Source organism: Leiobunum rupestre, chromosome 9, assembly GCF_980474605.1.
Source record: "Leiobunum rupestre chromosome 9, qqLeiRupe1.1.hap1, whole genome shotgun sequence".
Taxonomy (NCBI): Eukaryota; Metazoa; Arthropoda; class Arachnida; order Opiliones; family Sclerosomatidae; genus Leiobunum; species Leiobunum rupestre.
Window position 1 is genome coordinate 52,540,884 of NC_143392.1, and position 72,089 is coordinate 52,612,972.

The 72,089-nt window shown below is 34.7% G+C and overlaps 2 protein-coding genes and 1 non-coding gene across 3 annotated transcripts; 1 reads left to right on the plus strand and 2 right to left on the minus strand.

The window, feature by feature from the left end:
• Positions 1-34,322: 34,322 nt before the first annotated feature.
• On the minus strand, positions 34,323-37,770 carry LOC149930887 (mite group 2 allergen Der f 2-like). Its single transcript, XM_090157966.1, has 4 exons — positions 37,536-37,770; positions 36,626-36,730; positions 35,005-35,186; positions 34,323-34,409 (listed from the first exon to the last, which is right to left on the minus strand). The coding sequence occupies exons 1-4, from the start codon at positions 37,612-37,614 to the stop codon at positions 34,323-34,325; spliced, it is 453 nt and encodes a 150-aa protein (XP_090014092.1). The 5' UTR covers positions 37,615-37,770.
• Positions 37,771-38,489: 719 nt separating this feature from the next.
• On the minus strand, positions 38,490-39,020 carry LOC149930888 (uncharacterized). Its single transcript, XM_090157967.1, has one exon. It carries the CDS (start codon positions 39,018-39,020, stop codon positions 38,490-38,492), a length of 531 nt encoding a protein of 176 aa, XP_090014093.1.
• Positions 39,021-61,819: 22,799 nt separating this feature from the next.
• LOC149930889 (U2 spliceosomal RNA) lies at positions 61,820-62,009 on the plus strand. The gene has a single exon (XR_016476572.1). It is a non-coding gene; the product is annotated as a U2 spliceosomal RNA (small nuclear RNA).
• The last annotated feature ends 10,080 nt before the right edge of the window (positions 62,010-72,089 follow it).

Below are 72,089 nucleotides of genomic sequence, written 5' to 3' on the forward strand. Positions count from 1 at the left end.
CACGCTTGAGTGATTTTGCAGGAGTTGGGCTTTTGCAGTGGAAAGAGTTTAATAGACGTTCCCTACAAGTTTCACAACAACAGAAACGTTTTTGTTGAATTATTGAAGTTTTTACGCAGGTGTTATGAAAGCTGTTTAAACAGATATCACAGATTATCATGTTATTATTTATTTGCCTTTGGAGTGTACAGTCTAGTAGGCAAAGAACACATCTTTCTCATTAGTCTATTAAGTCATGGTTTTGGGTAGTTCTTCATAGTTTAAAATACCTCATCTCAATTTGTCAATTCAGAAGGATAAAAGTAGATTTTCTTTATCAATAAAACCCATTAAGTCTGGGTTAAAGTCAGGAGCAAAAAACCACACAAATTAAGAGATTATATTTATAAACAGGTTCTTAAAACCGACTTCATGGATATTTTCAGGCATAAATCGTATTATATGCATTTTAATGCCAAAATTAATGACTAGAGTCTTACTGACGGTCGATGAAATTGTCTGATTTCGTAAAATTAAGATTTCATATTGTTAGAATCTTCTCACGTAAAATAATTTTCATAAATATAGAGAATACTTTAATGAATAGATTTGCTTCAGATACGATTTTCAAAAACAAAATATTTGAAACTTTCTTTTTGTTTTGGTAAATTTAACGTATTGTGGGCTATTAGGTTCCTTGCCACTGCAGTCTTGGAATTTTTTTTGTCAATTTTTCAATTTCAAAATAAGTTAACAATTTGTCTCTTTAAAGTTATCCATCCAGAGACGAACGAAACAGAGTTAGCGAGGACACTGGCGCTTGAGTATCATTTCCTGACGGACAAGATTACAAATCCTAATAGCAATTCATATGTTAGTGCAAATGATTAGTGCATTGATTAAAATTTGTGTTTTCCAAACACAAAAAACAAAACTAACTGCAAAAAATCTTCATCTGGATACTTGGGCTTGTTATATTTACATTGTGTATTTTTTTAAGGATACATGGGCTTAAGCATAACATCTTAAGGTTCGTCATGAACGAAAGCACTTACCTGATTTGGAGAGTGTAATACGAAGGCAACTTACGGCAATATAAGAGCCTCCATTGACGAGAAAGATCCTATTTCTCCGATTTCCTAGAAATCCAGTTGATCCTATTGCTAAAAAGAAGAAATCGTCACGCGAAAAATTATGACCAGGGATGTGTATGCTATGGATTGGATCATTTCACCTGGTCTACCCATATCTTGAGAATTTTTATTTAAAGATCATGTGACGGTTCTTTAACCAGGGAAACCGAATTATCGGGTCTTAGAAAGATCCGATTTGCCTTTGTCGAGAGAAAGTATAGTTGATTATCGAAATATAACCTCGTCCTAAAAGTTAATCTTCAGTGTATCTATTCGAGGAACTGACGAAGAGATGTGGCTCATGTTATGTTCACTGGGGTCAACTTATTGGACGAGGAAGAATTTTGATAAATCGCCTCTCGAATACAGCGCAACGGTTCTTCCTAAAATCTGAGATTTCAGTCGATGGATTTATAGCATAAAATGTTTTATCAATATCTGCGCGGTTAAGGTAGGCCATGGACGAATTACTAAAGGACATTTCTCGGGCTGCCTTCTACCACGCTATCTCCAAAGTTTGACTTCTATTTATCTCACTGGGGGGAAGAAACGTGTTCGGGGGTAAAAATGGACTTTTCATTGGCAAGAGATGTGATCACTCACGAAACACTGTTGCCCTCTATTGGCGAATTTCGTAACTATTAAAAATAAAATATGCAAACATTTTATTTTACGTTTTTAACAAAGGTATAAAGTGTTTTTTTAATTACTTGCCGCTTGTTAAATCGCCAGAAGAACTTTAAAAAATCGAACGCTACCTTGTTTTAAATACACGTGGAGATTCGGTGTTCACGTGACGTTTTATTTGCCCCTGAAGTCGAAGCCAGCGTGCCCTTATGAGATAATCGCGAATTAACCCCATCTCTAGCTGCTACGGGACGTAAGCGGGAAATGAAAATCGGCCCGAGCAGTGTCCTTCAGTAATTCGTCGATGGGTAGACAATGGTGATCAATCTTATGTGAAATTACTCTTGATATGTAAATTGTTAATTTTACGCTGATTTGGCGGAAGACGATGACACAATTAAAGCGCATACAGATCATATGAATGCAGAAATAGAAAAAACCCACCCTAATGAAATGAAATGAAATGAAATGAAATGAAATGAAAGCGGTTAGCACCTACAAGGCAGTACACTAAAAAAAGATCGGTTACATTTGTTATAAAAATAAAGTTCATGGAAGTTTTACAAAATGAAGTTATGATAGATTCATAATAGCAGAGTAAGTACATTAGAATATATCTAGATGATTAACATTTGAATTCTATGTTTGTTACACTCGCAACAACGGCGTTAACACTTTCGGTATATTGAAAGTAGTGTTGTTAATTTTCCAGAAAATTTTCCGCAAATCGGAAAAAGTAAAAATTTGAAACATATAAGACATTTTATATCGATAAAAAGTTATTAATCAGTAAACATACTACAAAACATTAATAGAGTTACATTGTTAATCAGTTTAAACTAGTCTAGAGGTTTAGTTTTACTTTCAGATTCGAAAAAATTAGGCGAAAATTCCGCTTTATTTCAATTTGCAAACAATATATTAGACTAATCATGGAATTAAAACTTTTTTTATTTTTTCCGGAATAAAGGCCTCGGTCATTTTCCGGAAAATTTTCCGAGCGGGAAATTTTCCGCGGATAATTTTCCGACTTACAACACTAATTAAAAATCATTTGTTGCCGAGTGTTATGGCTAGTAACGTGAAAGTTTAGTAGCGGCACAAGTGCCGGGAGGTTAGAGGATTTTAATAAACGCCATAAAAATAATATTTCACGTTTACGGACAAAGTTTCGATGGGGTTCCATACCAAGGCAGCCCAAAAGATGGTCATAGTCGTATGGCTCCATTTTTAGGAAAACAGTGTGGGGAAGCTCTATGAACTTCCTCTGCACTCCCTCGATGAAAGCGAAGAGGTAGTCAGCGCAACCGCCCCAAGACAATACGTCATAAGTTAGTTTGGAACGCACCAAGCTGTAATATAGAGTCTTAAAACAATTTATTGACTTTAAAACTCTCGCTAACTTCAGGACACCAAAGAGCGTGCGACGTGAGCGACAAAGAACGTTGTTGACCTGTTCTTTGAAATATAGACCAGAATCAAGCGTGATACCCAGGTCTTTACGGGCGTCTGTACGGGGAACTACATCGCCGTTCACGGTGTAACAGTTTCTTGTTGGATTCGTTTTCCTGGTAAACGAAATCGTCTCGCTTTTTGAGCCATTAATGAGAAGATTATTTCTTCCACACCACTGGGTAACATTTTCTAAATCAGCCTGCATGACTTTGCAGTCCACAGGACTCTTAATTGTTCTATAAAGCTTGTTGTCGTCGGCAAACTGTTTTAGGTTCGATCCCTTTAAGACGGTGTAGAGGTCATTTGCGTATATGTTGTGAAGCAAAGGTCCCAAGGAGCTGCCCTGGGGTACCCCGCATGATGTAGGGTAGGTGACGTTAGTCATGCAACCATTGCACTTTAGCAGATTGGGGCGATTCCGAAGGCGTTCTTCAACCCAGAGTTCTGCTGGGCCTTGGAGTCCATAGGCTCTGACTTTTGTTGGTATCAACTGACCGACATCTTAGGAAGCCGTGCTGATGATCGGCGAAGTTCGGTTTGAACCACTCGCAGATTACCGAGTCAAAAACTTAAGCAAAACAACATAGCAGGGAAATGGGGCGATAGTTTTTCACATCGCCGGAAAAACCAGTTTTGAAGATAGGCGAGACGACAACGGTTTTCCACAGCGAGGGGAAACGGCCAGTGGTTAGGGAAATATTAAAAATGTGGTAGAGCAGTGGTTCGAAAATAGGTAGGCAGCCCATTATTATAAATATGGGAATAATATCAATCCCAGTGGAGTTAGTTGGTTTTAACTTTTTGACGGTGCAACGAATATCAACCTCGGTGACTTTGATCCGCGACAATGTGCTGCCACACATGATGGAATGAGGTATTGCGTAGTGGTCTGTGTTCGTGAGTGCATCGGAAGCTATGTTTTTAAAGTTTTTGGAGATTTCGTTAGCATGAGAAACGGGGTAGGACGTGAGGGAGGAATTAATGTTTAGAGAGATAGGCGCAGTTTTACTTTTAAGTCGGTCGTTGACAAAGTTCCATAGCTGTTTGGGATCTTTAAGCGACTTTGCATAGATGTCATTAGCATTGTGACGCTCGTTACGTGATAGTAGGCCCATAACGTCCTTACGCATTGATTCATACGCCCTTTTGTCTCCAAGGTCACCCTTCCATTTGAATTTGTGATGGTAATATGCCTTACGCTGAAGTGCCACAGTTAATTCCTTGGAATACTATAACGGGTATTTTGAGTTGTTTGTTGGTTTAATCTTTGGTATGTGAGTAATCATAGCCAGTTGTACGCGGTCTGTTAGAATGCGAACGCACTCATCGACATCCTTTGACTGGTACAGTGTCGGCTCTAATTCTTTATATAGATGGTAGAAATCTCCCCCCTTGTAACTGTAGACTTCTTCAGACGGCGATGGCGTGATAGCGATCACACCATGGTAAGTAACCAATAGCGATGGATGACAAGGGTCAGTCGGGACAAGTAGTGGTGACTCTAACCTTACCGTAGTGATGGTATTGTCCACAAGAATCAAATCCACTGTGTTACCGTAGATGTTTCGGGCGGTATTTATCTGATGGAGGGCGTTGCCGGTACATAGGTCTAGAACAGCTCGTGCCTTCCTTTGGACGTTATAGTTCCAATTTATGGCCAAATACGTAGACCAATCAACTCCAGGTACGTTGAAATCGCCAAGGAGAATCAGATCTTCTTTTAAATTAGTTAATTTGGATGATAATCGAGTGAGAGACTGGACCACTGCGTCAGGACTATGTTTCTGTGTGAGGTAAAGATTACCGACAATTAATGAAGTGTCATCTGTACTGATTTGAGCGAAGACACACTCATCCATGACCTCAAGATCAGTGCGCCGTAAAGAAGTGTATTTTTTAAGTATTGCAATTAGAACCCCACCTCCGATAGGTATGGCACTGTTAAGGGAACATTTGTCCGATCGAAAAATTGTATAATAGTTGGGGAAAAAGTCCACGTTATACTGATTGTCAGTTAACCAAGTTTCAGTAAGGCATATAACTGGGTAGTTGCTTTCTAGAATATTTGTATATACTGCAGTAGATTTGGTCCTTAGACCTCTTACGTTTTGATAAAAAATTTTAATATTTCGGTTAGTTGAAGGATTATTGGTCATTCGCTGGTGTCGTGGATGGGGGATTTTCTAAAGTTGCAATAGTGTTAGCGATGGTACCCGTAGTTCCAGCCGTTACGTTTGATTGAGTAGAATCAGTAGAACTGTTAGTATAGAGGAATTAATAGTTATCTCTCTAGAAGTCACCGTGACCAGAGAGTGTAAAGATTCTGAGAGGCGTCTCTTCCTATTCCCGTTACGTTAAAATTTCGTACAAGATTTTGATGTTGCTACTGGAAAAATTTTTAATTTTGTAAACATCCGGAAAGTAATTTTCATCAGTTATAGCTGTTAATTTTGTTAAACATAGTTGAACTATGCTTATTTAAAATTAATAAAATTCAATTCCATTAAAAATAAAGAAACGTAAGTACAAGAAAGCGGACTATTTATAATATTTTGATACTAAAAGAATTAATTTGTTTGATTAACCAAAAAAATTCATTGGAAATTTTATGAAATGACCGAGGCTTAACGAGAACAGAGCGGTATAAATAAAAAAATACGAGGAAACATTGAAGTTGGTAAAATGATATTAATGTTGTATTTTTAACAATTTCCTATCTAATCTTTTCTGGGTTTTCATGTATTCATGGTTGAGATCTTGTTTTTAAGGGAACTATGTATGCAGAATTCTATGAAAAAAGATATCATGTTTTGGTATGCAGTTGCACATGGAGAATCTTCATTAGCTTTAAAATATTTCTTGTCAATTCTTTGAATGATGAATCTCTCCAAACGTCCTTTAATATTTGTCATGTGCGATAAAAGCTTAAAACTGGTGTCAAATACTTCATTTGTCTCTGTTACAAATTTGAAAAACTATCAGTTGGTACGATGAGGCTGCTGAGCAGCTGATAGAAGAATTCTTTGCTGTTTTGAAAGCTTTAAAGTAAAAGAGCAGATTTGTTGGGTCAACAATTGGATTGTCTTTTTTGAGTTGACTTATGCAAGAAGAGCATTGAATGTTTGAGTAGCAGCGGTGAATTAAATATCCTGAAATGTAACTAAGAACATTTTGTTTTAGCAGGTTTGGACTTTCAATAGAATTACAAAATTCTAAGTCTTCATCGGAACATTGCCCCTAGCTTTGCGAGACTACAAGCTTTTCAAAATTGGAGACATCTTCATCCGGTCCTGGAGCTGCAGTTTTAAAAGTGTCAATGTTTAAAATGAACTCATCCAAATCATCAATGCAATTAGAATCCGGTGGTTTCAAGAGATTATTCACAGAGGCAGCCCTGTATGCAGCTCGAAATTGTTGTGGATTGGGTTGATCACGGTTGCCTCCTTTCTGTCTTATATATCGAAGAAAATTATCTACAAAATCTAGGCTAATCCTGTCCGTTAATAAAAACTTAAAACCAAAATTATCTTTTAGATCTTCCCAGCGGAGTAGCATGGCTTAAATTGAAATTACTATTTTCTGAAATTTCCAATGATGTAGAGTCATTAAGACTGAACATTGTTGGCACAGCGGAAGGTGTGAGCCTATTTTTAGTTATAATATTCATGAAACTGGCATCAATGAAATGATTCGCGTAAATCATCTGGTTAACGTGTAAATATTCCGTAGTTTTATTTGTAAGCCCATCATTATTTACATTTTTCATCCACAAAATAGAACTAAAATTTATATTAAGTTAATATGCCAATAAGCCTATCTAATGAAAATGCGAATTTACCAGTCTTTTTCCTTTGGAAACTTAAAAAAAAAGGTAAGCAAGGATTTCTTGTTTTCGATATTTTACAATTTAAAACGGAACAATATACCCCAGATATACTAAATTATTTAGAAACCTTGTAAAACTAGCATTTAAAATCTGGAAAGTGTTTGCGTCTCTTTTAAACCTAACATCGAAATGCACGCGCTGTGAGAACGGCGCCACTGGTGGCGCCATCGCTCTTACGGTAGTAGTGGACATTTTTGGGGGAAAAAATGTTAGTACGCTTTTATGAAAGAGAGACGCCTCTCATAATCTTTACACTATCTGCCGTGACCTTCCTCTACACTACAAATACATCCGGGTACTCGCATTACTTATTTAGGTTAGCGAGGGTCCATCAACTAATAAATTTGTCTAGGGGATAAAATAACTAGTTTAGAGATTGCCAAAGACTGATAAAAAAAACCTCCTAACTACCTAACCAAAAACTAAATAGTTAAGCAACAACAAAACTAGAACACTTTTCGCGACACATGGAATAATTAATAATTGTTCAAATCTAAAGTGAGTGCATTCGTTATCCTACCATAGTCTGACAGTTCATCTAATAGTGGTGACGATAACAGAGGAGACAAAGACTACGGGAACGGCGTTTATCGCAGGAAGAATCATGAAATATACTTAGGCGCTCGGTGTGACATTATGGTCGTAGTGGCTGTGGTCGAATCCGAGTGATGCCTCCGAGGGTTTCACAACATCAAGACCGTCTTCGCAGATTCGAAAGTCGTAGACAATCGTGAATCGCCAATAACGTTGTTGATGGAACCGTTAGATAACGAGGCTTCGATTCGTCAAGTTGATTAAATCTTGAGCCTTGATCAATTCGCTGGTATTTGTTAATGCTAAGTATTTCGTCAAGTTAGCACGTTAAATGAAAATGAGACCTTAACGGCCAGAGTCCGTTGAACCGATAAAATTTGTGTCCGACTTTTAGTAGTGTCCTTTACGAACCGACACTCCCGATCTTAAATGATTTTTTCCTTCTCTCCTTTTCAAGAAACGGTTAGGATTTTATTTTTATTTTTTTCCTCGCGTCCAAGCACGCACCTTTTAAAGACTCGAGCTTCTATCTCCGAAATTAACATCAACCGTTTTTATTACCACTCTACTATGAATGCACTCTGTCTCGTTATATATTTAAACGCCAAAACATTAACAATAAAATAATTACAATTTTACTGTTATACATTTTCCAAAAACAATATCTCGGCCACCTCTTAACGGTTTGAAAACTATTGATAATTAAAGAAATTTGGAAAGAGCCTCCCTAAACCATATTGGATGATCGACGGTTAAGGGATTGGCCACTCCCCCACCGAAAAAGTTCCAACTAACGGATATAAACGTTCAAAGACACCCAATCCCAAAATATCTGACCAGCAGATACCTTTCGAAAAGGACTATTAGAATTTTTATATTGCATTTAATGATTTAGCTTTAAAGATAGTACTGGCTCATATTTTACGTTATAATTATCCATTTTCTTAAGTTGGACGTCCTCGTACGACACTATACCAACATAAAATAAAACTATTTACAATGCGCGAAACAATAGTATTGAAACTCCCAGTATAAAAAAACTGTGGATGCCTACCCGAAACAAAAAGAGACATACAAGTCCATTTTTAAAGAGATAAAAAAATTGGAGACGATAGGTCACCGGGTGTAATTTTAAAATACAATTAGCTCAAATAAAGCTATAATATGCTATTAATTATATATCCCACAAAACTAGATTTGGGCCCTTCCAGTTTTTGGGTCACGATGTCGCAATACTCGACCACCAAATCTTTGATTTTGGATATCGCTATAATCATTTGAAATCATTTGTCTGAATTTGACCTGCATCCTGATCTATGTCAGAAGCATTTAAATTATTAGCTGTGCGTTCTACGAACGGTTTTAATTGGCGAATATTTTAAGTGCCATATTTTCTAACTTATAAGTCCACTTCGATAGCTTGCGCGCAATTCTAAAGGGACCATCATACTTCTCAGCCAGCTTTGCTGCAAAACTTTCAGCTGCATTGGAAGAATCATGGGTTTTTTTAACAACGAGTTCCCCTTAACGAAACTCAGACTCCTTATGGCGTTTATCATACTGGATCTTTTGAACGACCTGGCCTTGCTTAATATTAACGCGGGCTTTATCCAATGTTTCCTTTACCTTTGGGATAAGCCTTAACCCGTACGCCTTCTCAACATCATCATTTTAATAATAATCTGGGTCGTGTTCCCTTTGAACGCTTAAAGCGGTGCGAATATCGCGACCAAACATTAGGGAGGCCGGACTAAATCCAGTACTTTCATTGACACTGGAACGCAAACCCATCGCGTATTGCTGCAGGGCGCTATCCCACTATCGGTGATAATCTTCTACAAAAGAGGCGCTCATGGTGCCTATGGTGCGATTGTACCGTTCAGTCATATTGGACTGCGGAGTATAAAATGAGGTAAATCTGCTCGTGATATGTTATTTCCAAAAGACTTGCGCCATAATTTTTGAGGCGAAGGTTTTACCGTTATCCGAAATTATGGTAGTTGGCAAACCAAATCGTGTAAACACATCGTCGATTAAATGTTTAACAATATGGGGCGTCGCCGCATTTCTAAGCGGGAACACTTCTACCCATTTAGTCAGGGTGTCAGTAATGACTAAAATATAGCGGTGACCTTTCTTAGACCGAGGGTAGGGACCTTTTAAGTCCATTGAAATCACTTCCCAGGGCTGCGGGATGGTACTACATTTCATTAAGCCTACGGGAAGTTGATTTGACGCTTTGTGTGTTTGACACACAGTACAGGATCTACAATGTTTGATTATGTCAAGGGTCATACCCTCCCAAGTGTACTGGCTTTGAACTCTTTTCATAGTTTTCTTGACGCCGAAATAGCCAGATGAAGGGATATCGTGGCTCAGGTATAACACTCTTGGTCTCAAAGCGGAGGGGAACTAAAACCTTAAAATTATCCCAACCCGAGAAGTAAAATTTCCCTTTATCTTGATATAAAATACCATCCCTAATATCGCACGCCGGAGCTACGCGTTCAACCCAAGATTTAATAGTCACGTCTGTAGAAATTTTGTTCTGATCTAAATAATTAAATAGTGCGCTTAGATTATCATCGGCGCGCTGGGATACTTTAATCTCCTGATTGTCAAAGCGAATGACAGGAAAGGGTTTGGTGACCGTGGCTAACGCAGCGACTTCACCGTCAGGAGGAAATCTAGATAACGCATCAGCTACGGGATTATCCTTACCGGGTGAATTGTAAAATTAAACGCCTGCAAGCGCGCATTCCATCTGGCATATTTTCCAGTGGGATCAGGGGCGCTATTTAACCATTTAATGGCACTGTGGTCTGTGTAGTTTTCAAAATGAGTACCATCGACGTAAGGACGAAATTTCGTCTAAAATTTGTCGCTTAGGGGGAGATAATCTATAGGGAGTAGAGCTCGGCGAAACAGATAAATTAACCGCTAAAATTTCGATTAACCATAAAAATTTCGATTAACTGTTTATTCGTGGATATTATCCAGACTAAAAAGCAATTTAACATGTAAAAATAATAGATTTTTTCGGATAATTTGTGGATAAATGTATGTTTTGGATAAAAATAAATAAAGTGATTAATTCTTATCCAAACGCCGAGCTCTAATAGGGAGCGTAATATATGGGGTGATCGGATTTAACCTCAAGATAATGTTCTACGCGGTTCGTACGACCGGGAACTGTAGTAATATAATTTATAACGACTAACTAACGACTCTAAGACCTCCCTTTGTTCAACGTTTACAGGGGTACCTTTCAGCGCCTCGAAAATTCCGTCTTCGTCGATTAAATTCTGAAGAGGGGTTAAACTGTAGATATAATTAATAGGACCAGGATTAAAGTCCATGAAACCATGGGCTTGAGACTGTCCCTTCCAACTAAAACTACCCAGACTATAATCCACTACCATTCCCGCCTGACTTAAAATGTCTTTTCCCAAGATACAGGAATACGAAATATTGGGCATAAAAACCGCGTTGAACTCAATTTGTTTACGTGGTAAACCAAAGGGAATATTAACGGAACCATCAGTAGCCAAGAGAGTGCCATCTGGTTGTCGAAGGGCTAATGTACAATCGTCGGATATATAACCGTGGCTTTCAAGTAAAGGTTTTAAACTGCTATTAATTATCGTGTGAGTGGAACCAGGGTAGACAAGTGCCGAGCACGGAATCGTTCCTAAATATATCTAAAAAAACTTGACCCTTGCTAAGATTACATGGGTTCCCAGGCCTCATCGATTCCGCACTCTTGGTTCGACTACCGAAACTCGCGATACGGGCGGGAGCTCTATCAGGGCATTGAGGTCGAATGTGGCCGACCTTCTGACAATGATGGCAGGTCGGTGTTACGATCCACATTGTGGTTTTTGTTCGTGGTGTGGGGGTTCGTTCCGGCGCTACTCACAGAAGACGACCCACCAGATTGAAACCCGCGGTTCCTATCCTGAAAATTACCACGATAGACGTTATTGGTATTAGCACAATTTTATTTTTTTGGGAACCGATATCTTCTTTACCCTCTTGGTGATACTTGCGAGTTTTGAGAAATACACCTCTGAACATGGCCGGAAACAAGTGTTTTCACTTTTATTTCGTTCGTGCAGATATTTGGAATACACTAAGGATTTTCGGCATACCTTCACGGAATCTATTTTCGCCAAAAGAGGTCGCAGTGCTTCCGCACTTATACAATAATAACTGAACTATAACTAATATTTTCACATTATCTTTCGTGGGACACGGTTCTTTGGTTCCTGCTCGATTGTGCGACAGCTCATCAACATCGAAATGTTATGAAGTATCTAAACGCCAAATTTCCATAATCGACGGATTGGAAGAAATGGTCTCGACGTTGTAGATGGGGCTTCATAAAGACCCACTTATACCAGACACCGGTGGCAAGTGAGTAAAAATAACGATTACTTATTAAATATGTGTGCCGTCTAGAAACCCCTGACATGATCCAAAGAACAATTCGTAACGTAATTTATCGTGCTGCGATCTATATTGTAGCCCACAGTGGGATAATTGAACAGTTTTTGTGATACTTTTTAATTTTAAACATAATTTTTTGTGACAGATATTTAAAAAATTCAAAGTTAAAAAAAAAATATTTTTTTCAAACTTTAATTTTTAAGAACAGACCAAAATAGCTATTGCCTCCAACTACCAACTTCCTTTTTTTCTAGAACTCATATCTTAGTAAAAAATTGGTCTTTTGTGACCAAACGTGACTAGTAGATATTCGAGTACGTTCTATACGTTTCGCGTTGAAACTTTTCATTCAAGTATCACCAATTGGTAAAAAATATTGATTTTTCATTTTTTTTTAAATAACGCCCTTCCTTAGCTAAATTTAATTACTGAACGAAATAAATACAAAAAGCTTTCCTATGTTATTTCTTTAAAACATATAGGCCTATACATTTAGGATTCCAATTAAAATAGATCAAATATATGATAGATAAATTTAATTTTTATAATTTCAAATAATTTTGGGGAGAGTGTTAAAATATAAATGATTTATTACTTTGCGAATCTCAATTAATTTCGCTTCCCATCGATCGTCATAAAGTCCGATTTGTTTTCTTTTGGTTTTAAACGAACACTGTCCATTTTTGAGGAAACGTCTTTTTGTTCTTTAAAAATTCCGCCTGAAAGGCTCAATAAAAAGTTGTCTTTTATAGGAGGCGGCTATTAACAATCGACACAATTTTGTATAGTCAGAACCACCAACCCAATAAAATACAAATTCCAATCAACAAATGAGATTTTGTTCAGTAAAAATTAAAACCAATATTTATTAAGAATACAGAAATATTAAAGTTTGTAAAGCCCGCATTTAAAATGACAAATCCCGAGTGTTAAATGAAATGTAGAAGCGCTGATCTACATGGTATAAAAAGGATTACCCACAGGGGCTCACGGGACATGGTTATTTTTGAAAGAGTGTCGGCTGCTAAAATTCTTCTGCAGCTAACGAGGCCCTCGGTCTTCCGCGTTTAGTAAAAAGCTCCAACCTCGGATTTGTCTTTTGAAATGTTAGTATTTTTTGAAAAATTATTTCGAATAAAATAAAGTTAACAAATTTACTACAATATTGTTATTTCTTTCAGGAAAAAGCCCAATTTTTATAGAAGACACAAAGTTGTATTTACAAACATGTTTCCCTTATTACTGTTTCTAATTATTAAAAACTTGTGTTATAGGATGATTAGCCATAGGCAATATTCACACAATGTTGAAGTGGAGAATATTATTCTTCCAAAAGGATGACGGACTTAACATTTGTGTAGCTTTCCAAAGAAATTCTGTGAAGAATCAATAAGAGTTCATTTAATCCGTAATAAAGCTACGAAACATTTCCTTAATGGATGTAGGATGTTTAAAGGTTTCTAATATACTGCTAAGCACAGGTTACAGTAACGCTACAACATCTGTTTACTTCAACTGTCAGCCACGTTGCCATACGTACCATAATTATGGTACAAATACCATAACTTGCATCATATTATAAATGGTTCTTTTATTTTGAGAGCGTACTATATAGTACCAAAGTGTACCATATTTCCTACCTATTGTACTTTAATGGTACTATTTTTATATTTACATAAATTCTTATTAACTATACATAAAATCGTCGCCTTAAATTATCAGGTAGGCTAAAGCGTAAGGCGCCTTAGACCTCAGTCATCAAGAGACTTTTAAAGCCATTAATTCAGGTGGTCGGGTTACACTGCGTAGGGGGGTGGTGGCAAGAGCTTCATGCCACGCGAGCCAACAGCTCCCTACACTAACTACTAACGTTAACCTCAACAAGTTTTTATGAAAGGGGAAACCAAAGAGCTCGATAGAAAACCCCTCAAACCAGTGGGGAGATAATTTGTAAACTGAACGCAGAAGGAGTGGTTACGAGTTCTCACCCATTGTCACAAGCTGGGATCGAACCCGGCTCCTCTTGCTGCGAGGCGAAAGTGCTAACCACTCCGCCACCCCACATTATATTGGTACCATAATTTCTATTGTTGTACTTTAATTTTTCACCCTATGTACAAATATTTGGTTGGAAAAATATGGCAACGCTGACTGTAAGGTGGTGGTGGAGTTTGCATACATTTTCTGCATTAGACTGTTTTCGTTCTGATAAGAAATTTACAGTGAACAAAATGCTAAAGGTGCTAATGCAACTATACCCAATGTTCTGTATTTGACAAATGCAATAGGCAATATATTCTTTTGGAAATAAAAACATGTGCCAAATGTTAATTAAATGGAAAATCAATGATTTCATTTAAAAAAAAGATGAAAATGGCGACCTTCACTGTGATACAAAACATAACTACTTCTACCAAATACAATGGCAACTTGGGATTGTGAGAATTCCATTATGTGATCTCGTCGTTGATTGTGGTGAAGATTTTCTGTTTATCGAGATAATTAAATTTGACGATATATTTTTCTACCATATGCTTTATAAAGTAAAACACGAGAACCACCAATGGTTAAGAAAGTAAACTGTAAAAACGCGAACAAGTAATGAGACCAAGAATTTGGGGAATAAAACTTAGCTTTAATGGAGAAAATGTGCCATACTTCGGCCGATAAGCCTTCAAGGCGAAAAAATTAATAAAGACTAACCGACAATTTGAAAATGTTTAAAAAATAATAAAGACGTGAGGCGCGAGACGTTAACACGCGACAACAAGGGGGGTAAAACTACAAAATCTAACAAGTCGGCCCAGGCCGTAATATTAGTTCCACATCGGTGTATTCGGATGGGAAAGCCCATACACCCTTAGTGGACCCAGGTAGGCAAACTAATTGAAAAGCTGTTGAGTATACGTGATTTTTTATCGTTTGATATATAAATTGCCATCCTAAGTGAAAGAGTGGATGGCGCCCACCATCAGGAGACCCGGGTGAACAAACTAGTATAAAAGCTGTTGAGCACCTGTGATTTCCTGTTGTTTCAAATATAATTTACCATCCTATGTTAAAGAGTGGCCACCACCCACCCTCAGGATACGCGGTTGGGCAAACCAATACCAAAACTGTTATTGGCTATGTGATTTCCTATCGTTTGATAGACGGAAAGTATAAAAGGTGAAATAGGTAAGGAAAACACTATGAACATAATTCTTTTATGTTATTGAAGTTAGTGGGAAAATGATTTAAAGAAATTCTTAAACTAGGATTCAAATGTGTTTATTTTAGTAAATTAATATCAAATATTTGGGTAGTTTAGGCACCAAAAGTCATGTTAATTCGAAAATTCATAAACAAATACACATGCATGTAATTTTGCAGGACAGAAATTAATAGAATATGTCATTCTCGAATTTTATATTATCTCGGTGATTACATTGGTATTTTCTAACGTCGCCAACGTCGCCGTCAAAAATTGGACGACCCGGGTCGTCGTGAACGGAATGACGATAATAAAATAAAATTAATGTTGGGATATATATATTTTTTAAATAAATAATAAAACTTTGAAGAAATGACAAAACAATTGTTTTAATTTTTGTAATGTTAGTATCTAAACCTAAATAAGAAAATTGCAAGCATAACCTTCTAAAATCTATGCCTAGACAGCAGGGGAAAACCTATTTTTCCCCCGACATTTTGGATTTGCGGGCGTTGTACGCTAGATGGCGCTCAACTGGGGTATACCAAAGACTATTTATGACACTTAGGCTACGGACTTGACATTGTTGTTTCGGCGTAGCACTTTTTTCCGACTTCTTGATATGTTAGTATTGCGTGCTGCGCCAATTAGTTAAATGCATATTATCTCCTAATATTTGAAATTTAAAAATTCAAACACTTTTCCTATTTAAATCGACATAGAGGAATATGAAAATCACAATTAAAAATCTAATTTCTTAGCGGCAAAAAAGTTACTATTTCACATTTTGGAAAGTTTAGACGAAAATAGGTCAAAACCTATACGTTTTCTTATGTCAAAATATGTGTATTGTAGGGCTTTTTTGTTCTTTTCAATAAGCTAGGAACTTTGTTACTAGCATTTCTAGAAAACAAATTATCTCCATTTAAATTTTTAAATTATAGGACGAACAAACATTTCAGACAGACTGTACATTAGAGATTTAGGGGTGCTATCTTGGGTGTTATACCGGAGAAAGTGGTATAACGTAACTTATAAAATGCAGGTTGAAAGCTGAATTCAACCAATTAACAAATGAATATGAAAAAGTAGGTTCGTTGGTAATCGATGAAATGGCAATCAAACTTCTACGATAGGCGCTTGGATTTGTTTTTTGGGGAGAACGATATCACCCCAGAAGAAGTTGGAGTCTCACCCTTGTTAGCTACGCACCTTCTATGCTTCATATTCCAAGGCCTCGCAAAGGATATAAGAATTCCTGTTGCGTATTTCTTCGTCACAAGATTGGGTGGAGCAAATCTTCACAAATTTACTCTAAAAGTAATTCAAGAAGTTGAGAAAGCTGGGTTTAGTGTTGTTCGCCAAGTTGGAGACAATGCCAAATCAAACGTGGCTTCTTACAAATTATTCGCAAATTATCAGCTTCAGCATGAATACATTCACCCTGTGGACAGCAGTCTGAAATTATTCTTAGCTTTCGACCAAAGAATCTCAGAAACCGGTTCATACTACGCGATTTTATGTTCGCTGAACTCTTTGTCTCAGCAAAATTTGTAAAGAGATTATATGACCTCCAGAAGGGTTCACTTATAAAAGCAGTGTGATACCTAACAAGAAAGATTGTGTTCCCAATAAATAAAGAAAAAATGAATGTTTTAAGAGCCATCAATTTTTCCAACCCGAAATGAAAGCAGCCCTTAAAACATTATTGAAAATTGGTTACTGCAGTTTTGAAGTGAGAGAAGATTTACGGCCAACTATCTACATAATGGAGCTTATATGCAAATGGTTTCAAATGCACAAAGTTCACAGCCTTCAGCAAGGATTGGTTTCGAAAAAACCAAACAAATTGCCTTTCTTCGAACCGACAGATGAAAGGCTGGAATGGCTTCAAGAAGAATTTCTCCCAGCTATAAAACTTATCCAAGATCACGCAACACACAAGATGGGGAAATTCAGCAATGAAGCTTACGAAGCTCTCGTATTAATAACAATGTCGAATATTTATCTCATTAAATATCTTCTCCAATCAGGCTTCATGTTCATCCTAACAATTAAAACATCAAGTGATAGCGTTGAAATGTTCTTCAGTCATCTGAGGCAAATGGGCTGTTACAATGACACAATGAATGCAAGATCGTGTATTACCTCGATAGAAAAATCTATTAAAATTGCGACAAAAAAACTTCGAAGTACGGTAACTGCACTGAAAAACTTACCAGAAAAGAAGAACCATGATCCAGTATAAAGGAATTTCAATCGTTGAAAAGATTCAAGCCTGAATCCTTGCCAGGAGTAATTGAAAAGGTAAAATCTACCATTCCAATACCAGTAATGAATATTCTTCATCGGCTTTCTGATATATAACCCAGAGATGCTTTTATGTCAACCCTAAAAAACACTGCCATAGCTATGGTGGATGGCTACATCGTTAGAATTGTGGAAGAATTTGATACGAAATGTGCAGTGTGCTATGATCGCTTTTGCCAGCCAGAATCTGATGCTCCTCTGATTAGTCTAGCAAATATCTAGACTTTGGAGGGCTGAAGTATCCAAGTCCTTGTTTAATCAATATTTTGGGAACTATTACAGACTTCGTTAAAGAGGCTTTGCCCTATCTAGAAAAAAAGAACATTAGAAATTCTTCAAGAATTAATTCAACCATTTTACACTAAAGCACTCACTTGCGACTGCGACAGTTTTGAAAAACTTTCTCGACTGACTTTGACAAAGTTCTTTAGACCACTTTTAGACAACTACGCGAAAGACTTGAGCACCAGAAATGGAAAGGTGAAGAAATACAACAAAAAACCATTGTCTCGTAAACATATGAAGTTGTAATAGTTTTGAGTTAAAGGTTTATAAGGAAAAACAGTATTAAGGATAAGGGTAAACTAGCTTTAATTTTGGTCACTACTATTGTTAAAAGACTTGTGATATTTTTTGTTAAGACGAGCTTTTAAAAAATATAAAATTGATAAAAACCGTATTTCGTGATAGTGTACTAGTCGACTTAAAAGGGTTGTGATTTTTTGAGGTAAACCTAAAAATAAATGCTCAGTATTACATGTAATAGTCAATTTAAAAGTGTTGATTGTTTTAGCTTTAATTTTAGCTGTTTATTTTTTAAAAGCCTTGTTATATTTTAAACAAGACAGTAAATATAATGTCACTAGTTTTAAAAATATTTCTTTTGTTTTAAAACACTGATAAAACAGTATTACGAACTAAATAAGTTTAAATGTAATTGTTTATTAAAATAAAACTAAATAAATATTTGTTCTAAGAATAAGCCTTATTATTTCAAACCTATTGTGCTAACAAAAAGTAGCATATTTATGTTAAAAAAAACTATGTAAAAATCCAGTCATCAAAATATAATTTCAATTTCAATTTTTCAATTTAATTGTGCATTTGGTGTATAAAAAAAAGAGGGGGGATAGCGGGGCTAAGTCGCTAGCGACTTGTAAGCCCCGCAATTGCAGATTTTTCGTCAATATATATATATAAATACATTAAACAATTATATTAATTAAAAAAGGGAGAGTAAAAGTAAACAAAGTAAACAAAAATACAAAATAAATATGGTATAAAATATAAAACTAGGCTAAATCTCATCCAACATAATCTTTTTAATACAGGATTTAAATTTAAAAAACTTTCTATTTCTATAATATTTGTACCTAATTTGTTGAACAAGTTAGCGCCATGGTAAAAAATTGAGTTCAATTTTTTTGTTGTTTTACAATGGGGAAGCTTTCATTTATCGTAGCGTCGTAAATGCACATTGTTTTTTTAATTCAAATAGGGGTTCAACGTTTAGTAGATCTTTATAAATAAATAGTAGTGCCTTCATTTTAAATAATTGTTCGACTTTTAAGATCTTACTTTTTTAAATAGATCCCTAGTACCGGCCAGAAAAGGGGCATTGTAAATTGTCCTAATTATCCTTTTTTGTAGAGTCGAAAGTCTATTAAGATTTTGATTCGACGTGTTTCCCCAAATTTCAATTCCATAGGATAAGGTTGAATTAAACAAGGCGTGATACATATCAATTAACATTTTTCTAGGAATAGCTTTTTTACAGTGGTAAAGAATACCACAGACTCTCGAAAGGGATTTGCATATATTATTAATGTGGTTATTCCAAGTTAATTGGCTATCTAGCCATATACCGAGGTATTTATAGGTGTTTACTCTTTTTAGCTCAGTGCCATCAACCTCAATTTTATTGTTAAAGTGGACTGTGTCTCTATTTGAGAAAACTATATATTCAGATTTTCCAACATTCAATGCTAAGCCATTATTTTTTAGCCAATTATTAATTTTAACCAGTAGACCATTAATTTTTTGAGTTAGATGAAGAAGATTTTTCGCCGAATAGATTAGTATTGCATCATCGGCATATAATAAAAATAAATTCTTTTCGAACAATATTAAATATATCGTTTATGAACAAGTTGAATAGTAGAGGTGACAATACCGACCCCTGGGGGACCCCTATAGAAAGATATTTAAAACCTGATACTTTGTCATTTATTTTGGTTTTGCAGGGTCTATTTGCAAGATAACTTTTTAACCAATTTCCCGCCATTCCTCTTATCCCCATACGGTACAATTTCTGCAATAGTCTGACATGTGAGACTGAGTCAAAAGCTTTGCGTAGATCTAGAAATACGCCAAGGCAGCTTTCACTCTTATCTAAAGCCGTAATAATTTTATCATAAACTCTCGCTATTGTATTAATCGTACCCAGGCCCTTTCTAAATCCAAATTGATTATTCGAAAGAAGTGAATATTTTTCAGTGAATGATAGTAATCTATTGTGAAATGCTTTGTCAAAACATTTAGCAATACAAGACATGAGAGAAATTGGTCTATAGTTAGTAGGATCGGACGGATCCCCTTTCTTAAAAATTGGGATAATTAGGGTTTGCTTCAGTTTATCCGGGTAGACTCCCGTAGAAAAGGATAGATTTATCAAAAATGTCAAAAGGACCAATATGAAAGACACAGCAAATTTTATCGTTTTTGGATGAATTTCATCAGGGCCAGGGGCGGAAGAACTAGCGAGTCCTGATATAATATTACTCAGTTCGGCAGTATATCTAGGGCAAAGAGCGACATGGTATTGGGGTTATTATCAACATTTATCACCCCGTCCGCTATTGGATTTCTTATGGTAGCTTGGGTAATTGTAAAAAAATTATTAGCTTTATCCGGGTCTAGTGGGGTGTCTAGGGTCGTATTTTTGTTTTTATTCATTAGGGAGTTCGCAATTTTCCATTTTTGTTTTTGATTATTGGTCATTAAGAATTTTTTAAAATAGTGATCATTACGTCCATTCCTGATTAAATTATTACCATGGTTACGGGCGACTCTAATTTCAAATCTACCGCCTTAAAACACCCCAGTTGTGCGCCATCTAGCGAAATTTTCGAAATGGGAAATGCCAACCCCTTTTCTCCCTGTTGTCTAGGCATAGATTTTAGAAGGTTATGGTGCAACAGAATTTAAACGCAAATCAATTACAAATATCATGCCCGAAATAGAAATAGGGGGGCTATTGCATTGCGCCCTGTTTACCTGACAATGCTGAAACATTGCGCTCCCTGTTTACCTGAAAGAGCTGAAACTCTTACACAGATTAGAGGTATATAAGTCATATAGGTGTAGTAATGTTTGAAGTACAGATGCGGAAGGGTATCGTTCAGCACGAAAAATTTGACTTGACCCTTGGAGGAAAGAAGGTGTCCAACCTGTGGAAGCTATGATGACGAGATTCGCGCGTCAGAAAGATCGCCTTTCATTAGCTCCACGTGTTTAAAATATATAAATATATATACATACAATGAACAAATATCAGACTGTACGGATATTATAGCGCGGGAATTAAAATGCAATACAGTAAATTAGGGCGTGGGTTAATATTATACACTCTACGGAACACAAAATAATAAATGAAAGGGAAATGGAAATCTAATTCTGATTTCCTGTCATTAGCGCGGGACATTCAAATGCTCTGACCACAATTTTTAACATTAAATATTTAGATTACTCACAATTATTTATGGGATCAGTCCCAATTTCTCGGGCGAAATTAACTTCACTACAATTAAGAGTTATATAACAAAAAGAAATACACCACACTACGAAAAAAGATTTATACATAGATATGGGACAGAAAACTATTCGGAACGACCGTGAAAATAGTGGGACCTCCTAAGGGATAATCTCCGGATAAAATGAGCTCTCAAACTCGGGCCTGATTTTATCCTCTTCGGACCATGGCGAGGGAAAAACCCTTTTTGCTTCTTTGTATTATGGGAATTCTTCCAGTCTTACTGGCTACTACAAATTCTGACCCTAGGTATCTACGGGGGGAGAGAATGAACGGAAAATTGTACTCATCACTGGTTATTTTCGGCTCGTCAGTTTGCTTTTCTCTGGGACGTTGTAGCACTTCGTTACGGTACGATTGGGGTCCGGATTGCGCAAGATGCTCACACACGTGGTTTTGGTTTCGCGGGCGTGGGATTTGACAGTTCAATTCGATTACGGCACGGGACACGGATTACGGCAAGACATGGACCGGATTACGGCAAGGACGTCCGGATTTCTACGTCGAACTTCAAGACGGGGGCGTTGGCGGGGATGTAGATACGTCAAGGGTTTTGATTCTGGAGTTTCCGGCTAGGCGTTGGAAAGGATCTTTGATGTCGGATGGCTTTGGATGGAATCAGCTGATTGGTTTTCATGGGCAATTTGGTTTATCGCCATGGAATTGCGAGGGCCTGGTCCGGTGAGGCGAGGGTGATCTGGGTCCCTTTCTTTCCGGACTTCTAGCGGCGGTACATCATGGGTCCCGCTCTACTTCCGGGTAGCTTATTCGTCTTGTTCCTTTTTCATTCCGGTTCGCAATTCCTTTTTTCGGTCTTGTTCCTCGGTTTTGTTTAACGGATATGGGGCGGAGTTCAAATAAAAATAATTGGTGACTTCACTTTTTCCAGTGGTCATTGGCTGGTTGGTTTCACGTGGTTGCGGGGTTTTCAGAGGTCTTTCCATTACTTTTGTTTTTGAAGGAAACATCCGGGGTTGAAATTCGGCCCTTGACAACGGATATAAGCGGGGGTATCGGTTTCTATCTTGGAGTAGGGCAAACTCGCTTCTCTGGTCTCTTTAGGGTTACCTGGAAGCCTGAACGGAGAATAGCCACTCGGAAATATCTCCATGGAGTCGCGGTCCGCTGAGGGTATTAAGTAGTTAAAGTAGACCTTGCCCGGGCGCACCTCAAGATTGTTGAAGGTCTTTTACGCGTCCGCGCCAGCAAGTCTACGTATGTTGGGAAATACTGAGCCACGAAGAGGAACGCCTTTAATTAGCACCACCTTGGCGACGGATTAAATATTAGCCTTGTGGAAGGCGGGGATTTAGTTTATAATTTATTTGGCCTATACTATTTAAATGATCGACTTAATTTTATGTTTAAGGGTGAGGGTAGATCATTTGCTATGATCCGTATAAATTTCACTTTATTCCAACAGATCATTCCGAAGTTATTTAATTTTAATTTTAATGTTAATTGTAAATTAATTTAATCAATTTGGGATAATTGTTATCGGTTGGGGGTGACGATTTCCGTACTTTTGATGTATCGAGCGTATTGATTAATTAATCGTTACTATAAAAAGGGGGCTTTTAACATAAATATTGTAACAAGATGGTCAAAACCAGTAATTTTCTAGAAGGCGAGGATTTTTATATATAAGAGAATAATGTGGCGTATTTAAATAACACTAGTAACAGAAGTAAATAAAAAAATAAGTATACCTGAGGAGAAGGTGAACCTGAAGGGTTACAGAATTTACTATTTCTGATTTGATTTCACTGTTGAAACTTAAGGTAAGTTGATTAGACTTTAGTTTTATCAGCGCAATTTAAAAAAAACCTTTTACCCACGAATTTCTTTTCAGGACTTGAAATATACCACAGTAAGTTGTGTATTTTACGTAAATACAGTAGTATTCATGCAGATGTAATACATTTCAATATTTTAATTTTTAATTGTTCTCTCAAAAAAAGAGCCAGGAATGATTTTTCTCAGTGGTTTGGGACAGTTTGTTTCAAAATCTGTTCTATTGAGTTTTGGTCATCGGCGGGTAAGGTTTCACCAGCATTCTTGATGACTTTCTTGCTCTTCTTCTGTAGCCTCTTAACGTGTTTCCTCGAATTTTGATTGGATTTTTTCTCTTATTAACAGTTCAATAGCTTCGTCTTTGGTTAGATATTTATATTTCTTGCTCTCGGATGTTTTGTTTCTGGAAAGGTTTTTCAAAGACCTATCTGAAAATCTTCTGCAATAAGCACAGGTGTTTTTGGCTATAAAACGCAAGCAACGCTGATCCCTCATAGTCAGTGTATATGGACAATAACTTCCTTCAGACTGTCTTTTCAAATACTGAATAACTTGCTGGTTCTTAATGTCACCACAAATGTTCAAGGCTCTGATTTGTTTCAAACAGTGGCGGACTCGGTCTAATATTTTGGGCTGCCAGAGGACAAAGGGCCCCAGCTTTAACAACTATAACGCTATCACGTTTGAGGGGCCCACTTCATGTACGGTCAGTGGGGCCCACCTGCCATCGGGCAGGTTCACTCTATGGCCAGTCCGCCACTGGCTTCAAAACTATAATTAAAGCATCCAAACTTGAAACTGAAGCTGGTAAATCAAGGACGTTGTGGTTTTCTAATGGCTTTCCTAAGGCAGTAACTTTCAAGGTAAAATCAGGATATATGCAGAGGGAAATTAGTACAACTTGTGTTTCATCGCTGGTCATTAAAATTGGAAATTTATCATCACTTGAATTCTTGCCATTCAAGCCAGTTCAGGAATGGACTGAAACATTGAACTAACAAATTGCAGGGAGCCGGGATCATTTCGGGATCCTGCAAACACCCTGAGGTATCAATGGCATCTTCAGATGACATTGAAATTGCACTCTAAAGAGGATTATTACAATTGCCCAAAGTACTTTGTAATTCTTTGGGAGCATCATCCATACCATCAATTACTTTAGACTCTAAGAACGGGGCTTTAAGGATTGAAATTGCGGTCTAAAGAACCAAAAATTGCATTAATTATATTCTCCTAACCGCCAAACGCAACCCAAAAACCTTACGTCTATTGAACGGGGCCTCACCAACGTGTCTTGAGTATTATTACAATTGCCCAAAGTATTTTGTAATTCTTTCGGAGCATCAGCTATACCATCAATTACTTTAGACTCTAAGGACAGGCCTTTATAAGAATTATAATTGCACTCTAAAAAACCAAAAATTTCAATATATTATCCCATGTGCCAACCACAAATTAAAATTTAAGCTTGCCTCATTGGAAATTAACCCATTAAAGCTTTCCACACGTTGATTATCATCAATGGAAGCCTCCATTGAATGTTTCGATGAAGGTTTTAAATTTGAAACAAATCTCTATGGATTTAAAGTATTTTAAGTAAAACCTACCATTGATCTTGTATAAATTACTTACCTTTGATGTTAGGATTTTATTTTGACACAACGATGCTTCCAATCCATTATCCAAAGTTGAAAATGAGTTCTAACGACACAATTTAAGTTAGAAAGCGTGCTTGTTAATCTGATAAATTTAAAAATTGCAGAGTCGGTACTTACATTGTGAATAGGATCAGGATTATCATACATAGGCCCTCTTTTTCCACAAATTAGTATTGCAAGTAATATTTTCTTGTTTAAAGTTTCCCTTCACTTCATGCAACCATTTAACCACTTAATGCATGTAACAGGCTTTTTAATAGGTTTAGGGAAAGGGATAAAAGTAACGTCTTTCATATAAGGTTTACCCTCATGCCTAGTATTGCTCCTACACCCCGGATAAACACACGTTTTCTTTCTTGGAACTAGCATCGTTTAATTTTAATAAAAACTACTATATTAATTAAAAGAAAGCATTATGAAATAATGAATTCTGAAAACAGCGTTTTAAAAGCCAAGCGGAAACAAAGTTTGATTTTGATCATGCGCAGAAGCTCCAAAAACACGAATTTCCGGCTCACTTGGAAAGAGGGGGTAGGGGGTTTATTTTTTTGACTCCACATGAGTAACACATCTTAGTTGGTATGTTCACAATGAGATCTATTTCGAATTGCTCACGAAAAAAACTTTAACATTAATGTACAGCGTGCTGTTTATTGAGGGGATTTATTATTATTAGTTATTATTTGCGTATTAATATTATTGATTTGGAAATATAGCTCCATCGAAATCGTAATCTGGTGAATAAATCGGAGTGGTCTTTTTACCTTATGAAGTTTGTATAATACATGTTTAGTAATTATAAGAATTCCTGTAATGAACAGCGTAAAATCCGTGACATAAAATTTACTGTTTTAAATCATTCGAGCGTTATTAAAAATATAATGGATTTTTTTAGTTTGAAATTAAAGTTGAATTTGTTAGCTCCAAGAAAGTGGAGCTCTGCTTTGTTATAAATTCGTTATTAAAGGTTTGTTCGATATTATAAGGAAAGTTTACAGTCGCGTAGCCAGGATTTTATTTCGGGGGGCACGCCATTGAAAAAAAAGTAAAAAAAATAAAAATATTTGTAGGTATGACCATACGTTTTGGGGGGGGCATGTACCCCCTGTGCCCCCCCCCTGGCTAGGCCCCTGAAAGTTTACAGTCCAAATATTTAGATTAGAAAAAGGAAATTCAAATGTTTTGTTCTGTCGGTCACTTGAACTAGAGTAACAGCAGCTCTCCCATTTATCCTGTAGTGTTTCATACGATTCCGACACCTGCTATTCCACTTGAAGACTCAACACAGCGTGTTTCAAAAATGGTGACAAGAATGAATGTCTATAGATTAAAGAGGTTAATAACAATCTAAAATGGTCTGTGACATTTTTTTCGTTTTTTAGTTGTGAGAATATCATGTATTTAAGCAATGTATTTAAGCATTGTTAATACTAAATAAACTTAACTATTGAGTATAAATGTGTATAGATAGAGCGAAAATTGAACCACAAGGATATAAGAATACATGAGTACGTAATTAGAAAATAAACGTTTTCGTATAGTCTCCAAATATATAACATAACATACTTATATTTTGTTTAAAAAATACGAAGGTACTATTCATAATCAAAACAATAATGAGGTTATTCTTCTTAAATTAAATATTTAAAAATTTTACAGTGATTTTAAAAAAGGATTCACAAATGAAATCACATGACAAATCGCTTTTATTATATACATTGACCGATTTAATATAATTTAAAATATTTGTCTTTTAAAATTTTACATTGAAATTGACATAAGATCCATGATTATTATAACTATTTATGATAAGAGTGAATTCTTTGGATGTTTTTAGAAAAAGAAAAGGTTTTATGTATTCTGGTGGTCTAGGATTCCCAATTGAAATGGAATTTTTCAAATATTTTTTAGCAATCTAAACGTTTTAAATCAATTTAAACATCAGAACTAAATAGTATAAAATTTTAAAGCTCCATGCTCTTTTCGCAATTGTTATTTATAAACCCATTGTTAATACTTGTGTTAATGAACAAAATTGGAGATATCCATAGTCACAACATTAATGCGTAATTACAAAGTTTAAAAAAGTCTAGTTTCGACACAACACTGTGGCCATAGAAAAGTTCAACTAAACCTTTACATATTGTGTAAATTAAAAACCACAAAGTGCAAACAAAATAAACTGTAAATTTACAACTATACAAAGTGTTAAACCAACATTTTTTTTATATGAAGTGTAGAAAACTAGAAACAAACCATCATTATTATTAAAAAAATCCTTATTTACACTTCACGCGTCTTTATTGGTATTTCTGCTTCTGGATAATTGATTTCATTTCTTTCTCAGAAAATTGTACTTCCATTTCGGGTGAAATCTTCAACTTGAGGATAACTCAAACTGACTTACATTGTTAGTACAGTTAACCACGTCATTTTTAAATGATTTTTGTCGAACTTAATCATACCATAGATTATTCATTCATACTCCAGTTCGTGTTATTTACAATGTAAGCGAAATCCCATTTTGTTCATCATTGTTGGATACCCTGTTCATTTGGCTGTACTCAACCAAAACTTATCGATCCTCATCCCCTTATCGAGATACCCTGCGTTACCTCTCGTTTTTCATTATCTCATACAGCTTGGGATAAATGATACTCCACGATAGCCTATGGAAACTAATACCCCTGTCCTCATTCTCTAATTTCTGATACTACTCGAAGCAATCCAAATTTCGTAACGTCAGTTTCTTAAAACTAAATTCAGATTCAATTGCACATAATATAAATTAAACTTTCTGACTGGAATCATCAACAAATACAATTACTCAAATTTCCATTCCTTCTCCGAATTGACCCATCACATGCTGCAATCTTTATGGATTTATCACTTGAATCGTTCTTTAATATTCAGTTTTTGCCTTTTATTCTAAATAAAATTGTTGCAGATTTTAGGTCTTAAAATATTGACTGTCCACTTATTAAAGGATGACGCGGTGACTTGAAAAACTGTCGTCCATATTCTATTGAGAGGTGACAAAATCCCTTTCAAAACCCGGTTCAATAATCCAAAGATCGTTTTAAACAAACAAACTTTAACTGTAAAAATTATCGGCTTAAATTAAACTGAACTCAACTTGTAGTATGATTTTCCCTAAAGGGTAAATATTATCTTAGATATTGATATTTCTGGGTATTTAAACGGTTTATCAGAGAAAACTCGATATCTGGATAATATAAAACATATTTTGAATATATGAAACAATAATTGTATCTTCTAGTAAACGATTTGAACAAAAGAACGCCGAAGAGTACTAACCTTTCAATAATTAACCAAGCAAAATTGGCTTTTGATAACATGGACCCACAGTTAAAGATATCCAAAGTCGAAAAAGTAAGATGTTTTTGTATCTCGTTTGAATTTCGAAACGTCCAAGCAATTGATTGTTAACAGTCTCGTATTTTCAGAGTTGTGTTTTGGGAATATGTGACCGGAAAAGATAAATGTAGAGTAAATGTTTTGGCAGCCAAATTAAACGTTATTTTGCTGTCATATTGTATCCCAAACTGTTCCAAAAAATGATATTAAAAGTAAGCCTATATTTAAGAACAAACAACTTCTGGCGGCTGCTTGCAGTAAATTTTACAAGACAATAGACCTAGAATAAGACACTTTTATTACCATTATTTAATATGATTTTTCATTAAGCGCGTGAAACTATTTGACGTGTAGAAAACTAGCTTTGAATTAAACATTATCGAGAAAAAGTGCCAGTCAAATATTAATTAGAATATTTTGATAATTTTACGCTCAATTGAACTAACTATCATTAGCATTGAGAAATTATTAATTTTACACAGGAGGGTAATAACACACACCAATAAATTGTAGGTTTAGAAAGGGTTTTACAAATTCAGGTTAATTAGGTGGCACTGTTCTCCAGGTTATATGGCAATAAAATTCAGTGTTTGGAAAACACTAATTCGGATGGGTCAATTTTTTTTACCGGAATAGTTATTTGTGTGTAGGTTATTTTTAAGTTTGTTTTTACCAATTTGTTTTGAACATTGGTTTTATTAATCCATTACAAAGTTGATCAACATGAAGCAACTCAAACCATAAATTTGCGTGATTAATTATAATTATTGAGAATAGCGTTGCTTTCTTTTGGATAATAGGTAATAATAAATCTGACGAAGCGTATTTCCCATTTAGTCTAAATAATTTTTTTAATCTATTTAAAAACGGCTTTATAATTCTAAATAAAGCCATTGTTATATTATTTATTTCAGTTTCCACAGTTCCAGGGAAGAATAGAAAAGTTAAAAGCTGATGTTCAGAAGCCCGCAGGTTCTTACGTGCCTTTGCTTAGAGACTACTTAATTGAGCTTTACCAGAAGTAAATGAACTAAAGTTATCAGACTGCTATACTCTCCGTATATGAGGAATTTTCCTTATAAAGTTACATTCATTTGGACCTAGAATTTGAAATTTTGTGCGCTCCTAGGCCAAAAAAAACTTTTTGTTTTGATGAAACTATTATTAGTACATATAAATAGCTATAGGATGATTCCATTTAAAATATCCGGTTTTTGAAAAAAATGCCCCACGGCACCATGCGCGATTTCGACGAAATTTTACACGTTAGTAATTTAGATACGTTTGGTGGGAAATCCAAATTGTTAGCCCTTAATTCATTGTAGTTTTTAAAATATGATTTTTTTTAAAAATTGATGTATTAAGTGTTCATTTTCAAAACGCCGAAAGTCCCGGTATTTTAGTACAAATAATTCTAAAGGTATTAGAGCTAGCCCCCTTAAAACGTTTCACGCTAAATATATGGGTAGTAGAGATTAACAAGGATAAATTTAAAAAATCTGTTCCATTAGTTTTTTAATTAAAAATTGTTGAAAACGACGATTTTTACTCGAATGTCGCTAATTGAGGTAAACCAAAAACGTTTCTGTCGCGAAGGTATTAAATCTGAAATAAATATTGATAATTATAATAAGTAAAATGAACCCAATAAACACGAAAATTGCGTTGAAAAAATTCTAGGAAATTTAGTTTCTTAAATATAGCTACTTGAACCGATCCCTTTTGTGAAAAACTGCAAACATGGTAGTGTTTTAGGGGAAATGACGGTATAAAGGACACAAATATACAGAAAAATAAAAGTACTGTTTCAAAGCTGATTTCAAGCTACAAAACGCATAATCAAAAAGATGTATATGAGAGACCTTCAACTCAAAAAATGTTATTTTTCATTTTATAATACAGAACAAAAACCTTTCTAGCAAAATAATTTCATTTTTGTTTGGTTTTTGGGTGTTCTATTATTAGTATGGATAAATAATTAAATAATTAAGGAACTAAACAAGAAATACAAATTTTCTCTGTGAAGTTTTTATCAAAACAATGAAAATAAAATTATTTTCCAACGTCTTTCAGGAGCAAAATTTTCTTGTGATCTAATTTGCTAAGAACATATGTTTTACCATCTGAACATATTTCAGGTTTTACTTCTGATATTATATTTTGAAACGGCACCCAACATACGTCTTCTCTACTTGACCAATTATGCTTAAGATCTTTTTTACGAAAGAAAGTAACAGATGCGTCTTTTTCTTCTTCGCAGTATTTTACAATGCTCCCAATGTAGCAACCTTCGTCATATGTAAATGCAATAAATGTTCCTGGTATGCATTCTTCCGAAGTCAAAACCTCCGCACGGTTCGTTTGGAACAGGACAACTCTTGTCGCAAATTCATCCTCAGATATCCGTTTGATCTCAAGTTCATTTTCATTTATCGGAAGAAAAGCATGGAATTGGTAGGACAGTTAAAAGACTTGTGGCTAAGGCCAGTTTAGAGTCGATAAAAACCAACCAAATACAAAAAACCGAAGAGCTGTATGCCTGGTGCGTTCAATGTGTGACCAATGTTCAATTTGATTACGTGTCTAAAAAAGACATTGATAACCAAGTGGAAAAATTTGGCCTCAACGAAAGATATATCGGAGTAAAAACAATTCTTGGTACTCGATCGCACCGTGCTTTTTTGGCCAAGAAGAGAAGACGTATGTTGGGTGCTGTTACAAAATATAATATCAGTAGTAAAATCTGAAATATGTTCAGATGGTAAAACGTATGTTCTTAGCAAATTAGGTAACAAGAAAATTTTCCTCCTGAAAGACGTTCTAAAATAATTTTTTTCATTGTTTTGATCAACAATTCGCAGATAAAATTTGTTTTTCTTGTTTACTCATTAGTATGAAACTAGCTCTATCACTTCACTATCGGTTTGTATCACAGATATTGCGTCATCCGTACCCTACGTAATATTTGACGTCATATTTGATGTAATATTTGACGTCATCGAAACTCAAATGCTGATTATGCCATCGCTCATTTAACTCTACTTCTGATAAACTGTTGACCATCATTATAATAAATAAATTTCCTGTGTCAAATAAAAGAAGCAAGTTTATTGAGAAAAAGTTGATATTCAGGTTGAGCTTTTCTGGCGCTTCTACAAGGTTGCAGATTCTTTTGAGCCTAGGGCTAACTCTTTTAGGGTTGGTATGGGTTTTGAAAACCCTGGTGGAATATCCCACCTCGACGACTTGTTCCATTTTCGGAAAGCGATCAGTTATTGGTCATATTCCCCCTACCTTTTATTTTTCTAAATTACTCATAATTTATCTGTATTCGTACAAACCGAGCGAGTTTATAGATTTCAATAAAGCTATATTGGGCTGACTAAAATTCTGACCCAAAAAATTTCCTTCTCAATTTAGAGGTTTTCCATTGGCGTTAAAAAATATGTTCCTAGCCAATAGTGTGACTTCCAAAATTACTAGGATGGATAAAAAGGTTAAAATCAAACGTAGTCCACCTATTTACTGGTTCGTGGTGAAACAAACCGTTAGTGAAGATTTTTGAATGGAATAAAGGTACAGTGGCATACTTATGAGTAATTCTGTAACATATGATAGTTATAATAGAACACCCAAAAACCAAACAAAAATGAAAATATTTTGCTCTAAAGTGTTTGGTTCTGTATTATAAAATGTAAAATAACATTTGTTTTTAAGATAAAATAGCATATTTTTCATGTTATTTTTTGGGTTGAAGGTTTCTCATATACATCTTCTTTATTTATGCATTTGGTAGCTTGAAATCTCAGCTTTCTAACGGTACTATCAGTTTTTGTATATTTGTCCTTAATACCGTAATTCCCCCCTAAAACACTACCATGTTTGCAGTTTTTCACAAAAGGGATCGGTTCAAGTAGCTATATTTTAGAAACTGAATTTCCTAGAATTTTTTCAACGCAATTTTCGTGTTTATTGGGTTCATTTTACTTAATATAATTTTCAATATTTATTTCTGATTAAATACCTTCGCGACAGAAACGTTTTAATTTACCTCAGTTAGCGACATTCGAGTAAAAATCGTCGTTTTCAACAATTTTTACTAAGAAAACTAATGGAACAATTTTTTTTAAATTTATCCTAGTTACTCTCTACTACCCATATTTTTTAGCGAAAAACGTTTTAAGGGGGCTAGCTCTATTACTTTTAGAATTATTTGTACAAAAACACCGGGACTTTCGGCGTTTTGAAAATGAACACTTAATACATCAATTTAAAAAAAAATCATATTTTAAAAACTACAATGAATTAAGGGCTAACAATTTGGATTTCCCACCAAACATATCTAAATTACTAACGTGTAAATTTTCGTCGAAATTGCCCATGGTGCCGTGGGGCATTTTTTTCAAAAACCGGATATTTGACATGGAATGACCCCTTACCAACAATTCACGAGTACAATTTATCACGTCCAAGAAGGGGATGGAAATAAGCTTTTATTTGACTCGACTTTCTCAACATTTTTATTAGGAAAACGCCCTCCGATTCTGAGCGCTATTTCAATAACTTCGGTTCCTTTACATCTGGCTTTACTCACTTAATATACAGCAATACTGACGTATTCCTTACCAAATCAGGTGGAAGAAAAAGTAATAAAGGGAAACTCCTATGAATGTTTAGTGCAGTAGAAACCAGCTAGATGGTGATAACGTTTCAAGATAGAATTAATTTTCCATTATATTCACGTTGTACAGATTTTTTCTGTACCGATTAATTATTTCTTAATCCAAGATTAATAATATACAATCAAAAATTTTAATAAATTCCTATTGCAACGGCAATGCAGTTTAAATTAATTAAATTAGTTTTAACACATTAAGAAGTGTTTAAAGCTTGAAGGGAGTGTAATAACCTCTTTTTTTGCCGTTTTAAACATATAGATTATTTTAATTTAATCCGCTTCATAAATATATATGTCTAAAATATTTTTATGTTTAAATTGGAAATAAACCCTGAACAGATTTTACGTAAGTACCTATTAAATATAACAGAACCAACCCCATCCATTTATAAAAAGCCCTTATCATAAAAAGTGGTATTACACATTTACTAAATATTTATTTCTAAGTTGGTTTTCCAACTAAAGGATCCCAGAAATAAATCTTTAACTCTGCTCTTGAACGTAATAAAATATTAATTTACTGATATTTAAGTTGAACGATAAGGTACAATAATCACCATTTTTATTTACACTTAATGCTTTCATATTTACATAATTAATGAATAATCAATTAATTAATTATTATTTATTATTATTCATTAATTATTATTTTTACTTAGTTAATTTATTTTTATCTTTAGACCAACGGTGGGCCTCGTTTTCTTTCATTTTTACGAACCGAGTAAATTGTTATCTCTATAAGTTCTCACTTAAGGCTGTTTTACATTCGAACAAAAACCTGCCGACGGTGAGCATGGACGAAGAAATATTTCGGCAGGCATAACTGAAATAGTTTGCGTTGGCACTCTTGATCATGACGTTTTTGACCGTGCGTTAACCAGCCTTTAAGGGGGAAGAATACAGTAAAAGCCTCGTTTTCGTTCAAGCTGAACGTTTTTGTTTTAACAATTACATAATTGAATTATATTTTTCATATTAGACTGAGCCTTCCTCTAGTGCTTAAAATAATTTTGATATTTCTAATTTTAATAGTTGACGAGATATAAGGACCTAACTAAAGGAAAGTTTGGGCGCTTGCCCAAGTTGTTTAGCTCCGAGGGTTCGAATTAAATCGTAATAACTTAATTATTTTTAATTTTAAAAATGTCAAAAATATTTTAAGCACCAAAAAAAGAGGCTGTTCTACACTTAAATATGTATTTTATAAGTTAAAATACAAAATTAAAAGAGTTCAGGTTGAAAGTAGATAATGGCCACTGTGGTCTTCCCCCTTAAAATTAACATATACTTTATTTAAAAAAAAGTTTGTGCAGAAAAATGTTTTTATTGTGAAATTCATTGTTTGTTGAAAATTATTTATTTGATTAGTCGGAAGGAAATTTGGAAATATCATTCATTTGAAGCTACCATCAGTGAAACATCCATAGCAGGAAACATTTACTCGACGATTGCTAAGGCCACTTTTCCGCAACCAATAGTTTTTCCCAGTTCGTTTCTTCCCTTGTAAACGAGCTCCAAATTCCCCTGAGAAATATAAATATGTAAATTAATTATAAAAAGCTATTCGAAAGGCCTTAGAACCAAAAGAATAAGAATACATTGAAGTTTCACGTTAGTCTGTTTGCCATAATCTAACTATAAGTGAGTAGTAAGAAGGTGTTGGAACTGGGAGCTAAGAATACGAGAGTAGTCAATGCCGCAATATATTTTTAACGGATAAACAAAGGCTTAAGGAAAATCGAAACTCTTGCACAAGTAAAAAAACCGCTTTCTTTCAGATCATTATGATGCACTCCAGAATCTTATGAACGGTAATGCTTCAGTTTCATACGTATCAATTATTTAAACGATCTGCGGTTGTGATAATTTAAAATAGAATAATTATATTTGTTAAGTTGAAAATAAACAAATTGGCTTAAATTTGTAAGAAATAGAGTAATTTTGGGATTGAAGGCGCTAATATAATGTAAGGTGATTTGAGGAGTTGTTAAGCGATTTCGGGGTGGTGACCTTTTTATTGGTACTCACCGTTACGAGAAGTAGGGGGTTGTGGATTAAAAAGTTAATGTTGTGAGGTAATTTGTGAACAGCCCCTGAATGAAACAATTCGAAGACTCACCACTGGCAATGCTCCCGTAACTGTCAAGAAGGTCGTGTAACGGTATGTCTCGCCAGCGATGACGGGGCACGAAGGGCTGATTTTTCCGTCTGCGCATGCGTCGAGGCTGTCATCGGGTAGACGGATAGATTCTCCTCCTATGATGGCGGTTATAGTGGTTTTCACCGACACAGCTGGGATATCTGCAAAGTAAAAAATTCGATAAAACCAAATGATGAATCTCGCGAGAAACAAGCCAATTTAGAATTTGGTTTTCAAACTTATGTTTCAATTCTTTTAAATATTTCTGCGATATACCTTAGACAAATCACACGAAAAAGATATAATGTTAGGGCTCCAAAAACATTGCTACTGTATTCAAAAACAGTGTGTCAGAATTTAAAGCCCGGTGTACCTAGTAAGAAAGACCATACCACCGGAGGTCTATCATCATAATGCCCTACGCCAGCGTCCACCTAGCCCGGGAAGATGACAAATCCAGCATGGGTAGTAGTACCCTACTATTGATGGTCACATCTTTGACACAAGCCACTCAACACAGCAGAAAGTGCAGCAATGGGTGGACAATTTCCCACTTCGCACACAACAGTGGGATTGTGTGTGGATGCTGTAGCACCTCCAGCCGACACCCTACCTATGAAGGTAAAGAGTCAAACCCTTTGGAGAGAGCTCCTAAAGGGGAACGACGAGCACACAGCAGCCCAAGTAACCCGGCACAGCTGGCACCGGAGATCCCGGAGTGACTCCAAAAGGCCGGGAAACCGGACCGCCGTTCTCTCATTTGGAGGCCCGCCGCCCCACAGTAAGCTACCCAATCCGCCGAGTTGGCCAGTTTGCACGGACCCTCTCCGTTAGCCTGAGCCGAAGCTCAGTAACCAGCCCATACCTGACCGAAGTCGGAGGTGGAGATATGACCTTTGATCAGAGCTAACATCTCCCAGTGCGCTGTATTCAAAAACAGCAAAAAAAAAACAAACCTACAATCTGAAGAATTTGGTTTTTGGCTACTGTATAAACAATGATTCTTATTCAAAGAGAAATTCCTGTAGCTATAAATAGTTAAACCACTACAAGAAAAAAATCATTAAAATAAATCAGCCCTAATTTCAAGTAGATTTTCGGATTTGCATAATAGAACTCTTGGCATTTTAGTGCCAAGAAAAAGTGAATTCCCCAATTTATTATTTATTATTATATCATCTATGTCACTTTATCAAAAGCAAATACTATTTAATTTTTAGACTGAAAAACAGGAAATTAATAATAACTATTTCTTTTGCCTATGTCAGATTGCGTTGTCCCGAATTAAGTTTAAATGTAAACTGCAATTTAAAATTTTAAAACCACTTTGAAGTATGTGTCTTATAAAATATTTAATTGAGATTCCAAGGGAGACAGTATTAATAAAAATAACTGCGTTTTTGAAGATAAACTAGGAAAAATTGAAACATGTTTTTCGGTTAAAGAATCATCGACGTGTTCTCTTTGGAATCTAATTAGTAGCGTATTAAGATTATGTATTTGTTACTTACAAATAAATTACAGGTTAAGAACATCACGTGCGATATTATGATTTTAAGTACGTTAAGATAATTTAGAATTAATACATGTAAAAACTCACTTGGTTTCATGACTCCGATTATTTTAACGGTATTTCCTTGTTTTAAAAGACACGGTTCGTCCCCAGGACACAGGTCCAGTATCACTTCCTTCACACTGCCGTCTCCTTTAAAGTTATTACCAAATAAGAAACATTTAAAAGGAAATATTTTTAAGTTAAAATAATTATTAATTTCATTTTAATTAGTATGCGACGTCTACGTAATCTATTCCCGTTTCCTGCCATTAATACGGCGGACCTGATGAGCTACGTGTAACAGCTAGAGCGTAAAATACAACACTTTAAACTTCACCAATTTATAAAAAATTTCAAAATATAAAAAAAAAATTTTAACGTAATAATTTATTTCAATTAAAGTAATATATTATGAAATTACCTATCTATTTGCTTTTCTTATACTTATTTTTAAAATATTTTTCTTTATCCACATATCCTTTAGTCACCAAGTTGAAGCTGCACCTTAGCTGCCTACTAGTATTATTCTTACTTTCATACAAACAAATAAAGTGATCTTTAGATAATGTTGGTATGGCCGTCTTTGGTCGCTAAAGATTTCTTATATCCACCTTTTTTAATTTAAATCCACCGTTTAAAACTTATTTTACATTTCGAATTGAAAAGCTATTACAAACCACTAAAAAATTAACTACTGATTTATCAAACAACTATTGTTTACAAGCCTAATGCGTGCAAAATAGCCCACGCTTCTACATCCCGTGCTATGTTTAAACCTTAGTACAAAATCCAACTATGTATTTCGCCTCTGGAAGTGCATTTGCGAGTAATTTGACCTATGACATGCGATTTTCCCTTTATGGAGAACTCCAGCTTAAATAATCGCTCTCACACAAAAGAAACAACGTCAGAAATTCAATTGAGAAACTACAAATTTAAAAAAATAAAAACTGACCACAATCCTCGAAAAGTACAGCGTTGGCAGCAACGACGAAGGTGAGCAGAAGTGTGATGAAAGAGATTTTACAAATCATATTGCAGCCTGCTTCTGAATGTGTTCCTCACGTTATACCGTTCTTCTTCGAATGAAGCTATCTTGAAGAGTTCCGATGGCTTTTATCCTAGCGCTCGTATTTCGAAGGAAGAGTTATCGGCATTGTGGGCTCTGATAAACAGTGATACGTTCAAATATGAACTCTAAGGTTTCGAAATCCACTTATTTTAAATATATATTATTTCGAAACAACAAATTCTAGTTCATTGTGATATTTATTGTATTCAGCTAAGATAATGCGTCTTAATATATTGAATTTGAACTTTTTTAAATATAATAAAAAATTATTGTATTTTGTTAAAGGAAATTTTAATTTCCTAATGTAAAATTCCAATTTTTTTGCTTCATTATATTATATTATAATATAATTTATTTAAAAATAAATAATAATCAGCTAGACTATATTCAAGATTAAAAATTAGATTATTTTTATATATTATATTGTAAGTTTGCTGTAGCAATTACAAGATTACGAAATATGATCAAATCAATTTGCACATATATATAACTTTTTTTGGCTAATTTTAATGATCTACCAAATTTATTTCATTGCAAGTTAGATTTAAAGGTGAAGGTTGAGGGTCAGTGCCGTATTAAGCCATGGAAGGGCCCTAGGCAACCGTTCAACATTCGCTCCTTGTGATTAATTGGCCCCTGCTCTTGGTGGACCCGTAGACCAAGTCAGCCTTGTTGATAACGCGGCACTTGTTAAGGGTCTATACATGGCGATGTGATGCGGAAACTCTTAGTAAAAAATCTTAAATTGCGAAAATAATTACGTTGAAAAAGGTTAGTTGCGTGGTTTTCTTCGGGAGAAAAAATATTTCGATCTATGAAAAATTATTTAAAATTATTTCAAAATATCTTTCTGTGGTTCCATAGAAAAATCAAATTGGGAACCGCTGATCTAACCATTCCGTTGTGATCGACAACAAAAACCTTTTCTTCCGTGAAAACTACGTTTTCCAAATATTCTAGCCATTCTAAATGATCGTTTGCAAAATTGAAATGACCTTCAAGGTTTGCTACAGATAGTTTCTCTTTTTTAACAGATATTCTACCATGCAAGTTATCTTTCACTGGGGAATGGTGAACCGATGGTACTGAAACATCGAGATCAAGATCAAGCTTCAACTGTCTAGCAGTCAGAAATGGGTTTTCACTTGAAGTCCTTGCTGGGCGTCGCCGATCATTTGGTGAAAGCTCTGATGGTCTTCCATCTCTCGGGTTATCGACGCCATTTTTGAATTCGCCATTTTGGTGTCGATTCACCCACAAAGCCACGGTGGTTGGAGATATATTTAATAGTCGACCAATATGTCTATTTGAATAACCTTCATTGTGCAACTGCACTATTTGATGTCGAGCAATAACTCGATTTTCCATTTTTATAGACAGCGGAAAATAAGGTTTGCTAATTGATTGAAAACATTACCAATTATCCTTTTTATTCAATCAAGAAAAGTCACGAAAGAGTTTGTTAGGCTTAACACTTTTCAATAAATAAAATGTTAAATCACGCGCTGATGTTTTCGCGCGTTGAGCTAGCGCGTGCTTTAGATTCAAAACACGCGATTATAGTGCCCGCTAATTTCGAAGGAAAGGAAATGCGTCACCTGAAAGCAAAAACCATGTAACTGTAACTATAATTTGTATAAAATTACGTGGTTTTTGCTTTCAGAGTACAAATGGTTCTATTGAATATTTAAAAACGACACACTCAAATTTGGATCTGTTTTATCATAAACCACCTCCTGGTAGCCTACTATGTTTAATCTTCCATGTCATTCGGAGTTGTGGTTGTTGAGTTATTATTGAAAAATCACGCCATAAGAGTGCCTTGATAGAGGAGTTTCGCTCGTTACGCTCCAAAAATTAGTTTTAACTTTATATTTATTTTATATATTTTTATTCTACGTATTTAGAAAAGAGCGATTTAAAAATAGCCAAAGTGTGCTTTAAAGGTTTCACCAAATTTTTGTTTAACCAGGAATTCTCAAGAAAACGTTATCGAAGCGTGAAATTTTATACATTATAATTTTTAACAAACCATCGTTTGAAGAGAAATAATATATATCACAATTATAACACAGACAAAAACAATTTTAGAAAGCAATAGATCGCCAACTTCTAAAGTTTGACATTAAAATGCTAGTAGCTCGACTAACATTCTTAAAACAAGTCGGCCGAGGCCGTAATATAAGTTCCACATCAGTGTATTCGAGTGGGCAAACCCATACACACTTAGTAGACACAGGTAGGCAAACTAATTGAAAAACTGTTGAGGCAACGTGATTTATTATCGTTTGATATATAAATTGCCATCCTAAGTTAAAGAGTGGATGCCGCCCACCATCAGGAGACCCGAGTGGGGAAACTGATATAAAATCTGTTGAGCCCATGTGATTTCCTATTGTTTGATATATAGCTTACCATCATATGTTAAAGAGTGGGCACCACCCACCCTCAGGATACCCGGGTGGGCAAACCAAATTAACCACTACAAAAGCTGTTTAGGCCCTGTGTTTTCCTATCGTATCAAAGGTGAAATGGGTAAGAAAAACACGATGAACAAAATTCTTTTAAATTATTGAAATTAGTGGTAATATTATATAAAGAAATTCTTAAACTGGGATTAAAATGGGTTTATTTTAGAAAATTTATATCAAACATTTGGGTAGTTTAGGCACCAAAAGTCATGTTAATTCGCAAATTCATAAAAAAACTACTCATTAATTTATTAACTTGTTTTTTCGATCAATCTCTCTTTAAGGGGGTTGGTCGGAGGGGGCGGAAATTAACGGCACTGCCTGTGCGTCAAAACGTTCTGTTGAATGAGACCAACTTGTTTTTTCGGTCATTCTCCCTTTAAGGGTTTGGTCGGAGGTGGCGGAAATTAACGGCCCTGCGTTCGCGTCAAAGAGTTCTATCGAATGAGACCAAATCTCTGGACCAACTATACAAACTATACAAGTTCTCCAAGAAGACGATAATATTATTTTGTGCCACATATAAACGACTTCGATTAGAAAGATCCACACTTATTTGTTACTTCTGACCACACACGGTTTCGATAAGAATGTGCCGCACTTACTAATTACTTCTGACCATACACGGTTTCGATAAGAAAGTGCCACACTTATTTGTTACTTCTGGCCATACACTTTTTCGATAAGAAAGAGCCGCACTTACTTATTACTTCTGGCCATACACGGTTTCGATAAGAATGTGCCGCACTTACTTATTACTTCTGACCATACACGGTTTCGATAAGAAAGTGCCACACTTATTTGTTACTTCTAACCGGCCCTCAAGGGGTCGGGGTGTGCAATAACTGGTGGCTTTACCGGGGAGTCGGGGTCCGGCTCTTGTGACCCATAAGGGCGGTGGCGCACTGGGATATGTTAGCTCCGTCCAAAGGGTCATATCTCCAACCTCCGACTTCGGTCAGGTGTGGGCTGGATACTGGGCTTCGGCCCAGGCTAATCGAGAGGGGCCGGGCAGACTGGCTGCCTCGGCGGATTGGGTCGCCTGCTGTGGGGCTGCGGGCCTCCGTATGAGGGCACGGCGGACCCATCTCCCGGCTTTTTGGTTCACACCGGGATCACCGGTGCCAGCTGTGCCGGGTTATGCGGGGTGCGGTGTGCCTGCCGTTCCCCTTAAGGCGCTCTCTCCAAAGGACTTGGCTCCCTGCCTCTGTAGGTGGGGTGTCGGCCGGAGTTGCTAGAGCATCCGTTCTTTATCCCACTGCTGTGTGCGAAGTGGCGGGCTGGTCGTCCCATTGTTGCAACTTCTGCTGGGTTGAGCGGCTTGCGTCGAGGGTGTGACCATCAGTAGTAGGGTTCTGCTGCCCATGCTGGTTTCATCACCTGTCCGGGCTTGTGGACGCTGGCGTAGGGCATTCTGATGATAGGCCTCCGGTGGTGTGGTTTTTGTTACCGGTACACCGGGCTATAAATTCTGACTACATGTTACTTCTAACCGGCCCAAAATGGGTTAGAGTGTGTAATAACTAATGGCTTTACCGGGGTCAGGCTCTTGTAACCCATAAGGCCGGTGGCGCACTGGGAGATGTTAGCTCTGATCAAATGGTCCTAGCTCCACCTCCGACTTCGGTCAGGTTTGGGCTGGATACTGAACTTCGGTTCAGGCTAGCGGAGAGGGTCCGGGCAAACTGGTCGCCTCGGCGGATTGGGTAGCCTGCTGTGGGGTGGCGGGCCTCCGTATGAGGGCACGGCGGACCCATTTCATGGCATTTTGGACTCCCTCCGGGATCTCCGGTGCCAGCTGTGCTGGGTTATGCGGGCTGCTGTGTGCTCGTCGTTCCCCTTTACGAGCTCTCTCCAAAGGGTTTGACTCTTTACCTTCATAGGTAGGGTGTCGGCTGGAGTTGCTATAGCATCCACTCTTAATCCCACTGCTGTGTGCGAACTGGGGATTGGTCCACCCGTTGCTGCACCTTCTGCTGTGTTGAGTGGCTTGTGTCAAAGATGTGACCATCAGTAGTAGGGTACTACTACTCATGCTGGATTTGTCACCTGTCCGGGCTAGGGAACGCTGGCGTATGGCACTATGATGATAGGCCTCCGGTGGTATGGTCTTTGTTACAAGGTAAACCGGGCTATAAATTCTGACACACTGTTACTTCTGACCACACACGATTTCGATAAGAAAGTGCCACACTTATTTATTACTTCTGACCACACACGATTTCGATAAGAAAGTGCCACACTTATTTATTACTTCTGACCATACACGGTTTCGATAAGGGGGTTGAAATTGGGGCGGGGGGAGGCGAAGTTTGAGGTTAACTTGACCCTAAAACGCCGTAAATATACGTAAAATAACCCGGAAAAAGGAATGGGAATTGCGACCATTTAACTTGACAAATCCCCCCCCGCGTTGCAAAGAAAGACTAGAAATTCCGAGTAATATTTGTACAGAGCGGTGTTGCTTAGTTGGTTGAGGCGTCGGTTTTTGGAGATTACGCGGCCCGCAGCTATCTGTGTTCGCGTCTCGGTGAGGCCTCTTATGTAAATTATATTAATAAATTATTTTTCGCAGCTCCATCTACCGTGTCGTTGCTTTCTACGCCAAACAAACTACAAACAACACTTAACGACAATCCATCCATAGCGATATATATCTCGATGTGGAACTAAAAAGGTTTGCTTATCGACTCTGAAAAGTCTAATTCCAAAATGCAACAACTCGAAAAAGTCAGAAAGCGAGACCCTGACTTAAAGCGACTTCAAAGTTGTCAATAGTTGGTTAGTCAAGGTGGCGGCAAAGTTTCGTATCGGACTCCGCGTCTCAATGATCTTAGTTAGAGATAACAAGTATGAAACTAAGCGAGTGTAAGTGGAGTTGGGCCGACTACCGGAAAAGAGGCTTGAATTTAATTACGTCACGAAAACAACCGTGTGCCTCTAACCCGAACCAACATTTTGAGCTTGAAAAAAAATGGGCTACTGGGGATTATTTTGCAATTTCGGTCTAATATCGGTCAATTTTAATTTGGTCCCCAAATTCTGCGAAATTAATATGCCCAACTATGTTTGTGGCGAACAATTTAATAATAATAATAATCCGCTTACAATGTTAGAAAAATCGCGCAAAGGTAATTTGCACAATTTCTGTCAAGTGTGCAAAAATTAAAATTTGGTATTGCAAGATTGAACGCAACCTACCAACTTCCCAGAAAGTTATTTTTAACTTGACCAATCTGCATACCCCGTTCTTAATTTTACGCATTTAATTATACGCCGTGCCAAATCTGCTCGCTTCCATCGAAATTTGTCCACTACGTAGACCAAAGTTTGCCTAAAGTTTCATTAGGTATTCGAAATTCGTCTGAATTCATCTGGAGATGCGCGGTTTTGAATGGCTCATTTGCGCAACTTTGAAGAAAACTTTAGCCCGATTTAGTCTGTAAACTTTATGTGCATAATTGTTCTCCTAAAAAGTTGAGCAGAGTTTTGGAAAAATTGCCCTTTTACAGGAGTGCGATCAAGATAAGTTTAGTGAAATGAGCCTTCCCCTGCCCTGATCTTCGTATACGACCCTTCTACTTAAACTATTTGCAAATATCATTATCGGAAATTAATTTTGAATAATATTTTACGTGTTAGTTTCCGCGGCTTAGCGTTTTTTTAATAAGAATGACGCGACGTTAAACTCCCTGAAAATAAACGGGAACACGTAATAATACAACGCCTAATTTACTTAACTTTCCTGAAATACCGAATAACTATTATAAAATACCGATCAAGAAAACTATTGTATACACCGGAAAACACCGATATACACCGATATAATAGCGCGAAACTAATTTAAATCGCCAAAAAACGCTGACATATTACACGAAATCTAATTAAAAATGTCAAAAACCTTCGCAATCTTAACCCAAAATTAATTGGACGTCGATATAATAGTTCAAAACATATCTAAAACTCGAAAAGACCCCGACATATTACCCCGAAACTAATTAAAATGGGTTTAAAACTCCCCCCTGATTACCCCGAAACTAATTATAAACCTCAAAAACGGCGATAAAATATCTCGTAACTATTTCTTAAATACTGACAAAACTATAAAATATTAATTCAATATCCTAAAATATCGAAAAATCTATGAAGATATTTAAAAAAATCACCGTCAAAAACTGTAAAAATTCGTGTAACCGAGTTGTCAGCCGATTCCTAGCTGCCAACTAAAACTGACCTAAAATTTGAAATTAATTTTGATAAAGCTTTAAAAATTCGTTTTTTGGTTTTGGTGTTCCCTCAATATGTCCGGAACCACTTGTTCGATTTAGAAAACAAAACCGCTTCTGGAATGAAAATAATTTGGTGCGTCGAATGACGTTTCTCACGTGCACGAAATTGGAGAATTTCAATTGGTTTAAAAAGCGATGTTTTATTTTTTAGCCTTGGTTAAATAATTACAAACATTTTAGAAGTTTAAAAAAGCCAAAGGTTTCTCCGTTCTTTAACCTTTCCAAAAAGATATTATTCGACTTTCTACTCTTAACGGTTTTTGGTATATTTGAAAAACAAAGTGTCCAGAAACTTTTGTCCGGGACTGTACATTTTTACGACAAGAGGTATTTTTTCAAGTTTTTTCATAGATTAAATATGATATACTTAATATCAGTTGATACTTTTTATTGAATAAAACAACCAAAATTAAAAATTACTTAAATATAAAGCGTAAAAATTACGTAACAATATCAACCGCATTAGATTTCCATTTTGAAATTTTAAGATTACGTGATAGAAGTAGAGAAGGACTAAATATGAACCATTTTTTCCAAGATGGCCGCCATAACCCCCCCAAAACACCCCCAAAATATTTTCCAAAAACAAAATTTTTGTCCTTGGAAAAAGTCATATTTTTGTTTTCAATTTCACCATGAAGATGATCTTTGACCTCGACGCTCGAGCACTGTCTACCATAGAGAAGGACTAAAACTTAACATGTAAATCCAAGATGGCCGCCAAGATGGCCGCCATAACCCCCCCCCCAAAACACCCCCCAAAATATTTTCCCAAAACCAATTTTTGTCCTTGGAAAAAGTCATATTTTTGTTTTCAATTTCACCTTGAAGATGATCTTTGACCTCGATGCTCGAGCACTGTCTACCACCCCTAAGCCTCGGTCTATCACCCCCTAAATATAAACCATTTTTTCCAAGATGGCCGCCAAGATGACCGCCATAACCCCCCCAAAACACCCCAAAATATTTTCCAAAAACAAACTTTTTGTCCTTTGAAAAAGTCATATTTTTCTTTTCAATTTCACCATGAAGATGATCTTTGACCTCGACGCTCGAGCACTGTCTACCATAGAGAAGGACTAAAACTTAACATGTAAATCCAAGATGGCCACCAAGATGGCCGCCATAACCCCCCCCAAGACACCCCCCAAAATATTTTCCCAAAACCAATTTTTGTCCTTGGAAAAAGTCATATTTTTGTTTTCAATTTCACCTTGAAGATGATCTTTGACCTCGATGCTCGAGCACTGTCTACCACCCCTAAGCCTCGATCTATCACCCCAACAAGTTGGGACACGATCGGACAAGGTCGGCCCGAGATATCGGCGGTAATATGTGACCCCCCCCCGATTACGTCAACTTATTTACTTTTGGTGTCAATTTTTTCGTTTTTTCGTTTTTTCGCCATTTAAAATGCTAATTAGTTATTTGCGAGATGGGGAAACCTTCGCTTTATAGCCTTGGCAACGTTTGGCCACACCCAATCACGTAATATCCAACTTACCCCTGTTGAAAATTAAACTTTATTTACTTTTTGGAAATAAATAAATAAACAACTAAATATGAACCATTTTTTCCAAGATGGCCGCCAAGATGGCCGCCATAACACCCCCCAAGACACCCCCCAAAATATTTTCCCAAAACCAATTTTTGCCCTTGGAAAAATCGATAAACATATTTTTGTTTTCAATCTCAAATTTCACCTTGAAGATGATCTTTGACCTCGACGCTCGAGCACTGTCTACCACCCCTAAGCCTCGGTCTATCACCCCAACAAGTTGGGACACGATCGGACAAGGTCGGCCCGAGATATCGGCGGTAATATGTAACACCCCCGATTACGTCAACTTATTTACTTTTGGTGTCACTTTTTTATTTTTTCGTTTTTTCGCCATTTAAAATGCTAATTAGTTATTTGCGAGATGGGGAAACCTTCGCTTTATAGCCTTGGCAACGTTTGGCCACACCCAATCACGTAATATCCAACTTACCCCTGTTGAAAATTAAACTTTATTTACTTTTTGGAAATAAATAAATAAACAATTAATACATAGTTTGCATCACTACGTCATCAATGACGCAGTTCCAAGTATAGATATAAGAACCAAGAATAAATATTTAATTTGAGCTAGAATGAACGGTTCTATGCCGCCATTTTGCCGGTGTAGATTTCTTAGTAAAACGGGAGGGTTAACAGTTTCAATTGTCTGTTTGCGGATTTTAATTATTTTCAAATGATTAAGAAATTAGTTTCACGTTAAAAATGGTTATCTGCCTGGTTAAAAATTGTTCGAGTAGTTCAATTACCAAGGGAGAGCGAAAATTGTTTATTTTATTCGATAGCGAAGGTAATTGTAAAAAGGATGACTGCAATGGCCTAACTTTGATAAGCTTTGTCAACTTCTTTTCGTACATATTTCTGTCGTAATTTAATATTTTATTTAAATAACCCGGCCTTAGAATCTTATCTGACTTTGTTTAGGGCCCATTTAAATTTTTAAAGCATAAATCTAATTAGTTTTGTAGCTTTGACGAGATTACCAGCAAAATGGCTACCTATTTAGTAGCTACGCGAGAAATGGTTTGAATTTTTGATCGCCCTCCCAGTTTCCTTGGAGACCATAGGCCCCTCCCTTCGGTGCAAACTATGTATACACATTTTAAAACAAATTACAATGGGGCTGGTCAATATCCGCCCGAGATATAGCCCCTTATGTATAACCCCGGTCGAAATAAAATACAATTTAACTTACCCCTGTCGAAATAAAATACATATTTTAAAACACAACAAATTGCAATAGGCCTGATTGGTCAATATCCGCCCAATAACTTATGTTTTACCCCTGTTGAAATGAAACTTAATTTACTTTTGGAGATAAATAAATAATACAATAACGACATAATAAACAATCAATACATATTTTAAAAACACAACAAATTACAATGGGGCTGGTCAATATTCGCCCGAGATATAGCCAATTTTTTTTATAATAAATAAAATAAAATGTATTTACTTTTGGAGATACATTGTTTTTAACATTTGCAATACAAAGGTGTAATTTTATCAGGGAAATTGGTTTTCAATAGTACTCCAATACATTCTAAAATAATATAATCAAATAAAAAATCCGAAAAACAATTATTTTAAAATAATAAATTAATTACATAAACAATCAACAAACATTTTAAAAACATTACAATGAACTTAATCGGGCGATATCCGCCAGAGATATAATCGATAATGTATTATGAAAAAATTCAATTTATTTAGCCATTCAAAAGTATAATGTTATCCACCTACAATAAAACGTATTACTTTACCAATATAAAAATAATTCTTACATTTTTGAAGATACAATGTTGTTTTTATTGATACTTTTTACTAGTGTTCGCAATTGTTTATTCATTATACACAAATTTTCCGATTTATTTTTAAATGTTGGGAAAAAGAATATCATTTTAACTTATTTATGTTTTTACGCAACAAAGCTTTTATTTGAATAAAAGTGGTATTTATTTAAATAATTGGCTTATTCATTTTCAATTATTTAAACATTTTGCAATTTTTATTAAACTATTGGTTATTTAAATAAATATTGAAATATAGCCGAGCTTATTTTATTCATGGATAAAAATTAATCGACTGCCGAACACTAACTTTTGCAACTCAAAAGACTATAATTTTACCCAAAGGGATGTCTGGTTAATTTTTAATAGTAAAATAATATATTCTAAAGTTGGAAAAACATTTTTAAGTTACGTAATCAATAAGAATTCCAAAACCCATTTATTTAAAATAAATAAAAAATAATTAACTTTTTTAAATTAAAAATAGCAACATTGTAAATAGAATTTTCTCTGACTATACACAGTGAACGAACGGGTATTTATTGGTGACTATATTAAAACAAAATTAAGTTTATTAATTTGAATTATTTTCAAAATTAAACATTACTTACATTGATTGATAATTTTAACTTTCTGCTGAAACACGTTACCAGAAACACGCTCTATGAAATTCTGCCGGATTGCGAGCTATATCTTTAAATTCATAAATTATAATTACCTCTAGGATATAACTGGTTCAACATTCTATTGTATTAGCCTTGTAAACCACACCCTAATTATTGTCATGCGTAGAATTTATCAACTCATTACAACCTTGTAAAACTAGTTTGGATTTTTCAACAATTTTCTAACAAACGATAAAATTATAAACGCAGATCACGTTTCACAAGGAAACATTCAACAGAGCCAGTGAGAAGAAAAAATTGGTTTTACAAACAAATGTTAGATATTAATAAAATATCAATTTATAAATCCTCTAATTTGAAAAAAATTGTAAATAAAAATGAATTGTTTTAAAAACAAAGCTTATTAACACTTTACTTTTGAAGATACAATCGTTTATAATACTTAACAACTATTAATAATAATAGTAATAATAATAATAATACTTCTTTCGCAAAAGACTAAATGTATTGGCTACCAGGATAGTGCAATAAATAAGATAAAAAAAATTACACCAATAAAGTTACTTTTTAAACAATTGCAAATTAAATTATACAATTAAAAAGCATTTAAAAAATAAAACAATCTCAAAATATGTGTAAAATAGCCTATTTAACTAATATGAAAAAAAATTAAAGGTTGTAAAAATAGAACATTAACAAAATTATAAATATTATAAGGATACAATTAAATATGTTTATATTTACCTTAATTCGTAGAAGATATTTCTTTACTACGAAATTAGGTATCAGGTTTGAAATTCGGGCTAAAACTTGTAATTGTTAATTAGTATAATTAAATGAATATAATGATAAATATTAACTAACAAATTATTTGATTTTACGCTGTTGTTATGTGTTTACGTAGTTAAAAGAGCGGTTTTTATGCTGAATTATCCCTACACATTACATTTGAACAACAGCATCATTGGTAATAATGGAATGGATTTGGTTTTGAATATTATAAACATGTTTTTAAATTTAATTATTAAAAACGTAAAAAATTAATAAAAACTATCATTTTTTGTATTTTTATATTGTCAGCGTAGTTTCTATAAATCAATTATCTGTAAAAGCTTTTATTATAAAAAATATAAGAATCATTATGAAAAAATAGCAAGATTTGGAATGTCTCACTAGAATTAAGTGAATTTTCTCAAAAATACTTTTATCTTATATTAACAAATAATAAGTGTAACCTGGTACACTATCGAATGTTAATTATAAAACAATTTAATTTTATCGTATATGTTTTTATATAGAGGGAATTATTTACGTGTTTAAACAGGCAACGTAATTTGTTGAACTTGTGTGCTTTTTCGAACGTACGGGCGCAACGGTCTTAGATTTTGTTATTCTAACAAAAAGATAAAACTAAACATTAATTAACACAAATTATATTCTGTTTTCAATCCAAGGTACCAGATTATGAACCACCATACAAGTTACAAGCAAGTGTTTTGATAGGTCACAAAACGTCAAACATCAAAGAAATTGGTAAATTATATAAACGGCAAAACTGACAATCAAATATACAATTATACAAATAATTTCAATCCTTATGTGCAAAGATTTATTGAAAAGTTACTCCATCGGATGATATTACTGAAAGCACCCGAATCCAATTTCTACAGGGTTAACATCCAAGGAAAAATTGAACGAATTTTTTACACAACGCTATCAACATAATGAAAAATTGAAATTATTTAGAAGTTTGTAAACTTTTGAAATTATTTTGAATAAATTTTTTTTAAACCTTATCAAGCTGGCTTATTTCATATTGACTAAACATTTTGGCTGAGGCAAGGAGGTTTGTACTTTTTTACAGACAAAAATACATTTAAAAAATCGAGATTGTTAATTTTGTGCGACATTATCATTCGTCTAACTTGTTTTCCTCGAGAACGGTGTAAATGACTAAAAACTATGCAAAATTGGTAGTTTGAAATGTTTTTCGTGATAGTGTGCTCAATTCGTGTAAGACTGTTTTATAAAACTTGAAACTATTGCGAAAATATAAAATTTGTTAAGTAGTAAATTTATGAAATTTTCTTTTAATAAATATTTATTTAAATGTGATGACAGAGAATACATTATTTATTTACAAACTGAAAACACTTTTTAAATATTGTACGTCATTTAAACAATGATCCATTAATTCCCTTACGTCAAATGGGCAATAACCTATAAATTGATCCAAAAAATCTTCTTCCTTTGATAATCCTGTGAAATACGAAAGGCAGCGTAGATTTCTACGAAATCACAGAGTGCTTCTCGCTATTATAAATCAAACAAATTAACGATGTTTCGTGTAATGAAATTGATTTCTTACTATTTTGTATGATCGCTTAAATGTATCGGCTCTTTCCGAAAAATTGATACTGTTAAAACTAGTCGACTGTCCGACCTAAATTTTAAAGATACAACAACAACAAAAACAATTTTAAAACAATATAAGTTATTTTAAAAATACAAGTTTTAACGTACCCTTTTTAAAAACCATTGTGTATTTAATTAATTCTTCAAGAGAAATAGTACCAAAAATCCCCTTTTTTGTGATCAAAATACACAATTTTTGCCGAGTTACTTAGAAATTCAACGTAACGGCTATAAAACACAGTAAATTTAGTTCTAGCTAGATCGAATAAAACGTGCAGGAATGTTTTAATAGAGCGCGGCGCGTTTCTCACCGTTCTTCCTTATCGTAAGGCTTTTTCTCCCGGTATACCCTGGAGTTGGTGCGCGTAACGTTTTCCCTCACGCTAAGTTAGCCCGCCGGCTAAGACAGTTGGGGAAACTCCGCCTTGATGAGGGTTGTGTTATCTAATTGTTTAGTATGTAAAAGTATTATGTAAATTTATAACGCTACCAAGTAAAAACGGTTTTAAATGTGCGGTAGATGGCCAAGTCAAATAGCGATTTAAAATCCTCCTGTATTCACCCATATAACATATTATAAATATAACTATTAAAATATAACTTAACATTTTTAAAGACAATACAAAAGTAAATTAATTAAAATTTAAAAAATGCAGCCGATACATTTAAGCGATCGTACAAAATAGTAAGAAATCAATTACACGAAACATCGTTAATTTGTTTGATATATAATACATTTTAAGACTCGCTTTTACTGTCTGCTACGTTTTACAGTCTGTGAGGTTGATATGTTAATTTTTGGGTTTTGTTCTCTAACAATTAATCTAGTTTACATCTAAAAAAGACTAACTTAAACCGCCAATGTCTTGCTTATTTGAATAAAATTGATAATAGAACTTTTTTTACAAAACTTTATTTTTAACATAAAACTCAAAAATGAATAATACAATGTTATAAAATAATTTTCAACTCTGAACCTGAAATTAAATATGTTTGTAAAAAATTGTTATAATTGGTTTTTAAATTATCTTACATCCTTCTAGCTATCACACTCTAAAATAAAAACTCTGATTTAAAATTTAAAACTTTTATTAATATTTTACAACATTTTTTGTAGACTCAAAGGAACTATCGTTAATAACATTTAACACGCTATCTATAAAAACCACTCAATCGTCTATCGCCTTTAAGAACCCAGTTTTTGGGGCTCCTTCCAAAAGCATTTCGTGAGAATTATGCTCTTTTTGAAAATATATCATTCTTTGTGCAATTAAATCCATTTCAAGATTTCGATTAAGTTTTTTCAATTCTTTATTTAAATGTTTAATCAGTTCATAGTCCTTAAACGGTTCCTTATTTTCTTTATAAGTCATTATTCGCCAACAAAAAACAAAGCGAAACTAGTTTGTATAGAAAGCGATGTGGTTTGTTTTTCTAACAGACCACGTAATATAAACTACATTAACAACCCGATTTTAAACAGGTTACACAAAAATATTTTATCGTTACACCTTGAAATAAAAATTATAAATAAAAATTTTTTTAAACTTTTTTTGTGATATTATTTTACATTTCCAATTTGGTAAGAATAAATGGACACAAATGAATCTGATTACCGCGAACTATTAATGGTACATCACAATCTTTCCGTCTTTCAACAATTAAACCGTAGAAAGGGCGAAAAAAGCCCCAGGTGGATAATTCATCTTAACTCAATAATCTTTTTTCTTCCGAAATCCTTTGCAAATATTCGTTAGATAGGTTCCTTTCGTATGAAAGGTAACAAACTTTCAAGGAGTATACTCTCTGCTATATATTCCGCTTGAAGTTTTCGTTTCTGTTTTTTCAATTCTATAATTGTATGCTGTAGTGACAACAATTCATTCTCCTTACACAATTCTTTACTTTGTTCAGCACTCATTTTTTTCGACTGTCGTCAACAGATTTTATTCTGTTATTTGTCAAAAGTAATGAAATAGGCAAAAATCCATAAAAATCAAAATTTTTGGTATTTGTTCATAGAGTGTCGGTTTTAAATAAAATTCTTCTATTGCCAGTTCTATTATTCCCGCCCATTATTTCGTTTTCCATGAAACCTAACAATCGTTTTGTCGTTATAAAATACCAACTAGCTTGTGAAAATGATAATTTGACTAATCTAAGTTATATATATTATATTTGCTGTTGCCAATAACTAAGTCTTTAAATCAATCTTGTGACGTATACGCTAAAATGTAAAATAATAATAGATGGCTGTATGTATTAAAAATGCAATATACATACATACATACATTTTTGTAACGAAATTTTCCATTATTTAATATTTGTACCCAATTAAATTAATTATAAATATAATTAAAATGAAGCATAAGCAAGCGACAATAAAAACCATTGACTGTACGCTTAATAAAGAAACCATTCAAATTAAAAATACAGCCCTCTAGAAATTATAATAGTGGTAATAATAAATGTAATTATAAATGTATTTCATAGTTTACACATAATATAGGTTGTTTACATTAAAAGACGGGAGATAAATAACTACATATGTCATCTTCAAAACTTATTGTAGCCTATTGAACCAGAAAACGTACAAATACAATAAACAGACTAAGATACGATAAGAACGATTTATTCTTAATTTGTTACGTTTATTTAATACACGAAGAGAAACGTTCACGAATGCAAATTTTTTCACGCGGACAAATACATGAAATTAAGTTTTAATACGCTTATAGTAGTTAAGATGCCTAAAAATTCCAGATAATAAGACGTACGTAAATTCTGGTACCTTACAATATTCATTTACCTAATTTAAAGTTTAATTTACGCTTAGATTTATCTTTGTTGTCAACTTATTTCAGAAAATTCAAACTGATCCCAGTTTTTTACAAACTCAGTGAAATATTTCATGCTTCATATTTATAATTTTTAAAGCTTTTAAATAATTTTGTGTGGCAATATAAATTTAGTTTGAGGTCGATGCTATCAATTGTTAATAAAAATTATGCGTTATTGAGTTTTTATTACTAAACTTGGAGAGACTTATTTTATCAATAATTATATTCATCAAACAATCATAGAAGGGATGATCTGATTTAGAAAGAATTGGTCATATATACCCAGTTAATTTTTTAATCGGAATTGTATTTATACATTGTTGTTTTCTTGTAATAAAATTATATTAACTCTATTTTAACAAATTCTATATATAATCATATATACCAACATTTTTTAACTGTTGGTTAAATATTTATTTAATTATTTTACATAAATTAAATTATAAACATTAAGTTGTGTTAGTTGGTTGAACCGAACCCATGACATCCTCTTTCCGTTTCTTTAAATTTCTGTTTAATAACAAGAAATAGTATATTATATCAAAACTTTAGGTAAAGTCTTGGTTAAACATACTTCACACTCTACTACTGATGGATAAAATATTCTCTCACAAATCAATTGCGCTATTTTATCACCTCTTAAAATTTTATTATCAACTTTCCCATGATTGATTAAAACAATACCAATTGGTCCAGTATAGTCTATGTCAATAACTCCGGCTAAAACATCAATTCCGTAATGAAGGGCCAAACCACTGCGAGGAGCTTTTTAAACATGGTAAATTAAGAACTGATTTCTTAAATTTTTACAACATTATGAAAAATTTTACCAATACGACCATAGGTGTTTTCGGGAAGTAAAATTTTTAAATCTGTTTCTATTAACAATCTGGCTTCAGAAACCAATATATAGTCATATGCAGATTTTAAATCTAAGCCTGCTGAAAATTTGGTTGCGCGAACTGGATCGAAAGCATTCTTTGATAATTTTACAAATTTTATTTCCATTTAAATCTAGTTCACTTTTATGTAAGAAAAATGTTCAAACACTTGTCTTATTTGAACTACGTCCCCGGAACGAAACAAATTTGTCAGTCAGTGTGCTTTCCTACCATGGAAATGTCACCTTTTTATACAGAATGTTACTGTATGTGTAATACTATTAACCGTAATTTTTTTAATCTGACAACGCCCTATTTTTATACAAAAGAATACGCATATCTAAAAAAGATAATTAACATTTAACTATACTTAATGTATAATATATCCAAGGTTAGGTTTATAATTTAAAAAATAAGTATAGTTCGTTTTTGTTTTAAATTTGAAATCACCCTTTTAATATGTTTAAAGGAAATGTATTTACGAGAATGATGTATTATAATTTACGTTTGATATTAAGTTAGAAGGTTACACCTATTATTTATAATTATAAGAAATTAATTATTTTTGAGACATAGTTATTTGATTAATCCTTTCTAGAAATGTTTTTAAAATATGTGACAGTATTAAAAAACTGTACCTTGACACAAATTTGATCAATATTTTTAACTCTCAGCATTCTAATTTAAATTCTTTACTAATTTATATATTTATATTTATCTCACAAAATAAATAAAAACTTGAGAATTTATCTTCAATTAGTTAATAGTAAGATATTTTTGGTTAAAACAGTTATAAGTAAATAGATATATTACCTCATTTTTTAGTTAAGAAGAAAAACTTCTACGAAATAATGTAATTATAATTATTTTTAATTATATCGTTATAATATTTCTAGTTTTTTACAACCATTATTTTTTTCATACTCCTAATAATATCTTCATTGGATGGTTTATTTTGTACAGATTTTTGGAATTGACTTATTTTTAAAATCTTTATAAATTGTATAATGATTTTATTCGAGTAAAATTTTATTTATTTTAATCTTATTGAGTGGTTTGTACTAGGATGGTATTCGTTACATATAGAATTTCTGTGGTCGCCTACAAATTTTGTCTTTGGCAAAATAAATATTATTAAATATTATAAAAAAATTGTATCTTCAAAAGTAAATTGTTATTGAATTTTGTTTGAAAGAAATCTTACGTAGGAAAATAATAACAGTGGATTTTATAGAAAAAAGATTTATTTACATGTTTTAAATCATTTTACAAGTTTTTTCAAGATTTTGCAATACTTCAATAGAAGTTTCCGCATTGTTGGGGATTAAAATTTGATTATTTTTACAATATTCTTCAAAATAATAAAGTGCTTCCAGCTGATTATCGCTCGGCATTTTCAAATCGTTTGTAAGTACAGGGTTAGACTCCATTAAAGAATTCAACGTTTCTTCAGCCATGTTAAGAATATTCGAATCTATACTTTCTTCTTTACTAGTTGGTTCAACATTTGAGTTCGAAGGTTGAATCTTACCGTCGATTACTAAATCATCGTACCATTCTTGATTTTTTACGTTAAACTCGTTCAAACAATCAATAATTTGATCGTCTAATAGTTCATCTTCGAGTGTGTATTTCTGGTGTTTTGAATTTAAACAATCACACACTCTTTTATTAGTGAGTGTTTTATTCGAAAAACTACACGTTAAATGGTTCATTAAATGTTGCTTAAAAATTCTCCTGTCTAGAAATAGATCTTGACAAATCCAACATTTTTCCTTAAAGGTAAACGCGGGTTTTAGACATGGCATGTCAAAATAACACGAATTATCAACGAGTGAATCGCATTTAAATTCTGGATTCCCCATAAATAACTTCATTTTTTTAACTTTTAAAGAGGGCGATTTTTGAGACATCTTGCGTTTTCCCATTTCAACTGTGATATAATAAAAAATTTACTCGCAATTAGGTTTTACAGTGATATTATACAACTCAACAAATAACTTATATTTTGAAAAATTTTAAATTCCTCAAGGTTAGCAGGTTTGTGTATTGATGGGGGAAAGTACATTCCAACGATACGAACACCCTTTTTAATATATAAAAAGTACATGTATTTACGATAAATTTGTATTATAATTATCGTTTAATAAGGTTGAAAATAATTACAAAATATAAATTATTTTTGAAACATAATTATTTGATTAATTAATTCTAAAGGTGATTTTAAATATACTATATTATGAAAAAAGATTTTACCTTGACTTATTTTTATATAACTTAAAATCTTCGGGTTTTTTAATTTATGATAATAGTAATATCTACACATACAGCATTTGTATAAAAACTTGAATTTTACCTTTAATCATTAGAAATATATTCGCCGTGTAAACGAGAGAGTTGAATATTAAGAAATACAGTTTTTCTTCAATTTTGGAGATAAAAGTATGTTATTTAGTAATTTTAATATTCTTTAATTATATTTTTTTAATTATTTCTTCATTTTATATAGTGGACGAGAGTTCTTGCTAAAATTTGTTAGAAAGAGGTTCTGTTAAAGTACAAAAAGATGGTTTTATTTGTTGTCCTTATTGTTTTGGATATACTGAGTCGTTAGAAACCTATGGTGGACTCCTATATTATTGTTGGAATAAACAATGTCGATTTTACTACCAACCTGTTGTTTTTAGACAAGGCAATTGTTTATCAATGAGAATTCCATCGGATGCATTATTAATCTTTCCTCAACATTTAATTTGTGTAATATGTGGTGTAAGAGGAAATAGAAGACGTTCGAGAGATACAGATTGTATAGAATCCGAATATAGTTCGGTATGTATTTATCCTCAATCTAAAAAAACACTGTGTATAAAATGAAATAAATCTTTTTTTTATAAATATTTCTTGTATAATATAGAGAAAAGTTACATAAACAACAGAGCAATACAAAATAAAATTGAATTTTTTGAAAAAAAACCGTTTTTTAATTCACATTAAATATATACAACGTTTGTTAGAGCAACCAGTTTTTTTTTCTCTTTATAACGGGGCTCTGTGGAATGTCTCCTGGCAAAACGTGATTTGCGTTTATAATTTTATTGATTAATTCAATCTGGCGCGGAGATGCGAAAGTTGGGAAAAAATAGAGTAGGATCAATGATGTCAGATGTTAATAAACATTTTTGCGTTTAATTGATATAATTAGTCAATTGTTGAAAAACCCAAACTAGTTTTACAAGGCTGTAACTGTAGTTGATAACGTTTACACGTGACGATAATTAAGGGTGGGTATCAAATCAGTTTTACAAGGCTAATGCAATTGAACCTGTTCTATCCTAGAGGTAATTATAATTTATGAATTTAAAGATATAGCTCGCAATCCGGCAGAATTTCATAGAGCGTGTTTCTGGTAACGTGTTTCAGCAGAAAGTTAAAATTATCAATCAATGTAAGTAATGTTTAATTTTGAAAATAATTCAAATTAATAAACTTAATTTTGTTTTAATATAGTCACCAATAAATACCCGTTCGTTCACTGTGTATAGTCAGAGAAAATTCTATTTACAATGTTGCTATTTTTAATTTAAAAAGTTAATTATTTTTTATTTATTTTAAATAAATGGGTTTTGGAATTCTTATTGATTACGTAACTTAAAAATGTTTTTCCAACTTTAGAATATATTATTTTACTATTAAAAATTAACCAGACATCCCTTTGGGTAAAATTATAGTCTTTTGAGTTGCAAAAGTTAGTGTTCGGCAGTCGATTAATTTTTATCCATGAATAAAATAAGCTCGGCTATATTTCAATATTTATTTAAATAAACAATAGTTTAATAAAAATTGCAAAATGTTTAAATAATTGAAAATGAATAAGCCAATTATTTAAATAAATACCACTTTTATTCAAATAAAAGCTTTGTTGCGTAAAAACATAAATAAGTTAAAATGATATTCTTTTTCCCAACATTTAAAAATAAATCGGAAAATTTGTGGATAATGAATAAACAATTGCGAACACTAGTAAAAAGTATCAATAAAAACAACATTGTATCTTCAAAAATGTAAGAATTATTTTTATATTGGTAAAGTAATACGTTTTATTGTAGGTGGATAACATTATACTTTTGAATGGCTAAATAAATTGAATTTTTTCATAATACATTATCGATTATATCTCTGGCGGATATCGCCCGATTAAGTTCATTGTAATGTTTTTAAAATGTTTGTTGATTGTTTATGTAATTAATTTATTATTTTAAAATAATTGTTTTTCGGATTTTTTATTTGATTATATTATTTTAGAATGTATTGGAGTACTATTGAAAACCAATTTCCCTGATAAAATTACACCTTTGTATTGCAAATGTTAAAAACAATGTATCTCCAAAAGTAAATACATTTTATTTTATTTATTATAAACAAAATTGGCTATATCTCGGGCGAATATTGACCAGCCCCATTGTAATTTGTTGTGTTTTTAAAATATGTATTGATTGTTTATTATGTCGTTATTGTATTATTTATTTATCTCCAAAAGTAAATTAAGTTTCATTTCAACAGGGGTAAAACATAAGTTATTGGTCGGATATTGACCAATCAGGCCTATTGCAATTTGTTGTGTTTTAAAATATGTATTTTATTTCGACAGCGTAAGTTAAATTGTATTTTATTTCGACCGGGGTTATACATAAGGGGCTATATCTCGGGCGGATATTGACCAGCCCCATTGTAATTTGTTGTGTTTTTAAAATATGTATTGATTGTTTATTATGTCGTTATTGTATTATTTATTTATCTCCAAAAGTAAATAAAGTTTCATTTCAACAGGGGTAAAACATAAGTTATTGGGCGGATATTGACCAATCAGGCCTATTGCAATTTGTTGTGTTTTAAAATATGTATTTTATTTCGACAGGGGTAAGTTAAATTGTATTTTATTTCGACCGGGGTTATACATAAGGGGCTATATCTCGGGCGGATATTGACCAGCCCCATTGTAATTTGTTTTAAAATGTGTATACATAGTTTGCACCGAAGGGAGGGGCCTATGGTCTCCAAGGAAACTGGGAGGGCGATCAAAAATTCAAACCATTTCGCGCGTAGCTACTAAATAGGTAGCCATTTTGCTGGTAATCTCGTCAAAGCTACAAAACTAATTAGATTTATGCTTTAAAAATTTAAATGGGCCCTAAACAAAGTCAGATAAGATTCTAAGGCCGGGTTATTTAAATAAAATATCAAATTACGACAGAAATATCTACAAAAAGAAGTTGACAAAGCTTATCAAAGTTAGGCCTTTGCGGTCATCCTTTTTACAATTACCTTCGCTATCGAATAAAATAAACAATTTTCGCTCTCCCTTGGTAATTGAACTACTCGAACAATTTTTAACGTGAAACTAATTTCTTAAACATTTGAAAATAATTAAAATCCGCAAACAGACGATTGAAACTGTTAACCCTCCCGTTTTACTAAGAAATCTACACCGGCCAAATGGCGGCATAGAACCGTTCATTCTAGCTCAAATTAAATATTTATTCTTGGTTCTTATATCTATACTTGGAACTGCGTCATTGATGACGTAGGGATGCAAACTATGTATTGATTGTTTATTTATTTATTTCCAAAAAGTAAATAAAGTTTAATTTTCAACAGGGGTAAGTTGGATATCACGTGACAGACAAACTTGTCAAGGATATAAAGCGAAGGTTTCCTTATCTCGCAAATAACTAATTATCATTTTAAACGGCGAAAAAACGAAAAAAGTGACACCCCAACTTGTTGGGGTGATAGATCGAGGCTTAGGGGTGGTAGACAGTGCTCGAGCGTCGAGGTCAAAGTTCATCTTCAAGGTGAAATTTGAGATTGAAATTAAAATATGTTTTTTTCCAAGGACAAAAATTGGTTTTGGGAAAATATTTTGGGGGGTGTCTTGGGGGGTGTTATGGCGGCCATCTTGGCGGCCATCTTGGAAAAAATGGTTAAGTTTTAGTCCTTCTCTATGGTAGACAGTGCTCGAGCGTCGAGGTCAAAGATCATCTTCAAGGTGAAATTGAAAACAAAAATATGACTTTTTCCAAGGACAAAAATTTTGTTTTTGGAAAATATTTTGGGGGTGTTTTAGGGGGGTTATGGCGGCCATCTTGGCGGCCATCTTGGAAAAAATGGTTGTGTGGTAGACAGTGCTCGAGCGTCAAGGTCAAAGATCATCTTCAAGGTGAAATTTGAAAACAAAAATATGTTTTTCGATTTTTCCAAGGACAAAAATTTTGTTTTTGTAAAATATTTTGGGGGTGTTTTGGGGGGGTTATGGCGGCCATCTTGGAAAAAAAGATTGTGTGGTAGACAGTGCTCGAGCGTCGAGGTCAAAGATCATCATCAAGGTGAAATTTGAAAACAAAAATATGTTTTTCGATTTTTCCAAGGACAAAAATTGGTTTTGGGAAAATATTTTGGGGGGTGTCTTGGGGGGTGTTATGGCGGCCATCTTGGCGGCCATCGTGGAAAAAATGGTTCATATTTAGTCCTTCGCTACTGATAGAAACGACCTTGCAAGACTCCCTTGGAGTCTCTCGAACTGATTGATACGCAGGGAGAAATAAATGAACTGTGGAAGGGTATCGAAAACCTGTCTCCTTAATTTACTGCCCGTGATACCACTAGGTACGATTCTTCCCAAGAGAGGTAAATTTTGGCTTACCAAGTTATTATATATTTTGCATCCTTACGTATTGTACAAAAAACACCGGAGACTTGTTACGTAAAAACGAATTATATAAAGCTGAGACATAAAAAAATCACTTTACGCAATTTTGAGAAAAAATTAAATAATCTTAAAGAGTTAAAATTACATTACCCTTGCAAAAAAGATGTAAAAACGATAAATTTCTTTGTTCTGTTTTTACTTGGAAATTTTTTAATTTCTTAAAAATAAGTCTTTTGTCAACCATTATTTTTCTAACGGATTTGCGAAACTTTTCAATGCCCTGTTCTGAAAGGAAATTCATAGTTCCTCACTCTGAAATCCTGCAATATTTGGCCACGTAGTTTCGATGTATTGTAGAAGGTCGCTTTCGACGCTTTGTATCGCTCGATATAGTTCTTCAGCTAAAGGAACGCTGCAGTCTTGAGAATCTTTACGGGTTGCTAATTAACCTTTTTGCAATAATTTCTCAGTTAACGACAATTGACACGAAATTTGTTTTTTGGCCACTATTAAGTGAACCACTTCTCCCTTATTTTTCAAATTCAACTTTTTTAAATTTAGTAAGCTTTCTTTGCCAACTGCGGCCATGTAATGTTTTTTCGTTTACTGGAATAAACAAATTTCAATATCTGTTCTTATCACCTTAATATCTGATACGGGTTCCATCGGGGCCAAAGATATTAAACTTAGTTTTGGACGACAGCGGAGAGGTCGTAGTTTGCTCCAGCTCCGCCACGGGTTGGCCTGGTATTGCAGTTCTTCCAGGATCGGCTCACCTGTCTCGATAAATCAAAAATCAATGGCCCACTGGGCAACACAGCTTTGCTAGGCAATGTTATTCGACTGGTTTTACAGGAAACAGGGTAACCAGGATATAAATATTAGTTTCCTCTTCTGACGTCATAAAAGAGCAAAGTCGTAATTATGAAGTAGATAATTTTTAAGGTTTTAACCGAATTGTTTTGAGATTTTTACCTCTCCGAAGGTACTTTGTACCCTGGAGGGGCATTGCAATCACCGTGTCTGTCTGTGGGTCTGTCTGTCTGTCTGTGGGTCTGTCCGGGCTGCGAACGCGTTCGCATTTTCGGGGCAAAGGGTAATCACTGCGTACACAGTTTCTTAGAATCAGGGAAAAGGTTTTTAAAAAAGCGGCCTCTTTTTGTCATTGGGTGCAGTATAATTTTTTAATCAGCCGGGATTCGAACCCGAGCCCTCTTGAACGACAGGTGAGCGTTCTACCGCAGAACCACGGATACAGTTACGCTTCACTGAAAATTAAAAACGCTTCTGAGGAGAGGTATATTTTGGCTTTCCAACTTGTTTAACCTTAATTTTCGTTCCCGATGATTAATTTAAGTTATTTAGCTTACAAAGTCCCCACGGAGGGTTTACACAATCACTGTGTATGTGTGTCTGTCTGTCTGTCTATGTGTGTAAGCACTACATTACAAGTGGGGACATCGATCAGATTTTTCCATACAGCACTGGGACCTATGTCACTTATGGGGCAAAAATGATGGTCCCCACAATTCAAACCTTATAAATTGTTATAAAATTAAATATTTTAATTAAATTGAAAACTTTTGAGTACAAAACACAAAGTATTCAATTTCAAAGATTTTCCATAAAAGAAAAAACAAAATGAATTTGATTTTAATAGATTTATATGGGGAAATGGAATATGAAAAATAAAATAGAATATACACAAATTTCTAGGTCATGAACGGTTATAATAAAGATTATAAACTTTAATATAAAGTAAGGAATTTACAAATATAAAGTATGAAGTTTCCAAAAATAAAGTATGAAGTTTCCAAATATAAAGTATGAAGTTTCCAAATATAAAGTATGAAGTTTCCAAATATAAAGTATGAAGTTTCCAAATAGAAAGTATGAAGTTTCCAAATATAAAGTATAGAATTGACAAATATAAAGTATAGAATTAACAAATATAAAGTATAGAATTTACAAATATGAAGTATAGAATTTACAAATATTAAGTACAGAATTGACAAATATAAAGTATAGAATTGACAAATATAAAGTATAGAATTGACAAATATGAAGTATAGAATTGACAAATATAAAGTAGAGAATTTACAAATATAAAGTATAGAATTTACAAATATAAAGTATGAGGTTTCCAAGTATAAAGTATGAGGTTTCCTAGTATAAAGTACAGAATTTACAAATATAAATAAAAACTTGTCGAGGTGAACGGTAATAGTTAGTGTAGGGAGCTGTTGGCTCGATCTCGTGGCATGCAGGGCTTGCCACCACCCTCCTACGCATTGTAACCCGGTCAAAAGTCGCTTGATGAATTTGACCTATGGTGGTGCCATGGGTATTAGCCTAGCTGATTATTAAAAAAAATATATATATAAAGTATGGACTTAGAATTTTTTTTCGCGTAAGTAGGGAAATCACAAACGCGTAACGGCTCCTTCGAAATCTCAAATGCTCTTCAACTACACCTGATAGGAATTTAGCTAGGGTGCCATTCGATAGGTATGAGTGTCTTGTATACAACCACGTCAGTGGCGCGCCGCTGGTATTATTCAAAGGGGGTTTCATCCCCCTCAAAAGACATTGGTATTTTTACGGACTCATAACTCATCAACGACAATTCAAAGAGGTTCGTCTGCGCAGGTATTCCCCCCCCCCCTCTTTCCAATCATACTAGTTTCTTAACACTGGTAACGCATAAAGTGGCTTTTTCGGCCCCTTTAAGTTACACGGACTTTTTATGGACTCCTATATCTCCTCAACGACACTTGACAGAGTTTCAGTTGGAGGGTCGATCGATAGGTATTTTTCCCCTCTTTCCAATCATACCAGTGGCTTAACGCTGTTATCGTCGAGTGGCAGGTCATTTCCATTTTGGGTGCGTCTTAATCATAGTAAATGATTAAATCAAGGTAATCGTCATTAAATCAGGGTAATCAATATTAAAAAATCTAATCACGATTTAATCACTCTAATCACGATTTAAACGAGATTTATTTATTCTAATCATGATCTAATCTTTTTAATCATGATTTTATCATTTAAATCAGATTTAATCATTGAATCAGTATTATATAGATCAGATTTAATAATTGCATCATGATTAGATCAGATTTAAACATTTTATTAATTAATTTAACATGATTTAATCAACAATCGTGATTAAATTGAATTTAATCAAAATTATCATGATTAAAACGGATTTAATTTTTTGAGGGGTGCATCGTTAATCAAGGAAGTGACCTGCCCCTCGGTTATCGTGGAAAGAGGGTAACCTCTTATCCCTTAGCTGCCGTTCAATTTACAGTCACCTTTTTAATAGCTGTTAAAAGAGAAACTAGAGAGAACTGCTTTGTTTAACGGAGACATTTTAACTAGACTATGGCGTAGTGCTTTTCTTATACGTAAAAACTTATTTAAGTTATTTCCGATTGTCTAAATGTAAGGGCATTGAAGAATATTTTTTGGAATTACGACACGCGTTTGACGAAGCGCTTAGAAATCGACATTCCGATGATATCAACATTATAGAAGTTTGCCAGAGAAGCCTTGAAGAACATTCAAGAATTTTATCTGGTATGGCTACTACGCTAGAACATAATAATTTGATAAATAATTCCAAGCAAATGGAAGAGCATATACAAGATGTATATAATTTATTTAATGGATTGACGTCGTTGGCCAACGAATTACAGTCTATACTTTACCGAGAAATTACAACTAACGAACCACGTTTTGAATGCCCAGTTTTGTACGACGGATCAATTGGACGCCCAAAGTATAACGTCACTAAGGAACAAGTAATTTTCTGTAGAGTTAATCTTGTATTTTCGTGGGCCAGAACAGCCGATTTTATCGGAGTAAATGTAAGAACACTGTTTTCCCATCGTCAGTATCTTGAAATTGAAGAAAACGAGACAATTTCAAATGAAACTCTCGACCAAAATATCTTAACCATATTAACCCGAAATAAAAAATATCGGCTAAACCTACATCATTGGATACTTAAGAAGTCATGGTTTACGTGTACAAAGATGGAGAATTCGAGAAAGGTTAAATGTGTTAGATCCTGTTGGACGAGCGTTTCGAAAAAGGACACCAATTAAAAGACGGGTTTATAGAGTGAAAGGAGCAAATGCTCTATGGTAAATTTAATTTCTTTACTTTGCTAAGGTGAAACCCTCCTAAATTGTTTATGGATTTAATAGATAGAACTGTTTTGTTTGTAAACATTTAGCTCGCACTTAACCTTATATTTTGTGGGGAACCAATTTCCGATATTAGAAAAACATTTTTATCTCAATTTTGTATTATTTAATTTTATGGAAAGATCTTAAAGACCCATTGTAGGAAATTAACTAAAGCCGCGTTCATAAAAAGCCCTGAAATCGATTCCAAACGTTTCCGAAAAGTCGTTTGAACGAGGCCTAATCGTTTTGAACCAATTCACACCGTTTTCTAATGAGTGTGCGACAGGGGTGGATTAACCCTTTCGGCGCCTTTAGGCACAGACAAATTTGGCGCCCCTTGGCATTGGTCAGATAAGGAGGGGCGTAACGGTTTTTAAAAAAATAAATAAAAATATTTTAGTTTCCCCAAATCTTTTCAGCGTCATTTTGAGTAGGGGGCAAGCCAAGTACATGGACCGTGGGGCTTTATCAGAGTTTTGTGCCCCTAGAAAAACGGCGCCCTAGGCAAGGTCCCTACTTTGCCTAATGGTTAATACGCCCCTGGTGTGCGAGTACTCGATCAATATATAGGGATAATTTTCAGTCCTAAAAAGTCTGGCATCCGGAACTCGAGCCTAGGCTTAGCGATAATTCGATTCCATTTTTACCTTGAAATCAGTAACCCTGAACTAAAACTACAGAGGGCGCCCTTTAGTAAGGGTTAGAACGTGCAACTGTTACTGTTAGATCGAGTTTCCCTCGATTTTACACTTTGTACCTACATGGCTTTTGAAAGTATGACCTCAAAATTTAACCAAAAACGAAAGCTACGGGGACGATTGGTTTTTGTTGTAAGCGTTAAGAGTTGCGCTTGGTTTACGGATTAGTCTTATTATTAAGTGATAATAATTATATATTTTCCTAAAGTTAGAAATATAAATAAACTTTAATAAAGTAAGAAAAATGCTTAATTCATAGAACAATTCTTATATAAATAGATTATAGGGCAGGCGTGTTAAGATTTCAATTAATAAAGCTTTGTATAATTAGTGGGCACGATTGGGACTCGAAACTCGGTTTATAAAAAGTTGAAAGGACTCAAAGACTACTACACTACAAGATACCCTAAATCCTGGACTAGCACCGGCCTAAGTTTTCTACCACAAACACAGGATTTTCGGCCAATAATATCCATGGATGACCCTGCAATTGAACATCTTGAAGAGTTATATATAAGGGTCCGTAAAATCTGGTTTTCCTTTATAGGAGTGAAAAACCCCTTTGCGTGTTTTGAGCGGCACATCAACTGCATGGTTGGATCTTGGGCGACATCGACCTTTTAAATCTCTAAAATTCACTAGTGGCAAGAAAACGTGTAACTTCACCCGCGCATGTGCCACATAGTTTTTTGCCTAACCCCTACGGCACCTTTGTCAGTATGATTGACATAATTGTTAATATGGTTCTCTAATACTCGGTGTTGTGAACACATCAGTGGGGATTGTGGGCGCAACAGTGTTCAAATAAAACCAAAAAAAAACTTAAGCCTTAACATTTTTAAGGCTTAAGGCGATGTTTATGGTAAAGTATAATGTGTTGAAACAAACATGTAATAGTTATATCTTTTAAACTGTTCTCTTCCCTTCCATAAACTGCAACCTTGTACCTCTTCGTGGTGGAAAGGAGTAACAGGTGGAGGGGAAACCCTTCATGCTGGCCAACTAAGGCTCTGCTTCTTCCTTAAGCTAAGGTGTGAGGTATCGTGCTGAGGGCTGTGGTACCGGGGAAGCGTAAATATGGTATCATGAACGATCCGCCCGGACAGAGGATTAAGGGCGGCGACTTTTTACTTTCCTCTTTTCTCGTGGGACCAAATATGGAAACACAAAAAAACAAACAAAGAAACCAAAAATCGGGCAAGGGTTCGAAAGAATCCGGCCTTAAGCAAGGGGAGGGTTTGAAAGGACCCAAACCAAAGCAAGGGGAGGGTTCGAAAGGACCCAAACCAAAGCAAGGGGAGGGTTCGAAAGGACCCAAACCAAAGCAAGGGGAGGGTTCGAAAGGACCCAACCCAAAGCAAGGGGAGGGTTCGAAAGGACCCAACCCAAAGCAAGGGGAGGGTTCGAAACGACCCAACCCAAAGCAAGGGGAGGGTTCGAAACGACCCAACCCAAAGCAAGGGGCGGTTTCTTCTTCGGATGTTACCCCCCCCCCCCTGTTTCTAACCTTGAGGGGGAACTTACCCCTACAAGAACCTGGCCTAGCCTTCAAGGGTCTGCCTCTGGCAAGAACCAGTCGGTGAAGCGGAATCGACGCCGCAGGGAAAGATTGATGCAGGAGGAGGTCTCTGGTAAGGACGATCCCCCGCCATCACTTTCCAAACGTTCCAGGGAAAATGGCTCCAACGATTCCCAGTCTCAGGTTTCCAAAAAGGTGAAGTCTCACGACCAAACCTTTAGTGAAACCTTAAGCTCCACAAAGATGGCCATCGTTAAAGAAGGCTAACCTGTGAAGACCATCTCCGCAGTGGAAATGGGCACCATCCAGCGTGAGATCCTGAAGCGGATAGATGGATAACCTTCGGGAGACCCTCTACCTCGTTTTGGGAACTTTCAGCTGGTTGGGTCACCATTCACTACCTCTGTAGGGATGCGTTTACAGCAGATTGGTAGGTGGGAGGATTTGACCAGAAGGAATTGGTCTCCGGGGGGTCGCGGCTTTTAATAATGAAGGCCGTCGACCTACCGAAGCCCTTCAAGGTAGCCTTCCGCACCAAGGACGTCTACACCAAGGATGGCAATGTCCTCCTTCGTAGACTCAGGACCTACAACAACGCGCTAAATACGCTATGTTGGAAGGTCGTTAATAAATCCGATGATCCAACTGCCATCCGCTGGATCTTCCAGGTGGATGGAGAGTCGGTTAAGGTTATCAAGGAGGCAGGACACCGAGCCTAAACGGGTCTGGACAGTGGTATCTTTAAGATACTTCATGAACCTGACCCGACAGCTCCGGTGGATCCTGTAAAGGAGGGTGGTTCAGTCGAACCCTCTGCCTTGGAGATCTGAAGGATGGAAGATGAGGCTCTGGCTGGCGGGGACTCCGGAGAGGACATTCCAATGGAAGATACTCTCGTGGAGGAGCTAAAGGCCTTTGACATGTCGGACACTGACGAGATTAAAGAGGTTGCACCACTGGAGGGTGCAACAGGGGGGGTCAGGCTAGGGATGTAAGTCGGACCGGTGGGTGTGTTGGGGTTTCCACAACCACCACTGTGTCTGAATAGATAATCTAAGGCCAGCAACCAAGCTCACCTTAACCAAGATGAGTGTAAAGGTGCCGCCAATTAATTTGCACCACTGCAAGGCAGCCACTTTAGTTATCTGTAGGAGATTTGCAAAGGAGAGCTTCGACGTCGCTCTCATACAGGAGCCATGGACTGCCAATGGAAAGATACTTGGTCTCCAAAATGCAGGTAATATATTCTATGATTATAACTCTGCTACACCCAGGGCTTGTGCACTGACACGCAAGGGCATTCATGCCCTTCCGTTCTCAATGCACACCTCCAGGGATATTGCCGCGGTAAAGCTCATCACGGATGGTGGAGAGGTTACTATGGCATCGGCATACCTACCATACGACGATGCTCTCCCCCCCTCACAGGGGGTGACCAGATTGGTCAACTACTGTGAGAGTTCGGGGGGGAGGCTGGTCATCGGTTGCGATGCTAATGCGCACCATGAAATCTGAGGCAGCTCAGACTGCAACCAGCGTGGTAACGACTTAATGGAATATCTGGTTAGTACCAGACTTCACATTTTCAGTAAGAACAATGTACCAACTTTTGTTACTTCTAATAGAAAAGAGGTCAGTGATCTCACACTGTGTACAGTAAATGTCGTAGATAAAATCAAGAACTGGCATGTGTCTAACGAACCGTCTTTGTCGGATCACAGACACATTTGCTTTAATATTCTGGTCAAACCTGTATGGGCTTGTACCGCTATTCGTAACCCTAGGGTCTAATGCTGTGCTTTTATAAACTGAGGAGATATAATCTATTTTGTACTCAATTTGCAAGAGTTCTGCTAGAGGTCCGAATATTTTAATTTCCAACCCACTCATTAACTCAATTTGAAAATAACATTTTTCATTTTCTTTAAAAATAAAAAATCCAGCCTTAAGCGAGACATGTGAATAAAAATATTTTTTAAGTTCATTTAAAATTTTAAAATGAAGGGATAAGGGTTCAAAATTCCCGCTTGAATCCTTATCAGCCTCATAATAATTTCGTTCAAACGTATAACTATCATATTCCCAATTAGGCGGTTCAATTGGAATATTTTTATTATATCTTAAATCTATAATCGGATCCTCGTCTGACACAAAATTTTCCTCATACACTTTTAAAGGATTTTGACTGCTAATCACCCCATCTTGAAATTCTGGCGCGTTTATATTAAAAATATTTGCTAAGGGCCCGGTGTATGCCGCCTGTAGGTCTCGAGGGAATGAAATTCTTAAGTAATGACCTCGATTTATTTCTTTGATTACATTATGAATTTCGAACCGGTTTAATTTGAATTTCGTTTTTCAATTGCCTATGTAGAGATAATGGAATAAGATTTCCAATATCACCTCTGACCTTCAAATAGAAAAGGCTGGATAATTGACACGGAGTAGAAGGCCCACTCTTCTTGCTCAAATTGTGATGTTTTGTAGTTTCAATACGTATGTCGATAAAATAGTTGCGCGAACTAAAAGTAATATTATTTAAATTATTTAACGGGCCAAATTTTTGAATACCCGTAAAATTTGTGTCTGGTGGAATTTTAAAAAGATCTGCTAATGGATTTTGAAATTTAATTTCCATCCCTTCTGGTATTTCTAAATTAAAATATAAATTGTCTTCGTTATCGGCCGATATCGCGTTTTTAATCCATCAAATTGTCTCGGTTTACATCGCTCTAATAAATCACGCATAATTAAGTGTAGTGTGAACGGTTGAATTTCATTATTATATTGTCTTTCTCCCTCGTACCTGCCTACCTCAAACACAATCGCGTAATTATTCCATTGTATTGGTTTAATAACAGGTTGAGACGGTAGATTAATTGCTATTGGAAGAGAACTTGGTGAATTATTTTCTTCGGAAGGATTTAAAACTTCTGGTTAGTTGACGTCTTCATTAATATTTTGAATTAAAGACTCTGTTGGTAACATGTTATCTAGATTTTCTTGTGGTTTCAGTTTCGGCTTTTCTTCTAAATTCAGTTCTGGCTTTAGTTTTAAGTTTCCTTCTAAATTTAGTTCTGGCTCAAGTTTTGGTTTTTCTTCTTGTTTTACTTCTAGATTTAGTTGCGGTTTCTTGTTAATTTTCTGTTCTTCCTCCTGGGTTGTATTTCAATTTCTTCTACTGGAATTTGTCGTGGTAAATATTTTTGTGGAAATTTATTCACAATTAACGCTTTTTTCACTCGCACTTCGATAAAATTTGTTGCGTAAGATAACGAAATATTCTTGGCATGATTTGAAAGTGGATAATTTGAAATATAATTACTGTCGACAAAATCATTTTCTCGAAATTCTAAAACGGAAGCAAGGGGCGATGCTTGAGGTATTCTTACTTGAACATCTTTTTGTAACTGTATTTTTAATTTTGAACTAGCTTCGTTTTCATCTACTTTTACCGTATTTATTTTAATTTTTCCTTTAAGTCTTTGATTGGCCTCAATACTTTTAGCAAACTCGTTAAGTATATTATTTTGAAGAGATGTAGGAATAGTATTCTTATTTCGATCTACATCACCCTCGTAACGTGTGGGTAGAATTTCAATTTTAATATTACCCATTCATTTTCTTCGGGCGAAATAACATCTGACACGTGCCCTACTTGGAAATGCGAATACTCCTTTGTTATATTCGAATAAGTTTCAGGAAGAATTATCTCTGCTAATGCGCAAGCCCATTTTTCATTGTTAAAATTTAAAGGTTTTGATAAATGTACTTTAAAGGTAGAAGGCGTATTTTCTGGATATATATCGGGTGACGCGTTCGAAGGTAGAAATACTACGAAACTTGACATCTTTATAATGACATCTCGTTTTATATTAATAAAAAGATTTATCGTGATAGATAGAAAAGCTTTGGAGTCGAACTTTAAAATATTTGATTAACATCCTGCAACGCTACCAATCTACCACGCTAAACCTTAACACGAAAGAGTTAAAATATCTATTTTTACGTAGGAAAAATAAGAACAATATATTTATTAAAAAATCAGATTTATTCACATATTTTCAATCATTTGACAAGTTTTTTCAAGATTTTCCAAAACTTCAATGGGCGTTTCAATTTGATTAGAAGTTAAAATTTGATTATTTTACTATATTCTTGAAAAAAAAAAGATAGTAGCTTCCATCTGCTCATCAGATGGCATGACAAAGTCCGGTGGAAATACAACGTTTGGTTTTATTGTTGAATTTAAAGTCTTAATAGCAATCGTCTTTTTTTGCGATGAATTTTCTTTGGAGTTCCATTATCATTAACAAACCCATCTAACCATTCTCGATGTTTTACATTAAACTCGTTTAAATAATCAATAATTTGATCGTCTAATATTTCTTCTTTGGTTGTATATTCTGGTTTCTTTGAATGAAGACAATCGCCAACATCAATACTAA

Coding starts and splice junctions, on each gene's coding strand:
- LOC149930887 (XM_090157966.1), bottom strand. CDS start 37,614: ATGATTTGTAAAATCTCTTTCATCACACTTCTGCTCACCTTCGTCGTT. Junction 35,187..36,625: donor AATCGGAGTCATGAAACCAA/GTGAGTTTTTAC, acceptor TTTACTTTGCAG/ATATCCCAGCTGTGTCGGTG. Junction 34,410..35,004: donor TTACGGGAGCATTGCCAGTG/GTGAGTCTTCGA, acceptor TATATTTCTCAG/GGGAATTTGGAGCTCGTTTA.
- LOC149930888 (XM_090157967.1), bottom strand. CDS start 39,020: ATGGAAAATCGAGTTATTGCTCGACATCAAATAGTGCAGTTGCACAAT.